This window comes from Rhinolophus sinicus, chromosome 7 (assembly GCF_057876585.1).
Source record: "Rhinolophus sinicus isolate RSI-liver-muscle chromosome 7, RSI-T2T, whole genome shotgun sequence".
Lineage (NCBI taxonomy): Eukaryota > Metazoa > Chordata > Mammalia > Chiroptera > Rhinolophidae > Rhinolophus > Rhinolophus sinicus.
In genome coordinates, this window is record NC_142507.1 from 39,855,332 (window position 1) to 39,927,420 (window position 72,089).

The following is a 72,089-nucleotide window of genomic DNA, read 5'->3' on the forward strand; positions in this document are numbered from 1 at the left end:
GTACACATAAAGTGAAAAAATATATAGTGGTTTCAGAATTGTTAACCTACCTCATGAATAACTTTATCAACTAGAATAAAGTGTTAATGTACAGTTTCTTTTGCTTTAGTCTTATAGATTCCACTTATTTCCAGTTACTTAAGTCAACAACTTTTTCCTCCACTTTTTTTTTAGTTAGGTTACTTCATGCATGTGTAATAATTAGATTATTATATCAAATTCTAGATTTTATCCTGGGATTCCTTGACTCCTAAATGACTTTTTATTTGCATACATTAAGTCTGACTCTTACTGCTAAAGTGTTCTGTTTTGACAAAAGGATAATGTCATGTATCCACCATTACAGGATAGCCTAGAATAATTTTCACTCAGAACCATTAAAAATCCACTGGGCTTTTTCCATTAACCCTCCACTTCAAACTTTGACCAATTGACCTATTATGTCTGTAGTTTTTCCTTTTCCAGAGTGTCATATAAGTATAATTGAAAAATAGGTAGTCTTTTCAGACTGGCTTCTTTGACTTATCAATAATCACTTAAAATGTATTTACATCTTTGCATGGATTATTTTTTATTACTGAATAATATTCCATTTTTATCAACATACCTCAGTTTACTTGTACACTAACCTATTAAAAATATCTTGGCTGCTTCTTGTTTGGTAATAATGAATAAAGTTGCTACAAATATTCACATACAGATTTTGGTGTTTTCAAATCAGTTAGTAAATACCTAAAAGCACATCACTGGGATATAAAATAAGATTATGTTCAGTTTTTGTAAGACATTACCGAACTCTTTTCCAAAATGGCTGTACCATTTTGTATTCCCACCAGAAATGAATGGGAGTTTCTGTTGCTCAACATTCTCACCAGCAATTGCTATTGTCAGTTTTTGGAATGTAGTCATTTCAATAGATATTTGGTGCTATCTTACAACATTGTAATTTGCAGCTAAGGAAATGTGATGTTGAACATCTTTTCATATGCGTATTTGCTATCTGCATATCTTCATTGGAAAAAAATTTGTTCAGATCTTCTCCATATTACACTGTTGAATTGTTTGTTTTCTCATTGTTGAGTTTTAGGGGTTCTTTATACATTTTGGATATATTTCCTTGATTAGGTAAATGTTTTGTAAATATTTTCTTTCACTCTATAGCTTGATTTCATTCTTCTAATAGTGTATTTTATAGAGCAAAAATTTTTAACTTTAATAAAGTCTAACTGATTTTTTTTCTTTCATGGATCATGCTTTTGATTTTGTATCTAAAAGTAGTGGTAAGTACTAGTAGACATCCATGCCATGTTCATGATCTTTGATGAAGAGTATTCTGTCATAAAGTATCCTAGTCATGTTTGTCAACATTCTTAATCAAGGTAAGGAAATCCCACTCTACTTCTAATATGTTGAGGGTTTGTTTGTTTGTTTATCATGAATAGATGTTGGATTTCATCAGATGCTTTCTTACCTCAGTTGATAGGATCACATGATTTTCCCACTTTCACCTGTTGATATATTGGATTATACTGATTTATTTTTGAATGTTGAACCAACTTGCATACTTTGAGTAAGTTTCACTTGGTCTTGATTCATTTAACTTTTAACATGATAAATAAAAATATATATTCAGAACATTTATGTAATTATAAAACCTATTATAATTTTTAAGTATAACTTTAAGTTTTTAGCAATCATATTGAGGTATCTCCCTTAATATATAGAAGTTTTAAATCTAAAAGATGCTATGACCATCATAGAATTCCATTACTGTAATTAAATTGATTAGGTCCAATAAAAAATTTATAACCTTATATATTTTTGTAATGTGTATTTATATGTTCTACATTAGAATGATTAAAATATGAGTATTATAAATGTACTTGCTTTCCATATATTCTATTCATTCCCAAATAGCCAACATCTGCTGGATTGCTTCCTCTGTGAAAATATAAGTATTTTTTCTTTGTTTTGTTTTTTCTACTTTTCTTTGGGAGAGAAATATAATAGAATACCACATGGAACTCCATTTTTTTTGGTTTCCTAATATTTACAATGTTTTCCCTATAGTTAGCAAAAAAATTGGTAATTCTCTATGCTTAAAGTCTTTCAAACTAACAGTAGGAATTCTAAGTGTTAATGGAACTATTGATCATATAAACATTAAAATTATGTCTCCTGTAGTAAACACCAATAAAAGAGTTGTACATTACTCAGGAAATCAATAGACTTGCCAATAAAAAGGCAACATTTGACAAGATGCTGATGTTGGAAGACCTAGTGGCTGAGGGACCAAAAACTAAGTAACTCAGCAAGTGACCTATTTATTTGACTTCAGGTTATTTTCAAATTGTATACAAAGAAATAGAATGTAGAACCAAAATGCAGGAAGCTATTGCCCATTCATTTATTTGTTTTCCTTAAGAGTAAAAACCAGCTTATTATTGCAGTAGCATTTACTTTTTCAATTTCTAAAACATTTACCTTGTATTTCCTATTAAAACTCTACTAACTGGTCCAAACTGGCTGATTTGTGGTCCAAATCACAATTTTCTTCTTTCCCAAAAATTCTTTTCAATATTATTTATTTTAAACTACATTATTTTTAAGCAACATATGTCTTAGAATCTGTATAATCAATTTGATCCAAACTATTTTAGGCATGTAGCTGAATTAAATTATTTAAATATTTCACGCCTACATAATTGCCCAAATAATAAAATGATAATTGCTACATAAAAGAAAGCTTCACAGTTTTATTTCTAAATAATTTAGTTCCAGATAATCAATATTCCACTCATTTTTAAGGAAGTATATGTAAGAATTACTGTTTGCTTTTTTTTGAAATATTTATAAGTTATGTAAACATTTTTTATGAATCATAATGATCCAGTCTGTAACAGAGTAATTCTTCAAATGGTCCTTGTTCAATAATGGGAGGTATTCTATAAGAACTTGTAGAAGGAAAACAACAAAAAACAAAATAACAATAAAAACAGTGTAAAGATTGAACTCCCTTTAAATTTCTCTAGAAACTTTTATGTTATATAATTGAAATTATTAGCACTATTTATTTCATTGAATATGTATGTTTTATAAATATATATTATATGTGCCTTATATATTATAAATGTACATGTATATATGTCATATATAATATGTACATATACAATACAATCACCTGTGCTGTAGGTTATGGCTATATATATACTGCTGTAATCAGTGAAAACACTAAACAACCCTAAAAATTCTGACTTTCCAACAAATATTACCAAGATAGCCATAGGCTCACTTTTACAAAAAAACTTTTTCCAGGTATGTAAGGTTTTCCTTTCCACGATCCTTTTAAATACAACAGGTAATTGGTTGAGAACAGTATTAGTTTATATTGTTTCTTTTAAGAGTTAGACAGTCAGGCATGGTTGGTTAGCTCAGTTGGTTAGAGCGTGGTGCTACTAACACCAATGTTGCTTGTTTGATCCCCACATGGGCCACTGTGAACTATGCCCTCCTTAAAAAAATAAAAATAGACAGTCATCCATAAATGAGAATGAAATGCTTACCAATTAATGTTATTGCACGTATAGAAATATCAACATAGAACAGAAAATCAAAATTTATATCATGTCAAATATAAACATTTTAAAGTAATTTTGTTGTTGATCTCTCAGTCAAAATGGTAGAGTAGGTTAATGCTGTGCTTGCTTCCTCTCATGACCACATCAAAATTACAACTACAAAACAACCATCATTGAGACTTGCCTGAAGTCTAGCTGAAAAGAAGTTCTATAACTAAGGATATACAGAAGGAGCCATGATGAAACTGGTAAGAAGGGTGGAGATGTGGAATGGGCTGGTCCCACACCCATGTGTGGCAGTTAAAAATTGGGAAGAATATCTCAATGGGGAGGTCTCGCTGAGGAGTGAGTGGTCCCAGCCCCATGCCAGGCTTCCCATCCCAAGGCTATAGTGTCATGAAGTATCTCCATACCTTCTGGCTGTGAAAACCAGCAGACATTTGTTTGAGTGAGATGAAGGATGGCTGGAGTCCCAGGTATTCCTCTTAAAGGGCCCACCCATGAACTGACTTGCTGGTGGACTTACTTCCTCTGAGCTCCAGATCTGAGGCAGAAGCACAAAAGGTGTCAGGGACAAATGGAGACGAACTGAATAGTATGGCTTCAAGGCAAAGGCTGGAGGGTCAGTTTTCTACCAGAAAGAAGTGTCTGCAAAACACATTGTTTCTTTGTTGAGCCTTCCTCCCCACCCATCCTGTGTGAACAGGTGGCTACCATATCTGAGTCTCCTTCAACCTCGCTAACACATTTTGCCCTGCCCTGGTGTTTCCTTAAGAACCTGCCTCACCCAACTTACAGGCTCACCCAAGCCACTTCCAATGGCTTTTCCGTACAAATGACCTGTCTTGGTTCATACCACAGACTTTCCTAAAATCTTTCAAAGGTTCACAAGCCACCCAAAAGCAGCATCTGGCCTTGACATGCCCTGTACATCATACTAAACAGCCTGGTATTTGCAGCAGTTGGCCTCATTCTGCAGCTTAGCTTCTTACAGGTACCTCCAAGCCCAACACAAATGGTACTATCTGAAGATCATGTTATAGATTGTACCAAGTGGCCTTGGGCAGGGCTCAGGTAGTGGCTAACCTTGGCCTATAGCAGAAGCCCTCCTAAGAAGCCCTAGAACCACATTGTTGGCCAGCCTATGGCCACATCAGCACACCACCCAACCACCTCCACAAATGACAAATCCAAAGGGCAGACTGAGCAGGTACCAAACACATGTTAATGTAAATCCTCCATAGGGTTGACCCATACACAATAGCTTCTCCACTGTAGTCATACCCAGTCCTCACAACCAATGAGCCTGAGGGTCAGTGCCTCTCACTGACATGCCAACAGCAACAAAGCACAACTACAATAGGAGGGCAAACAGAAAAGACATACCTGGAGCACTCAGCTCAGGTGACCAGGGAGACTGCACCACTGGCCCCCCATAGGACACCTACTACATAAGGCCACTCTACCAAGACCAGGAGACATAGCAGCTTTTCCTAATATATAGAATCAAACACAGGGAGACAGCCAAAATGAGGAGACAATGATACATGTCCCAAATGAAAGAACAGAGCAAAACTCCAGAAAAATAAATAAATAAAAATGGAGACAAGCAATCTACCAGATGCAGAGTTCCAAACACTGGTTATAATGATGCTCAGTGACCTCACTGAGAACTTCAACCAAGAGATAGGATACATAAAAATTGGAGCTAGAAAACATGAAAAACAACCAGTCAGAAATGAAGTATACAATAACTGAAATAAAGAATACATTATCAGGGATCAACAGTATTACATGAAACAGAGGATAGAATCAGCAACTTGGAAGAAAATGTGGCAGAAAACATCCAATCAGAACAGGAAAAAAAAAATCCAAAAAAATGAGAATAGTTTAAGGGGCCTCTAGGAAAACATCAAGTGTATCAACATTTGCATCATAGGGGTACCAGAAGGAGAAGACAGAGAGCAAGGAATTGAAACCTTTTTGAAGAATAATGATTCAAAACTTCTCTAACCTGGTGAAGGAAATAGATTTACAAACCCAGAAAGCACAAAGTCCCAAACAAGGTGAACCCAAAGAGCCTGGCCCACACCAAGACACATCATAATTAAAGTGGAAAAATTTAAAGACAAAGAAAGAATGTTAAAAGCCACAATAGAAAGGCAGTTACCTACAAGAGAGCTCCTATAAGATAGTCAGCTGATTCCTCAACAGAAACTTTGCAGCCAAAAGGGATTGGCACCAAATATTGAAAGGGATGAAAAGAAAGGGCCTACAATCAAGATTACTCTTTCTTACAAAGCTATCATTTAGCATTGAAGGATAGATAAAGAGCTTCCCAGACATAAAAAGCTAAAGGAGTTCATCACCATCAAACCAGTATTAAAAGAATGTTACAGGGACTTCTATAAAAAGAAGAGGAAAAAAAAAGGTAAAAAGTATGAATAAGAAAACGGCAATGACTACATATCTGTCAACAATTACTTTCAATGTAAGTGGATTAAATGCTTCAATTAAAAGACAGGGTGGCTGAATGGATAAGAAAAAATATATATATATATATATATGCTATCTGCAAGAGACTCAGTTCAGGTCAAAATTCACACACAGACTGAAAGTAAAGGGTTGGAAAAAGATATTACATGAAAACGTTAATGAAAAATGAAAATGCTAGGGTAGTAATACTTATACCAGACAAAATAGACTTTAAAACAAAGTCTATAATAAGAGGCAAGGATGGACATTACATAATGATAAAGGGGTCTATCCAACAAGAGGATATAACCCTTATAAACATTATGTACCCAATATAGGAGCACATAAATATATAAAGAAAATACTCACCAACATACAGGGAGAGAGTGATAGTAGTACAGTCATAGTAAGGGACTTTAGCGCCCCATTGACACCAATGGACAGGTTTTCCAGGCATAAAATAAGTGAATGGTGGCGTTAAATGACACACTAAACCAGATGGATTTAATTCAAATTTTTAGAGCATTATACCCCAAGACAGCAGAATATGCATTTTTTTCAGGTGTGGAACATTTACGAAGATAAACCACATGTTAGGCCACAAAACAAGTCTCAAGAAATGTAAGAAGATTGAAATCATATCAAGCATCTTCTCTGACCACGATGCTATGAAACTAGAAATCAATTCCAGGAAGAAAAATGGAAAGACACATAAATACATGGAGGTTAATTAACATACTGCTAATGAATGGTTCAACAAGGAGATCAAAAGAGAAATCAAAAGGTACCTTGAGACAAATGAAAATGAAAGCACAATGATCCCAAATCTATGGGACACAGCAAAAGTAGCCCTAAAAGGGAAATTCATAAGAATACAAGCCTACCTCAAGAAACAAGAAAAATCTCAAATAAATAATCTTAATGGAGCCAGAAAAGAACAGCAAACAAAGTCCAAAGTGAGTAGAAGGAAGGAAATAATAAAGATCAGAGTGGAAGTAAATGAAATAGAGTTTTAAAAAATAATAATAAAAGATCAATGAAACCAAGAGCTGGTTCTTCAAAAAGATAAACAAAATTGATAAACGTTTAGCCAGACTTATCAAGAAAGAAAGAGAGAGGATGCAAATAAATATAATCAGAAATGAAAGAGGAGAAGTGACAAATGACACCACAAAAATACAAAGGTTGGTGAGAAAATATTATGAACAATTATATGCCAACAAATTAGACAATCTGGAAGAAATGGATAAATTCCTAGAATCATACACTCTTCCAAGACTGAATCAATAAGTAACAAAATCTGAACTGACCAATTACTACTAAAAAAATCAAATCAGTAATCAAAAACTCTCAACAAAGATGTCCTAGACTGGATGGATTCACAGGCGAATTTTACCAAACGTTACACATATCCTTCTGAAACTATTCCAAAAAGTTCAGGAGGAGGGAAAACTCCCAAGCTCATTTTATAAGGCAACCATTACCCTGATTCTAAATGCAATGAAATTACAGGAAGAAAGAAGGAAGGAAGGAAGGAAGGAAGGAAGGAAGGAAGGAAGGAAGGAAGGAAGGAAGGAAGGAAGGAAGGAAGGAAAGAAAAGTATAGACTGATATTCCTGATGAACGTAGATGCAAAGATCCTCGACAAAATATTAGCAAACCAAATTCTGCAATACATTTAAAAGATCATACACCTCGATCAAGTGGGACTTATTCCTTCAACGCAAGGCTGGTTCAGTACCTGCAAATGAATTAACATGATACACCATAAAAACAAAATGAAAGGTAAAAATCATATGATCATATCAATAGATGCAGAAAAAGCATTTGACAAAATTCAGCATCCATATATGATAGAAACTCTCAGCAAAGTGGGAATAGAGGGAACACATCTCAACATAATAAAGGCCATATATGACAAACCCATAGCTACTTTCATACTCAATGTGTAAGGTTAAAAGCATTCTAAGATCAAGAACAAGACAAGGATGCCCATTTTTACCACTTCTATTTAACATAACATTGGAAGTCCTAGCATAGCAATCAGACAAGAAAAAGAAATAAAAGGCATCCAAATTGGAAAGGAACAAGTAAAACTGTCATTATTTTCAAATGACATGGTACTATATATAGAGATCCCCAAAGATTCCAATAATGAACTATCAGAAAGAGAAATTAAGAAAACAACCCCATTTACAATTGCCAAAAAACCTGCAAAACACACAAAAACAGAAAAAACAAAAACAAAAAAGTAAACAAACAACCCCCCTGTATACACACACACACACACACACACACACACACACACACACACACAAACAACCTGGGAATAAATTTAAGTATGTAAAAGACCCGTACTTGGAAAACTATAAGACATAGAAAGAAATTGAAGAAGAAACAAATAAATGGAAGCATAATACTGTGCTCATGGATAGGAAGAATTAACATCGTTAAAATGTCCATACTACCCAAAGCAATCTATAGATTCAGTGCAATCCCTATCAAAATACCAATAGTATTTTTAACAGGGCTAGAACAAATAATATTAAAATTTATGTGGAACCACAAAAGACCCCCAATAGCCACAGCAATCTTGAGAAATAGGAATAAAATTGGAGGTATAAATCTGCCTGATATCAAAGTATACTTTAAGGCTATAGCAATCAAATCAGCATGGCACTAGCATAAAAACTGATACATAGATCAATGAAACACAATAGAGGGCCCAGAAATAAACCCATGTCTATATGGTCATTTACTCTATGACAAAGGAGGCAAGAACATAGAGTGGGGCAAAAAAAGTCTTTTCAATAAATGGTGTTGGGAAACTGGACATATACACGCAAGAAGTGAAACTAGTCCACCTTCATACACCATATATAATAATAAACTCAAAATGTATTAAAGACTTAAATGCAAGACCCCAAACCATAAATCTCCTAAAAGAAAACATAGGTAGTAAACTCTCGGACATTGCCCTTAGTAATATTTTTTCTGATCTATCTCCTCAGGAAAAGGGAGCAAAAGAAAAAATAAATAAATGTGACTATATCAAACTAAAAAGTCTTTGCACAACCAAGGAACTGTAAACAAAATGAAAAGACAGCCTACTGAGCTACTGACTGGGAGAAGATACCTGTCAGTGATATATTTAATAAAGGGTTAATATTCCAAAACTTATAAATAGCTCATATAATTCAACACTAAAAAAACAAACAAATCAAAAAATGGCCATAAGACCTAAGTAGACATTTCTCCAAAGAGGGCATACACATAGTCAATAGATATGAAAAGATACTCAATGTCACCAATCATCAGAGAATTGGAAATTAAACCACAATGAGATATCACCTCACACCAATCAGTATGGCAATCATCAATAAATCAACAAACAACAAGTGTTGGCAAGGATGTGGAGAAAAAAGAACCCCTGTACATTTTTCGTGGGGTTGCAAATTGGTGCAGCCACTATGGAAAACATTTGGAGGTTCCTCAAAAAATCAAAATTAGAACTATCTTGTGACCCAGCAATGTCACTGTTGGGAATTTATCTGAAGAAGTCCAAAACACTAACTAAAAAAGATATATGCACCCCTATGTTAATTGTACCACTATTTACAATAGTCAAGATAAGGAAGCAACCCAAATACCCATCGATAGATGATTGGATAAAGAAGAACTGATAAATATATACAATGGAATATTACTCAGCCATGAAAGAATGAAATCCAACCTTTGCAACAACACGGATGGATCTAGAGGGTTTATGCTAAATGAACTAAGTCAGTCTGAGAAAGATGAATACCGAATAATCTCACTGCTATGTGGAATCTAAAGAACAAAGAAAACAAACAAAACCAAAGTGGACTCATAGATACAGAGAACAAACTGACAGTTGCTGGAGGGTAGAGGTATTTGGGGATATGCGGTAAAATGCTGAAGGGAATAAAAAGCACCAATTAGTAGTTACAAAATAGTCACAGGAATGTAAAGTACAGCATAGAGAATGTAGTCAATAATGTTGCAATAACTATGTATAGTGCCAGGTGGGTACTAGACTAATTGAGGGCATTACTGCATAATTTACACAAATATCTAACCACTGTGTTGTACACCTGAAACTAACATACAATAATATTGAATTTCAACTGAACTGAAAAATAATTTTCAAAAATCAGAATGTATTCTCAGTTTTGTAATACTACAATTTACTCACTTTGTTTTTATTTAAGAGTTAAATTTTAAAGATTTTGGTGGTCCATGCCCACTAAAAAGATAATGGAAGAAGAATGTTATGAGAACATTTCTTTTAACATTAATATAAATGACAAAAGTAGAATGTGCTATATGTTTGAAGATACGTGATAGTAGTAAACAGAAATTATTTCTAAAAAAGAGTTGACAAGGGGATAATGGTTAAGTCATTTGAATAAATTGTAAATTAGTTTTCATTTTACCTTAAGGGTAGAAAGACATAATTGGGAAGTTAGACCTACAGAGAAATGGTTCTATGGAAAGCAAAATATTAATTATTGTAGAATTGTTTTCTGTTTAAAGTATTGACCTTACTGTTTTCTGTGATTAACCTAGCTAATGCAAACTGACAATGATTAGATTTTTAAATATATATATATATATATATATATATATATATATATATATATATATATATATATATACACTACCCATATTGGTCTATTAATTCTGTCATGCACAGAAGCTGTCATTTAATTGGTCAGCAAAATTAGAATAATTCACAATGTTAATTCCCTTTGTCAAAGATTTTAAGTTTAATTATTTTCTTGTTGGAGAATCTTTAATTCTAAGAATATTATTCCTTTAAACAATTCTAATTATATGGAATTTGAAGTTGACTTTATGCATTGATTAATACCACACACAATCAAATTCAAGTGTTAGAAGAGTCTGAGTCTCTAAGTCATTAAAATGTGTATTTTAATACAGACTAATTTGGAACTCAAAGAGATCAAATCTTAGTGCTGTGTTTAGAACAACAAATCATGCAAATATTATGATTTCAAATTATTTACTTTAGCTCCTGTTTTAAAACATTCTCTCTTGAAACTTAATTTTTCAAATGTGAGTTTAGTGCAATCAAACTTAAGAATGTCTATTTAGCACCTATAAGATTATGGAGTTCGAGAAAATAAATGCTGTTTTCACTAAATATGATGTGTCAGGGTCCCATATCTGCATGTGGTTTATTTCTTACTCTCTGAAGTGCATTTGTCTTACTAAGGCCTCTAGGGTGCTAAATATTTTTTGATTATTCATCTTAATTACTACAACATAGCGGGGCGATGTGATATTGTGTTGGGATATCCAAATGTTCTGGATCTGTTAGTACTATAAAATTATGGAGGACAGAATAGGTAATACAACTCCAAGGCAAAACTGTAAATGTGTATTGTTACCTGTTTCTGTGAATATGATCTGTTTCTAACCTCTTCCCTGATAATAATAAATAAATAATAAAAAATAATACACTCACCAAATAGATGCCATATTCCTGACCCAAGGCCATAACAATCTGTTCTAGCAAGGACTACATGACAGCACCAATTGGGTGACTGCTTATCTGAGTTGGTAATTGCCTAGAGTCATCCTCAAGGATCTACGTGTTTTCTGCTGGTAAATTAAATGGGGATTGATGGGAACCATCCCTCTTATCCTTCTGATTCTTGCAATTACACATTTAGGGATTTTAAAATGACCAGTAAGTGGATTCATGGGTCCTAGTGGATCCATAGTACGCTGAAAATTGGTCAGTACTCTAATATTAACAGGAGAACCATAATGATGCTTTAATTCTCTGTATCTAACAGACCTCAAAATATTTGTTTCCTTTTGCTCTAAATGACCATAGGTCTCTCTAGAGAAAGACTGGGTATTCATTAATGATGTCTTTGCCATGGTATTGCTGCATTTTTCTTCCCTAAGACTTGGCCACTTCTTCAGTCAATAGATTCTGAATCTGAAAACAACTGAAATCCAGAAACTGGCCAAGAGACCAGTCATAACTTTTCATTAGGCTGACTGTTTTCAGCCACCTGGTCAACCATCCTCTGTTTCCTTCGATGGTGGCCTATGTAGTACCCTTGCTAACTGACCACTTATTTTTTCCTAGGGATGCTGTATTCTATGAACCACCTCCATAAATCTCTGTGATTAAAAACCCTTGACTGCCACTCTAATCCTGCCATTCGTTAAGATAAATAGATACTTATGATCCCTAGATTCTGACACTAAAGCAATGCTCTCTGTCATGTATTGTTTCTATTGTTTCAGGGTCCCACCATCCACATTGCTACCAGTAATCCTACTTCTGAACGTCTTTCAGCCTGCAGATTGTCTTACAGGGGGGAGCAAATGATCTTGTTCAGTAATATTAGTGTCTGTCTCCCCAGTGCATTGTTCATAGGTTTGGTAAATGTGAATGCTCTGGGCCTTCAAATGAACAGCATCATCTGGTGACTCTCATAGTCTAATTATGTCCAATGCAGCATGATGACTTCCTTGAACTCTTATTTTTCTTCTTCCATTGTCTGCTACAGCAATTCTGGAGTTTTACTTATACTTAAAATTGCTTTTTCATACCTCTAGGAGGCAACATATAGTCATTTTGCATAATCTCCCAGAGTATCTTCCAGAGATTTAAGCCACGTATTTTGAGAGAAATCCCCCAAATCAATTAATTTTCCCATATTCATTATTTTGTTCCTGCTCCCTTCATCAGTCCAGGCTCAGTGTAGATTTGGGCAACATTGTGGAGCAATTTGGAGCAATATATGGCATCAGAGTTGCCCCATGTTGCACTGAAATGGTCAACCTTTTATATCTCCACTTGGGCATTGTGTGGAGACTGCCTTGGGAAGGTGTGCCCTTATGCAAGGTAGTTCTCTGCAGCAGAGGCAAAGTCTGAAGAACTGAGTACTGGAGGCTGTCTGCTGAAAGTCAGGGCATTAAGTCCTTCCTAGAAAGGTGGTCTGTGTTGTGCATCTCACTCTTCACCATACGCTGAGATCAACATTGTATCAAAATATCCAGATAATTCAGAAAACTGAAGAAAGTGTAATAATTCTTTGGAATCAAATGAATGTCAACTTATTTTTAATGTCTTGACCAGATTATTTGGAAATTCATTGAGGATATTGTTGATTGCTGTAACAATTGATGTAACTAATAAACAGGTGTGATTTGTGGGATCTAAGTGCTTTTCCTCATTATAGTGTTTTAAACGTCCTCAAAAAAAAAAATAAAAAAGGAAAGAAAAATACATAGATGGGACAGATTCAACGACAAAACAACAGCATGTTGCACCCACTGTACCACAAAGCTTAGTTTTCTGGAGTTGGTTCATGACCCCAAAAAATTTCTGTGGTTTGTTAACCAATAACTGGTTTGTTAACTATCTTTTTCTATGTATCCAAAATAACATAATATGAGACACACTAATTACAGAATAAAAGATGTACAAAACACAAGCCCAATCTTATTATAACATAAAATTTTATGTTGCCACAATATTAAATGATTACATTGTTTCTTGCTACCTACTAGTTTTTGTATTTATCTTGTCCACTGATAGCAAAAAGTTTGGACACTGGCTATGGTATGTGAACTATAAGTAACCCTGACCGACACTATTCCAATCTAAATTACTTTCTGGTCCTTTCCAGGAAATTCAAAGGCAAAGATGCATTTTTTTTTTCTCTGCTGCATATGAACATACGAGAATGTTACTCCAGAAACCTTGAGGGGATAATTTTTTCAGATGAAACTGATCCTACAAAGAGCAGAGTAGGGAGAATGAGAAAATGTAGTGTAGGTTATGTCACTGAGCTACTGGATTATCCCTTAATGCTGGTCCTACTTTGAAATTTTTACTGACCCAATACTCAAAATTATTTAATTCAGTTAGAGTCAGATTCTCTGTTTCAAATCAACTTTACTGACTTAAATATTATAGTAATTTTACAAGTGAAGAAGTGAGACATTGAGTTTTTTTCTCTCAAGTCACATGTGGTATGAAGTTGTAATCGGCACCATTTTTTGCAAGAAACAAAACTAAAACTAAACTTTAATTAGATTAAAACAAAAGTAAACATAAAGCTAAATAAATAAATAAATAAATAAATAAGCATAAAATTAAAGAAATAAGCAGTTATAGATCACATAAGCAAGTGTGGGAAGGGTAGGAGTGTAGATTCCTTAGTAAAACTTCAATAGGACTCTTTTTTAATTTTTCTTTCTATTTTTCCTTGTGTTTTGGTTTCATTTCATTATGCTGACTCTTCCACTAAGCTGGAATCATGAACACTAATGATTTCTAGGCTCACATTTTGCCAGTTTCACTCTTCGAGAGGATAAATTTACTTTCCTTTAGTTTAAAGTTTGAAATACTGGACGAGAATTCTGGCTTTTCCCGGTCAGATTATATAGCTACTCACCTTTCTGGTGATGCAACTGCTGCTGATTCCTACTAGTGCCTATTGCACACTGTAGTTGGAGTTGGAACTAAGTAATTCCCCCAATAGAAGGTTTTGTGAGTAGAAATATGGACTTATTCCAAAAGTAACAATAAAATAGGTGTTTACTAAAACGGTAGAGTGGGTTCTAGATATCTCAAATACCTAAGTTCCAGGAGAATGGGTGCCATGTCTTCCAATTCTCCTGTGTATAACTAGTACCTTGTGCAGTTCTTATAGCACAACGAAGGTTCATAAACATTCAATTAGTTGAATTCGATATTAGTGTAAAATATTTACTTAGACAAAGGGGACTGTATGTGTTCCATTTAATATCTACAGTTAATTACTTTTCTATGTTAATATTGCCCTCAGCTGTAACCTGGATCATAAATGAGACAAAGAAAAAAACTAAAGATAAGAAGACATAGTATATGATTATGATCATGCAGTGCATGAATATGTTTGTCATAATCTTTAGGTACTTAACATACAGTGCTCTCCTTTGCAGGATATTTTTTTTAGCCATCTTTTCAGGCAATTTGGAAATAAAGAGTATATCATGGAAATTGTGTCATATAATTTAAGAAGCATAGCCTCTAACCCAAGCAAGCTTTGTGACATATTCACACACAAAAAAATTCTTGAGGTTTCCTTTACGAGTTATATACAAGACAGGTAGAAAGAAAAAGTTAAATAAATTACAATAGATCTTTTGACTGTAGCCTGAAAATCAGAGACTAACTAATTTATTGCAGCAACACTAGCAAAATATAATATAATGTTTTAAGTCTTAAAAACACTGTGGTAATCTGGGAGAAGACCTTGGGATTATGGCTCAAATGTAAGCACAGAGGAATCAGTATTCATTGTGATTGTGAGTGTGATTGTGATTGTAAGTGTAGGATTCTGGGTAAGACTGAGCTCCTTTTCTCCTATGACCCGTTTGAAATCACTCTATCTCCCAGGAGGAAGGAGATAAGGGAACTCTTAGGATTTTCCATAGGTCCATTGTTATGTAGGACAGGCCCCCTAATTCTCTCCACCCATATACTTAGAAACTTTAAAATCCATTTCCTTTTTGCATTATTACTGTCATGGTGTTTTGTTTTACATATGTAAACTCCACAAGACATTCCTGTAATTATTTTGTACATTGAACACTTATTTATAGTCATCTATCTATATGCATTTTCTGGTATATTTTAATTCCATTCTATTTTTCTGTATTCACATTTCAGATCAGTTTTTCTTCTATCTGAAGAACTTGCTTTAGTTGAGACTTTTATTTTTAACTATGTCCGTATTATTGACAACTTCCCCCATCTTTGTCTGCAAACATCTTTACTTCACTTTTATTTTTGAAGGATAGGATATATTCACTTGTTACAGAATTCTAAGTTAGCAATACTTATTCTTTGGAAATACAAAGTTGTCATCCCACTGCCTTCTGACTGCCATCATTAGTATCGAGAAGACAGCTGTCATTCTTATGGCTGTTCTTTGAAGAGAAAGTACTCTTCTTCCTGTGTCTGACTTTTTTTCTTTACTTTTATATTCTTTGCTTTGCAGCAGTTTTAACACGAGGTGCCTCGATGAACTTTCTTTTTTATATATTGCTTAAGGTATAAATAGATTTCTTGTACCTGTGAGTCTTTCATCATTTTTAGAACATTCTTAGCCATTATTCCTTTGAATATCGCTTTTGCCCCATGATTTCTCTTCTCTCCTTCTAAGACTAACTACAATTATGTAAACCTTGGAGAGTGTCCAAAATATCTCTCAGGTTCTGTTCTATTCTACTTTATCCCAGTGCTTCAGTTTGTGTACTTTTTGTTGGCTTTATCCTTGGTAACTGATTCTTGATAACTTGGTTTTGTTCTAATGTGTCCATTTAAAACTATCCACTATTCATAATTTCAGATATTGCATTTTATTTTCTGTTTACAGTGACAACTTGTTCTTTTTTCTTGTGGATAGATTATAGTATTTTGGTAAATTTCATTAACTTTTAACCTATTTTTTCTACCATCGCTATTTTCTTTAACATATTAATTATAGTTATGTCAAAGGGTTTTTTTTTTTGTTGTTAATTCTAATATATGGATAATTGGGGTAGCTGAATCTATTTTTTGCCTTTTTCCTTAAGTATTGGTCATATTTTCTTCTTTTTTAGGCTGTTTCTAATTTTTATTTTAATTTCATACCAGTTAGTGTGTAATTAAATAATTCTAGAGGTTCTTGGTGATATTACATTCTATTTAATGAAATTTACCTTTTCCACATTGTATGTGAGGCTAATACATGAGGAGCTAATCACCTAAACCCAATCAGAAATTAAGATGAGTTGGCCTTTGTTTCAGTATTAATAAGACTGTATAGGTACCTCTTATTTGCTTTTTTCCTAAATATGGTACTCCCAAGCTTTTGATTGAGAGCTTTCAAAATCAGTATCATTTGCCCCCAAAGACTGTAAGGGATTAAATTATATCCATTAGTTATCCTTAGTCTCCAGTCTTTCTCTGCCCCCTCAGTTGTGCGCATGTTTTGAGGAAGATGACAATGTTTTTGAAGTATTAATAAGTTCCTTTTGTCAATTCTTGGTTTCATAAGTATCATTAGAGTGAGGGTGATTTCACTCTGCCTTTCAGAAGATTTGTTTTCTATTTCCCCAGTCTCCTGGGCAGCCATCCTTTCACTTATGTCTCATCAATTTTCAACTTATTATCAGCCTTGTTGAAGTACTTTTTTTGTTTCTGTTTGCCATTTTCCATCCAAATCCTCTATGCTTGCCCACAATTTGACAAGGCCTTCAATTAAAAAAAAAAAAAAAAAAGTCTGAATATTGTCCACTCTCCTTGGGAAGAGTCTCAACTCCATGGATTTATAGATTTTTAGTTATTTTTTCTTTATTGCTTTCAAGATTCTTTGCTGCTTTTAAAAAAATGTGATTTTTATAAAAAGTATCTGACATTTTTTTCATTTTTGTAACTTAAGTTTTGGCTAGATATGTCCCACAACATCCAAACTTTCAGATCATTTCATCTCACGAGGCTTCCCACAACTTCAAAACAGCAACAGTGTGTCAAATCCTTACCGTATTTCTGTTTTTTTTTTCCAACTTCCTTTTCTGACTTACTATTCTGCTATGAAAAGAAAAAAAGGTCTGTCTAAGGTCTCATGTAATTAGATTAGGCCCAGCTGGAGAATCTTAGACCCTTTTTAGTTACTCAAAGTCAAATGATTAGTGATTTTAGTTACATTGGAAACATCGTAAGCATATCTTATTATAGTTACATTTCTGAGATAAAGGCATAAAAGTTGGTCCATTTTGGTCCTTTGAGTCTAAAGATTATTTATTATACTTCCAACATGCACCGTTTTGATGCTTATGCAAAATAAATTTGATAACATCTTCTTTTGATGAAGAAATGCTTTTGTCTAGACACATGTTGATATCTTTGCACCTCTACTCCTTGACAGTAAATATTTATTTATAAATTAAAGCATAAAAGTCTTTCAAATAATTTCTACATGTAAGTGTCACCTATATTATACTCATAAATTCCAATTTATTGTGTTCTACCTGGATGGCTTAAAATTTTATATAAAAGGAGTCATCATTTGGACATAAAATTCCTACATATGTGTTTTTTATAGTCTAGTTTTAACATGTCATTTTAGCCTGTATCACATACAAATTTATTTACTAGTTAAAGTCTTAGCTACTTGCTTTAGTTATTTATTGCCACAATAATGTTTTGTAATAACCACAGAACCTCAGTGACATACAAGAATAAAGTGACACCCCCACTCCCAGAGGTCTATAGATAGACTGTCCCCTTGATTTGGGATGCATTCAGCTGATTTTACATGAGTTCACTCATGCATCTGAGGTCAGATGAACGCTAGCTTTGGTTTGCTTGATCTAGAATGTGTTAGCTTAGACAACTTATTTCTGTTCTGTGTGGCATCTAATCTTTCTTAAAGGGCAAAATTTTCAAGATTGGGGAATTGATAATATAGTTTGATGTTATGTGTGAATAATACCTGGCAAAGGCAGAACTAATAAATAAATTTGAAAATATTACAGTCATTACATAAATTGGCACTAACAGCAGGGTTGATCTTAAGTTAAAATGAGTAATAAAACTGGGTTTTAAACAAAATTTGCATAGTATACACACTGCTGTAATTGAAAGTGTGGAAAGTTATACTATAAATTGTAAAAAAAAAATTCATGAGGAAAAATGCAGTACTTTGGATTTCACTTCAATATAAGGAAGAATTTTGCATCAGAGCTTCAGAAAAACAAATGAACTGCTTCATGAAGTAGTGAATTTCCCATCATTGATGGTATTTATGATGAGCTCTATGATATTTATAGGAGTGGCCTTAGAGTGGATTTCAGACCTTGGAATAAATTGGTTAGATAATCTCTAACATGCCTTCCAGTTATTAAATATTAAATATTATTATTTGTAGAAACAAAATTAAGCTGAGCTGCAGTAATCACAAAAATAAGACTATCTATAAAATTCACATATATCATATATATAAATTCAGATTTGAAATGACCTTGAAATAAATATAATACATAAATATATATATTGTGTTGCAAGTTGTGGTAGCGGATTATTTTCTTGTCTGGCAAAGTTGAGTTTTAGTCTAACCTGTGTCACAATTGTCATATATACTTTCTGTTATTTCGTATGTTATCTGATGTGTTTCCCTCAACTATAAATGTACAGTTAGAAGATCTAAATGACACGAAGGAGGGAGTAAGGTAGATTGCTGCATTTAGAACATTAAGGCAGAGGAAATAATAACTGCAATGGCTGTGAGGTAAGAACATGCCTGGGTCATTAAAGGAAAAAACGGTTTTTGTGGCTGGAACAACACGAGGGATGAAGGCTGTGAAGTAGTTCAGATCAGTGCTTAGAGCACATTGCAAAGACTTTGGATTTCCACAGGGAGGATGGATTCAAAGCAATGGCAGGACAGGCCAGTTCCACTTCCGGGATAGTGAAGACACTGTTGGAAGACCAGTGTGGAAGTGGGGAGGTAGGTTAGTCTGTGTTATAATAGTCCAGCAAGAGATAAATGCAGGTGACAAAAGGGTGGTCGTGGTGAAGTGCTAAGCACGATTGCACTTCACTAACAGCATTTGCTGGTGCGTATGATGGAGAGAAGCCAATGATAACATTTATCACGTCCTATATGATTCTGTCTCCCCAGTTAGACAGTGGACCTGTCTTTGAGAAGGACTGTCAGAAATTTCATTATCATCTATTATAACTCATATTATCTAACATAAGCAAAAATATATTAGATATTCTGATAACTAAGGTTAAAATTACTTCATAAAATTACTAAAATTACTTCATAAATCAATACTTTTTTACAGAGAGCTTATCATTTATTTCCATTCTTGAGGTGCATTGTCCATTGTTATTTTGGTGTTTGCACATAAGTCACTTTGCTACTGTCACACACACTGAATTTTTAGTACTGTATCATTTGCTTTCTCCATTTTTTTCTTCCGCTCTTCTTGCTCTCCTTCCTTTAACAATTGCTCCCTCCTCCTCTTTTTTCTTCTTCCTGCAAGGACCTGATATTTTTGCCAAACTACAGTTAGCTAGAAGTTATTTTATCAGACACATTAATCATCAGTGGCAGAAAAGCTACCCCTAAGAATGTCAAATTCAGCCACGTACAAACAGGGCCACACTTTATCTTACTGAGAGGCATATAAACCACCTAATAGAGTTTGCTACTGTAGAAATATGACAGTTCTCTACCAGAGATTGTCATTCTTAAAAGTAAAACATTATTTTCTATTTTGTAGTCACATTTTTTTCTAATATTGTGTAACCAGTCTTAACTGTTATGGGAAGAGCAGTTTAAACTAATGTTTAAGTGAAATAAAAGTGTTGATTTGTCTTAGTGTTAATAGTTGTGACCTAAAAAATAAGGAAATGACTTGAATTATCTGCCACTTAAGCATGGCCTATTGATAAATGTGTGCTCAAATTTTATATGCAAATTCTTCATTAATAATTTAGTTTCCAGTTTCCTCATGTAACTATTTCTATATGTTTGTATTGGATGATAGATTCCTAAATGCTGAACCAGGATGACTATAGTTCACATCTTTACCATAAACAGAGATATCATCTCCAAAAGTCTCCCCATCCTCTTTTTAATAATAATAATGGTTATTATTATTATTTTGTGACAGGAACACAACATAAGATCTACCCTTTTAGCACAGTTTTAAGTTTACAATAAAATATTGCTAACTATGCTGTACAGTAAATCTTCAGGATTTCTTCATCTTGCATAGCTGAAACTTTGTACCCTTGACTAATGCCTCCCCGTTTCCCCCTTCCTTCAGCCTCTAGCAACCATCATTCTACTCCCTGGTTATATAAGTTTGACTATTTCATATTCCCCATAGAAGTGGTATCATGTAGCATTTTTCCTTCTGCGCCTGGCTTATTTCATTTAGCATAATGTTATCCAGGTTCATTCATATTGTCACAAATGGCAGGATTTTTTATTTTTTTAAACTGAATAATATTTCATTGCATGTATACACCACATTTTCTTTATCTGTTCATCCATCAAGGGACATATAGTTTGCCTCCATGTCTTGGCTATTGTGAATAACGCTGCAGTGAACATGAGAGAGCAGACATCTCTTCAAGATTCTGATTTCAATTCTTCTGGCTATATAACCAGAAGTGGGATTGCTGGATCATATGGTAGTTCCATTTTTAATTTTTTGAGGAACGTCCACACTGTTTTGGATAGTGACTTTACCAATTTACATTCCCAAAGTCAATGTACATGGATTCCCTTTTCTCCACACCTTCACCAACATTTTTTATAATAGCCACACTAACAGGTGTTAGGTGATATTGTATTGTGGTTTTGATTGGCATTTATTGAAAGATAGAATAGTACATGAAGTAGAAGACTAAACTGTTTTTTGTGCTATGGGACCTTGGGAAATTTACCTAAGTTCTCTGGGTACCTTAATTTTCTCACCTATGAAATGAGGGCTGATGAAACTAATTACCACCTGTGATGGTTGGGAGGCTAAAAAAGTTAATGTATAAAAAGGTTCTTATAATGATGTTACCTAGCTAACTATCTCACCTCAAGTGAAATTAATTTCCCCTCAGGAGAGCTCTCTGAGGTAACAGTAAAGAGCAAGGGGATTTTAACTGCTGGAGGAACAGGTTAATTCAGGAGAACTTGGGATCTGGAAAAGCAGTAAAGTGTGCTACAGAATTGAAGTTAGTTACATAAGAAAAATGTCTTGATCGTGGAGGCTAGATATATCTAAATTTACAACTTGCCTAGAATAAGCATTTCCCAGCATCTCTTCCTTCCAGCTCTTAGAATATAAATGTTACCGCCAAAAGGAAAGCATCAATAATGTAGTGGCTTGAAAATCTTTGGCTTCATCCTATACATAAATGCTTCAATTTTATTTACAGAGAAATCACAACATACATAACTAGAAATCATCTATAAGAAGAGTTGTCGATGTAATCAACAATATTCAAGCTCAGGAAAATTCCCCTGGGAAAATCTTATGTTATTAGATTATGCTACTTGAATTGTATATGGAAAATGCAAAATGAAAAGACACTAAGGGGTAAATCATTTATTAATAAATAATGACAGTTAAAAATATGATATATTGTCATATTAGGTCCTTCAGGTCAGTATCTGAGGCTAGAAAATAGGCAATATTTTGTTTATCAAAAAATCGGATTTTTGCTTTGGAGTCACTGAAGTGCAACCCAATAAGCCCGCATTAAACTTATATATTTTAAATATTGAAATTTTGAGGTGAAAAGATATTTTATGCTTTGTAAACAGTCTTATAGAGGTATTAACTGACATAAATAAACTACAAATATTTAAAAGGTAGAATTTGATAAGTGATATATATACACCTGTGAAACCATCAGTAATATTCAATTTTTGCAAACCTACTTAAGTCTTATTTTCAACAAATTTCAGCATATGTCTCGTATACTTATAGCTATTCCTCAATGGTTTTATACACAATATTACACTGTTATTTTCTTATGTACTTAAAACTATGTTATCCTCTTCCATACCTTGCCAATTATTCAAAGCTCAAACACCACTTTCTGTATGAAACTTTTCTGATATCCTTTTTAGAAGAAATCTTTTCCACTTTGAACAGCCTTTTTCTGTTTTGTGTTCCATTGACTATATTACCATCCACTGAACTTGCAGATTAATACATCTCTTATAGATCATAAGCTTCGTGAGGCAGAGGCTGAATCTGCTTTATCTTTGCACTCACTTCAAAGCCTAACACATAGTATGTATTTAATTGATTGCAATATAGATTGATGAACAAAGATTTTCTATCCTAAATTTGCAAACATGTTCTTCATTATGTTCTTCATTAAAGGGTCATATTAGCCATCCAGACAAAAGCCCTTTTCAGAACTGAAGCAAAGAAGGAATGTAGGCAGGGAGGTAGGAAGGGAAGGAGGGCGGTGGAGGGAGGAAAAGAGAAAGTAAAATGCTAAGAAAAGGACCGCCAAGAAAAACAATAGTTTTAGTAGTAAAGATTACAGAGAGATATTAAGATTTGTATATGAAGAATGTTTTAGGAATATAGGTTCATGTTAACACTTGCACACATTATTGCACTTGTATAAAACACAAATTACTATTTTCACATATCGAAGTTTAAGTGCATAATTCATCTATGGAATTACCTAGGAAACTTATATATGACATTAAGTTTCATTTTAAAAGTTGGAAGAGTCATTTTAACTATAAATAAATAAAAAATATTCTCCCCAGAAAACAACCCTCCCTCCCCACCTTGCTATCGCTTAGAACCTAAGAAAAAGCTCAGGAATATTGTACTGAACTATATGCTTCAATATGGCATAGCTTGTGTTTAGAGACTTTAGGTAAATAATAGCTAAAATGTGTGTAAGAGGGAAACATATGTTAAATTCTATAAATATACTTCATTTTACTTCTATCATTTGATTTTTAAAGTCTTTTATTCTCTCACTATAATGAAGTACACAGTGAAGTTAGCAAATATAGAATAGATAGGGATGTTAGAAATTGGAGTTGCTTTAAGACATACCGAAGAGAAAACAATTGAATAAATATAAATGATGAGCATAAGACTGGGATACAAAACTGTCCTATGAATAAGACAATTAGGAGGAATGATTGGATATTTAAAATGTAAAATTATTTAAAGATATTAAATCATGGCTACAATGCATATGAGCTGTTATATCTTCTCAGATTCCACCCTCCTCTCCAAGAAAGATCAGATTGTAAACACTACTTAGCACCTTCCACGGTTTTTAAAATATTTTTTATTCGTGAAAAGACAGAAAATTCCTAAGACTGTGTGTCCACTTTCGAAATACAAAACAAGCACTAAAATAATAGAAGCAAAGCCAAACATAATGAATCCTGAGAAAAATATCAAACATATTCGAGTCCTGCAGTTAGGTATGACAAGTAAGTATTGCCTTTGCCTCAAAGACCCCACTAAATCAAAACAATGGGCCAATGGTGAGGGATAATTGTCTCTGATATGTTGCTAGGAGTATTATTTATGGTTGTTTATAAAATATGCTGTCACAATGGCAGGCTGCCTAGGATCTCAGTGGTTTTTATGCAGTAGCTTATCTTTAGGTGCCTTCTGGTAGACAAATTTTTAAAGAAAATAAAAAGTATGTTCAGCTATGTCATTGCAAAATCACCTCTTATCTTTCACAATGACTTGATTAATTAAAAACTAAATGTGTGAAATTTCAGAGGAAACTCACATATACCCAAAATGCAATTTTTTTGTTTCTGTTTATTTTTCATTTTGAAAATTCTTTCTCAGATTAAGGATGACCCCCTACTCTTTCTACTTTGCTAAGAAGAGTTGTTTGAATGATTTTTTTTTTTTTTTGTCAAATCCCTTTTCTGCATCTACTGAAATTGTTTCTGTCCTTAAAACTGTTAATATGGTGAAATATATTGCTTGATGTTCTAATGTTAAAGTAACCATGGTTGTGATGCTGAAACTAAACCTATTTGGTCAAGGCACAATATTATTCCTTTATATTATGAAATTTGATTTGCAATAATTCACTTAGAATTTTGACCTCTGAGTTTAAGATAAAGATTGGCTTGTATCTCTTTCTTGTAATGTTCTTGTAAAATTTTGTTGCCAATATGATAATGGTCTTAGAATGAGCTAAGACGTTTTCTCACATTTTCTGTTTTCCCCATAGAGTTTGTGTAAATTTAGTGTTATTTCTCCCTTTAGCATTTGGGAGAAATTATCAATGAGACCACTTAGACCTGGACATTTCTTTAACAACCTGCTTTTACATACAGATTCAAAATTTTAATAAAAATAAAATATTCATAGTACCATTTTTTCTTATTTCCTATAAATGAGTCTATTTAATTGTCAGAATGTGTTCCTATATTTTCAAGACATCCTTATTATTTTTTAATATCTATAAGAACTATATAGCTATCCTATTTGTTATTCCTGATATATTACTTCTCTCTCCCTTTCTCTGTTTCTCTCATTTTATTGATACCAGCGTATATGTTATCAGTCATTTAAAGAGCCATTTTATGGATTTTTTTTTCTATCGTAGCTTTTATATTTATTTTATTACTTTCTGATAGTCTCTTTATTATCTCATTTATTCTATTTCTTTTGGATATATATGTGTATATATCCAAACATGATGATATATGCAGCCTAACTGAATCAAACACAGTACTAGAACCACAAATAAAACAATATACATTTGCTCTAAGTGTTGGATTTATATATCATATATATATGATTGCTTGCTTGGTAATAGGTTCTTGTCATCTGCGGTGACATGGATGGGCCTGGAAGGTAATGTGCTGAGTGGAGTATGTCAGACAGAGAAAGACAGATACAATGTGATTTCACTTATATGTGGAATCCCTCATATTTAGCCTAATTCTATTTTGGTCAGACTACTTATTTTGAGTAAATAAAGTTTGTGGAAGCTTGCTTTATGATTCAGCATTTATGGATAGTAGTAGTAAATCCAACACTTAGAGCAAATGTATATTCTTTTATTTGTGGTTCTAGTACTGTGTTTGATTCAGTTAGTTTGCATATTTCATCATGTTTTCTAAAATATTTTATTTTTATTAATTTCACGTCCATTTGTTCTGTCAGCTGTTGAATAGCAGTTAGAATTATGGTTATAGCTTTGTCTAATTGTTTCATTTTGCCAATTTTAATTATTTATTTTAAAGATATTTATTGTTTGCCCACAGACTTATAACTGTTATGTTTTTCTGTGAATTAATGTTCCTCTATATGAAATATTCTATATATCTTGAAATGCTTCTTATCGTGATTGATATTGGAATACCTACATTTGCTTCCTTATGTCAATATTTACATAGTACAACCAATTTCTTCCTTTTTATTCAACCTTACTGTGACCACATATGTAATAATGTGTATCATAAATGACATGTGGTTAGGTGTTATTAACCAGTCTTACAATTTTAGTCATTTAATTGAAACATTTAGTACATTTTAACTTAAGATAAATACTGACGTTTCTGTTATGAGTTGAATTTTGTAACCCTCAAAATCCTAATCTCTAGAACTATGAATGTAACCTAATGGAGAAATAGGGTCTTTGTAGATGCTGTCAAGTTAAGATGAGGTCATACTGGATTAGAGACAGCCCTAATCCAATGACTAGTGTCCTTATAAGAGAAGAAAAATTTGGACACTGAAACAGACACACAGGGAGAATATATGACAATGAAGTCAGAGACTGGAGTTGTGCTGTCACAGTACAAGGAATTCCAAAATTGTTTGGAAGCTCCAGCACTTAGGAGAGATGCGTAAAACACATTTTCCTTTGAGCCCCAAAGAAGGGGCCTATCCTTCCAACACCTTGATTTCAGACTTCCAGCCTCCAGAACTGTGAGAGAATAAATTCCTACTGTTTTAAGCCTTCAGTTTATGGTTCTCTGTTACAGTAGCCCTTGACAATTAAGGGCTTCTGTAACAGAGTAGCCCTGTAATTGAGACTCCCTTCAGCTTTCTTATATCTGTAGACTTGTCTTCAGGCAACACTTTGGTAGTCCCTATCGTCCTCTAATTGGGAGGCAGTTATTTCCTACCCATGTTGGTCCATAGTTCTGTCTGTTAGCTAGCATTTCCTTTCTGTGACACAGAAGAATGGAGTCATGCTCAGGAGTGGATTTAGTGTTGGCACCTCGGCTCTGTTCAATTGTCACTTCTCAGAATAACCATTAAGAGATTCAGAGCAAGAACTCTTTGCTCTTGTTCTGTTCAGCCTAGATAGAGATGGGACATGGGAAATACACATATATGACTGCTTCGTTCTCTCACTTTCCTCTGCTTCCACGATCTACGATTTTTGGCAAATTCATTTAAAGTCTCAAATATTACTACATTGTTAAAATTTTTAATTAAAATATGGCTAACATACAATATTATATTAGTTTCAGGTGTATACCATTCTTATTCAACATTTATAGACCTAAATAAGTGATCACCATGATAGGTCCAGCAACCATCTGCCACAGTACCACTCTATCACAGTATTATTGACTATATTCCCTACGCTGTACGTTTTATCCCCATGACTTCTTTAATGCCTGGAAATGTGGACCACTTATTGCACTTCAATCCCCCCACCTTTAAAATTTTTCAATTGCAGTTAACATTCAATATTATTTTGTATTAATTTCACGTGTACAGCATAGTGGTTACACATTTATATAATTTAAGAAGTGATCCCTCTGATTAGTCTAGTACCCACCTGGCACTATACATACTTATTACCATACTATTGACTATATTCCCTGTGCTTTACTTTACATCCTCATGACTATTTTGTAACTACAAATTTGTACTTCTTAATCTCTTCACCTTTCACCCTGTCCCCCAATCTCTCTCCCATCTATCACCCTGATACATCTAATTCCCATCTGACACCAAAATAGTTATTATAATATTATTGACTATATTCCTTATACCTTACATCCCCATGACTACTTTGTAACAACCAATTTGTATTTCGTAATTTCTTCACCCTTTTTACCCATCCTGCAACCCTCCTCCCACCTGGCAACCATCAAAATGTTTTCTGTATCTATGAGTGTGTTTCCGTTTTGTTTGTTTGTATATTTTGTTCTTTAGATTCCACATATAAATGAAATCACATTGTATCTGTCTTTCTCTGACACACTCCACTCAGCACATTACCCTACAGGCCCATCCATGTCACCACAGATGATAAGAACCCATTACCTTCACTAGTGAAAACTACTCCAGCATATAAATATATATATATACCAACTCCAGTGTGTATATATATATATATATATATATATATATATATATATATCAACTTCTCTTTATCCATTCATCGATCGATGGACACCCAGGCTGCCTCCACACCTTGGCCATTGTAAACAATGCTACAATGAACATATTCCCATGAAGTACCTTCTTGCATTTCTTTAGATAAATACCCTAAATGGGATTACTGGGTCCTTCTTTGTCTCTTGTTCTAGCCTTTGTTTTAATGTTTGTTTTATGTGGTATAAGTATTGCTACTCAAGATTTTCCCCCCAATTTTTATGAAATGTCTTTTTTCCATCCCTTTGCTTTCAGTATGCATGTTTCTTTCGATCTGAAGTGCATCTCTTGTAGTCAGCCTATGTAACCATTCAGCCAGCCTATCTTTTGATTGGATCTTTTAATCTATTTTAGTTTAAAGTAATTGTTGATAGATATATAGTTGCTGCCATTTTATTATTTATATTTTTGATCCTTTTAAAAAATTTCAGCCTAAACAAGTCCCTCTAACATTCCTTATAATATTGGTTTGGTGATGGTGAACTCCTTTAGATTTTTCTTGTCTGGGAAGCTCTTTGTCCACAGAGTTTAAGTGATAGCTTTGCTGGGTAGCGTAATCTTGTCGTAGTAGGCCCTTTGTTTTCATCACTTAGAATATTTCATGCCAATCCTTTCCGGTCTGCAAAGTTTCTCTTGAGAAATCAGCTGACAGTCTTTTGGGAGCTCCCTTGTAGGTAACTAACTGCCTTTCTTTTGTTGCTTTTAAGATTCTCTCTCTGTCTTTAATCTTTGGCATTTTGATTATGATGTGTCTTGGTGTGGGCTTGTTTGGGTTCATCTTGTTTGGGACTCTCTGCACTCTGGGCTTGTATGTCTATTTCCTTTGACAGGTTAGGGATGTTTTCTGTCATTGTTTCTTTAAATCAGTTTTTCAATTCCTTGCTCTCTCTCTTCTCCTTCTGGTACCCCTATAATGCTTATGTTAGTATTCTTGATGTTATCCCAGAGGCCCCTTAAACTATCCTCATTTGTTTAGATTCTTTTTGCTGTTGTGTTTGGCTGTGTTCTGCTACCTTATCTTCTAAATTGCTGATTTCATTCTCTGCTTCATCTAATCTACTGTTGATTCCCTCTTACTTATTCTTCATTTCAGTTATTGTATTCTGTATTTCTGACTTTTTTTTAATGTTTCCTATCTCTGATTTTAAATTTCTTATCTATTTCTTGAAGTTCTGTTTGAGGTCATTGAGTATCCTTATAACCAGTGTTTTAAACTCTGCATATGGTAGATTGCTTGCCTCCATTTTGTTTAGTTCTTTTACTGGAGTTTTGTTCTGTGCTTTTATTTGGGACATGTTTCTTTGTCTCTCCATTTTAACCGCCTCCCTGTGTTTGCTTCTATGTATTAGGTACAGCTGCTATGTTTCCCTGTCTTGGTAGAGTGGCTTTATACAGTAGGTGTCCTATGAGGCCCAGTGGTGCTATCTCTCTGGTCATCTGAGCCATGTGCTCCATGTGTGTCCCTTATGTGGGTTGTGTGTGCCTTCCTGTTGTTTTTGAGCCTAAGATGCTGTTTTTATGTCAAAAAGAGGGATTGACCCTCAGGCTGATTGGTTGTGAGGACTGGCTGTGACTACAGTGGAGAAGCTGTTGTTCAGGGGCTGACCGTATGGAGCAGGATTAGCTTTAGCAGGGCTCTGGTACCTGCCCAGTCTACTCTTTGTGTGTGTCATCCTTGGAGGACGTCTGGTGATGCTCCAACCTAGTCTGAAGAACCAGAGCTTCCTGGGAGGGGCTCTGCCTCAGGCCAAGTTCCACTGCCCTTCTGAGGGCTACCTGGCATGAGCCACAAAGCAATCTGCAGATGGCACTTACCCACCCTGGACTTGGAGGTGCTTCGAGAGGCCAAGCTGAAAACCAAGGCCAGCTGCTGCTGGTGCGGGGCTTGGAGCTTCTCAGCATGAGTTATAGGATACATGGAAGACAGATGCTGTTTGTTTGGATATTGTGAACCTTTGAGAGATGTTAGGAAAGTCCAGATAATGAGCTGAGACAGACCCTTTGTATGGAAATGCCACTGGAAGTGGCTTAAGTGTACCCGAAGGTTGGATGAGGTTGGGTCTAAGGGAATCACTGGGGCGGAATTGATGAATCACCATTATGCTAGCTAAGTTGATGGAGACTCAGATATGGTGCTCACCTGTGTCTGCATACTGGGAGGAGTTAGGGCTCAACCAAGAAACGGCAGATTCTTCTAGCACTCTGTCTGGGAGAAAGCTGCCCCTCCAACCCTCACTCTGAAGTTAGATAATTCAGTTCCTCCCCATATGTCCCTGGAATCTTTTGAGTGCTGCTCTGTGCTGGAGCTCAGACTGAGTGAGTCTGTCAGTGAGTCTGTCCCCAGGCCCTTTAAGAAGAACACCTGGGACTCTAGCAGTCCTCCATCCCACCTAGTCACAAACTTCGTTGATTTTCACAACCAGAAGTTATGGAGACTTCACTTCCCGACATTGGTTCCCTGGGTTGGGGATCCTGGTGTGGGGCTGGGACACCTCCCTGGAACCCCTCCCTCCTCTGCAGGGGACCTCTGTAGCTGAGATATCCCTCCCAATATTTAATGGTCACAGGCAGGTGTGGGATCAGCCCATTCTGCATCTCTGCCCCTCCTACCAATCTCAAGGTGACTTCTGTATGTCCTTAGTCGTAGGACTTTGGTTCAGCTAGACTTCAGGCAATTCTCAAGTACATTTGTCCTGTAGTATAGTTGTAATTTTGATGTTGTAATCAGAGGAGGCAAGCACAGAATTTATCTACTCCACCATCTTGACAGGAAATCAATACATTTTTAAAAATAGATTCTTAAAGACAAAAATTAAGGAAAAAAATATAGGTAAAAACAAGTAATTGTTGCTCAGATTCAGTTGTTTTCAACCGATGTTAATATAAAAAGGATTTTTTTCTCTTATCAAAACAACCCAAACTAATTAAACAGTGGCTCATGCTAAAGTTTATAATAACCACCATAAAAAAAAAAAAAAAAAAAGTTATTTTAACCATTTATCTGTGAACAATGTTTTGCCTTCACTCTTTAGGCATATTTTTATACTGAATTATTTATTCCTGCAAAATCTTTTGTGATAAAAGTATGTCTAAGTTTAAATTATAACTTGGCTCATTAAAGTGTCACAGAAAGCTGTTTTAATGCTGGAATCACAGTGAATCTATTTACCTTTGGAGTAAAATTTTATATCATTCTTAGAAATAATATTGTGCACAATTAATTTCAATCTACAGTATCAAATAAAATAACAATTATAATTATAAATTTATCCCAGCTTTAAAAGTTATTATGCATTTTTATTTCATGTACTTTACTTCAGTGAATACCTCAATTACGAAGGTGACTACAATTCTAAGAAATATAATAGTACTACCTATTATGTTCAGAAATGCACACATATATAAATGTTTTCAATGCATTTTGAATAGGCTTTATTATGAAGATGTCTGTAAGGTGTAGTTATCATTTTTTTCTTTCTAATATGAAACATTTTATTCTAGCAAAGAATAAAAATACAAATTTAATGGTATATAAATATTAACATCAATTTTGTTAAGAAAACTCTATGTTTCTGAATATCTCCTTAGCTTTCTTAAACAAATCATAATCCTGAACTTCCTCACTTTGAGTCTAAATGGAATGTAACATAAGTTTGACCAGAAAAACATCTTTTCTACACAGAGAGCATCTAATGAAGACATGGAAAGTGCTCCCGGATTATAGAAATCTAATTTTTCACTCAAGTATGTCTTTTAGGCTAATGTTTCCTTTCCTTTCTGGGTCAATTTAGCCCTGTATATTCTCAGGAGGGTTTCATAGTGATTAATTGATCTTCGCAGAGACCTTTATACACTGAAAGCATGGTGTAATGATTGGGGATTGAAATTAGAACTAAACTGACTTTTACTTTAGCTTTCCTCCACTCAGGTAGTCTAACTACCTTTGTTTTTTAAATATCAACTTGGTAAAGCAAAATTAAGATCAACATACTGGACAATACTACTGACTGATCTCATTTGGAAACAAAATTGAGAATCAAGTGTTTTAAATGAGGTTATTCCTTTCAACAATTCACCTGAGCATATCCAGGAGATACGGTTATAACCAACACAAAATGACCTTTTTGAGAAAGTACTCAACATGCTGAGTGACTGCCCCTTTGGTAATTGGAATTGAGCAGCTAAATAATGCAATTGACCAGGAAAAAAAAGTTACTCTGAGCTGTCTAGAAATTTGTTTTTCATAGAAAAGCAGCTAAGTTATTTTTAAGAATCTAATATTAAGTACTTTTTCATCTATTAAATTTCAGTTTATATTTAAAATCAAACACTTTACATTTTCAGGCACGGTAAGACCTGATGCAGGTGGTATAATTTTATGTACATTTTATATAAGCAATTAATAGAAATTATCTGAACAATTGATGTTTTAGTTAATTTTTAGAGTTAAATTCGATTACCTCATTCAGGGTGGAGCATTATTTTGAAATCAACTCTTCAAAATGTCTGTACAGATTATGTACAGACCATGTCTTGGCTAATTTATTTTCATTGTGTAGATATAACTACAGATCTTTTGAATTATATCCATGAGTTTTTCAGCATATACTCGTAACTAGTAAGATATCAGAAAGCTGAATAATTTGTTTTGATAAATGTAAAAAAAATCACCCTGACATATCAACTAAGAATACATACCAAATGAAAGTAATGGCAACATATTAATAAAGTAACTGAGACTATTGTCAATCCTATTATCTTATTTTAAATATACATTGTGATTTAGTGCAGTGACATAAGTGGGATCAATGTCACATCACATAGTTAGTTAATGTCATGCTCTATGTCTCCTTTGTCAACTTTCTTAAGGGCTTTTGTCCTCATACCACAATGTTTATTCAGTATAAATACATGCATCGAAGAATAAATTGATATTAGAAACATAATAGCAAATTAGGCACATATGCACTTTAAAGAACTTTCTATAATTATTAGATATCTAAGAGAAATAATCTTTGACATGGATGTATTATTTCTACTAAGCCTGCATACGTTTAAAGCTAAAACTAATTATTGCTTTATAGTGTTCTTAATCAATAAATAATGTGACCACAAACATGTTTGGGAGTGTGAGAATACATCTTGCTCACTATTGAGCAAAAATAAAAGATAAGTAAGAATTCATATTTCAAAGTGTGGATTAAAACAATAAAGTAAAACTTTCTGAATACCAAAGGTGTCCTGGGGTCAAACAAAATAATATGTAATTTATAGACTTTGGATCCCAGTAGCCAACTGAGTGCCCAGGGATGTCTACATTTCCCTATGGCTTTAGATGTATGTAACATTAGGTAATGGAAAATTCAATAAGGATATAAAGTGTGACTGGAGTAATGACTTGACATTAGGTAAAAAAGTATTCACAGTGCCTGATTTCATGTACTGTTTTACTACCTTTTCAATTGTACTGATTCTGCTCCATTCACAGTTTCCTTTGATACTATTGTCATGTTTTTACAAAATAGTTCAAGATTGGAGTATTGCAAAGTGCCAGGAGAAATTTGGTTACTAGCTCATTAAATCATTATATGTATTAACTTGTTTTCAGGTAAAGAAGTTATTTTTGAAGCATACTGAAAAGCTATTTAAATTAAAATATCACCATGGTGTTTATATTTTGAAAAATCTGTGTAATAAAGATATCACAAATTTTATACATTTTTCACAACAGAACAATTAAATGAATAATTAATTGAATAATTACCTAGATACCACTTCACAAGACTATTCAAATATAGAATAAATATATCCAAAATTTCCATTTTATAAATTAGTTTCACATGCACAAAGCAATGTAATAGTTAGATATTCATCATTTATATCCCTCACACAGAGTCAAACCCCCTCCCTCCAACCTATCCCTCTGACATCGCACACAGCCACTACATTTCCACTGTCTCTATTCTTAATGCTGTACTCTGCTTCTTGGAACCATATATATATATACATATGTATATATATATATATGTATATATATATGTATATATATATGTATATATATATATATATATATATATATATATATACATATATATATAATTGTAGTTGACATTCATTATTGTTCAGCTTCAGCTACAGGTGTACAGTGCAGTGATCAGGCATCTACATCTTCCCTGAGGTGGTCTCCCTAACGAGACAAGTGTCCATCAGATACCCTACAGAATCTTTACAACATTATTGATTACGTTCCCCAAATTGACTTTCTTAACCCCGTGGCAATCTTGTGGTTACCGACTGTGTTTCTAATCCCCTCACCTTCCCCCTTATCCCCACCTAACAACGCTCAGTTTTTTCTGTATGTCGCTGAGACTGTTTCTGATTAGTTCATTCATTGATTCTTTTCTTTAGATTCTACATGTTTAAGTGAGATCATATGGTATTTGTCTTTCTCTGTCTGACTTATTTCACTTAACATAATGTTCTCTAGATCCAACCATGTTGTTGCAAATGGTAAGATTTCTTTCTTCTTTATGGCTGGGTAATACTCCATTGTATAAATTTACCACAGTTTCTTAACCCAGTCATCTACCGATGGGCATTTCAGTTGTTTCCATGTCTTGGCTATTGTGTATAGTGCTGCAATAAACATAAGGGTGCATAAATTTTTTTGAATTAGAGTTTTGGATTTCTCCAGATAGATACCCAGGGTGGAATTGCTGGGTCATAAGGTAGTTCCATTTTCAGATTTTTGAGATGCCTCCATACTGGTTTCCATAGTGGCTGCACCAATCTGCAATCCCACCAACAGTGCACAAGCGTTCCCTTTTCTCCACATGCTCTCCAGCACTTGTTTGTTGATTTATTGATGGCAGTCATTTTGACTGGGGTGATTTGGTATCTCACTGTGGTTTTTATTTACATTTCTCTGATGGTTAGTGAGGTTGAGCATTTTTTCATATGTCTGTTGCCATATGTATGTCCTTTTTAGAAAATTTCTCTTCATGTCCTCTGCCCATTTTTTAATTGGGTTGTTGTTTTTTTTTGGAGTTGAGTTGAGTGAGTTTTTTATAAATTTGTGATATTAACCCCTTATCGGATATATCATTGGCAAATATCTTCTCCATTCAGTCGGATCTCTTTTTGTTTTATTGATGGTTTCCTTTGCTGTGAAAAAACTTTTTAGTTTGATGTAATCCCACATGTTTATTTTTTCTATTGCTTCCCATGCCTGAGGGGATATATCAGTAAAAATCTTACTCCAGGTAATGTCTGTAAAGTTTCTTCCTATATTTTCTTCTGGGAATTTTATGGTTTCAGATCTTACATTTAAGTCTTTAAGCCATTTTGAATTTATTCTTGTATATGGTGTAAGGAGGTGGTCGAGCTTCATTTTTTTTTGCATGTGTCTGTCCAGGTTTCCTAGCACCATTTATTGAATAGAATGTATTTACCCTACCATGAATTCTTGCTTCCATTGTCGTAGATTAAATGACCATATAGGCATGGATTTATTTCTGGGCTCTCTATTCTGTTTCATTGATCTATGTGTCTGTTTTTATGCCAGTACCATGCTGTTTTGATTACTGTAGCCTTGTAGTATAATTTGATATCAGGTATCGTTATACCTCCCACTTTGTTCTTATGTCTCAGGATTGCCGAGGCTATCTGGAATTTTTATGGTTCCATATAAATTTTAGGATTATATGTTCTGTTTCTGTGAAAAACTCCCTTGGCATTTTGATGGGAATTGCTTTGAATATGTTTATTGCCTTAGACAGTATGGACATTTTAACTACATTAATTCTTCCTATCCATCAACATGGTATGTGTTTCCGTCTATTTGTATCTTCTTTAATTTCTCTCTTCAGTGTCTTATAATTTTCTGAGTACAGATCTTTTACTTCTTTGATTAAATTTATTCCCAGGTATTTTATAGTCTTTGAATAAATTTTAAATGGGATTTTCTTAATTTCTCATTCTGATATTTTATTATTGGTATATAAAGAAGCAACTGATTTTTGAATATGAATTTCGTGTACTGCTACTTTACTAAATTCATTTATCAGCTCTAATAGTTTCTTGGTGGAGTGTTTAGGGTTCTCTATATATAGTATCATGTTGTCTGCACATAATGACAGTTTTACTTCCTCCTCCTCATTTTGGATGCTTTTTTCTTGTCTGAGTGCTGTGGCTAGAACTTCCGGCACTATGTTGAATAGAAGTGGAGAAATTGGGCAACATTGCCTTGTTCCTGATCTTAAGGGAACGGTTTTAGCTTTTCTCCATTAAGTATGATGTTATCTGTGGGTTTATCATATATGGTCTTTGTTATGTTGAGATATGATCCCTCTATTCCCACTGTCTTAAGGGTTTTTATCACAAAAGGCTGCTGGATTTTGTCAAATGTTTTTTCTGCATCTATTGATAAGATCATATGATTTTCTGTTTTCATTTTGTTAATGTTGTGTATCACATTTATTGATTTGAGGTTGTTGAACCACCCTTGCATACCAGGAATGAATCCCACTTGATCATGGTGTATGATCTTTTTAATGTATTGTTGAATTCTGTTCGCTAATATTTTGTTGAGGATTTTTGCATCTATGCTCATTAAAGATATCGGTCTGTAGCTTTCTTTTTTTGTAGTGTCTTTGTCTGATTTGGGGTTCAGTGAGGTAGTGCCCTAGTAAAAAGTGTTTGGAAGCCTTCCCTCCTTCTGGAATTTTTGGAAGAGCTTGAAGAGAATAGGTGATAATTCTTTTTTGAATGTTTTGTAAAATTCACCTGTAAAGCCATCTGGTCCAGGGCTTTTGTTTGTTGGGAGCTTGTTGGTTACTGATTCATTTTCCCTGGTGGTAATCAGTCTATTCAGGTTTTCCGTTTCTTCTTGAGTTAGCCTTGGAAGGTTGTATGCTTCTAGAAAATTGTCCATTTCTTCCAGATTGTCGAATTTGTTGGTGTATAGTTGCTCATAGTAATTTCTTGAAGTTTTTTGTATTTCTGTGGTGTCTGTTGTCACTTCTCTTTCATTTCTGATTTTATTAATTTGGGTCCTCTCTCTCTTTTTTTTTTTTTTGATGAGTCTGGCTAAAGGTTTGTAGATTTTGTTTATCTTCTCTAAAAACCAACTCTTGGATTCATTGATCTTTTGTGTTATTTTTCTGGTTTCTGTTTCATTTATTTCCACTCTGATCTTTATTATCTCCTTCCTTGTACTCCCTTTGGGCTCATTTTGCTGTTCTTTTCCAGATGCCTTAAGTGTGAAGATAAACTGTTGATTAGTGATTTTTCTTATTTCTTTAGGTAGGCTTGCAATGCTATGAATTTCCCTCTTGAGACTATTTTTGTTGCATCCCATAGATTTTGGGTCATCGTGTTTTCATTTTCGTTTGTCTCCAGACATCTTTTGATGTCTTCCTTTATCTTATGGTTGACCATTCATTGTTTAGTAACATGTTGTGCAGCCTCCATGAATTGGTGTGTCTTCCAGTTTTTTCCTGTAGTTCATTTCTAATTTCATAATACTGTGGTCAGAGAAGACAATTGGTATGATTTCAATTTTCTTAAATTTATCAAGACTTGTTTTGTGGCCTAACAGGTGGTCTATCTTGTTAAATGTTCTATGTGCGCTTAAGAAGAACGTGTATTCTGCAGCTTTGGGGTGAAATGCTCTGAAAATATCGATTAAATCCAAGTGGTCCAATGTGTCATGTAAGGCTATTGTTTCCATGTTGATTTTCTTTCTGGAAGACCTGTCCCTTGTCGTCAGAGGTGTGTTGAAGTCCCCTACTATGATAGTGTTATAGTTGATCTCTGTCTTTATGTCAGTCAATATCTGTTTTATATATTTAGGTGCTCCTATGTTGGGTACATAGATGTTTACTAGGGTTATGTCCTCTTGTTGGATCGATTCCTTTATTATTATATAGTGCCCATCTTTGTCTTTTAATATGTTCTTCATTTTAAAGTCTATTTTGTCAGATATAAATATTGCAACTCCAGCTTTTTTCTCATTTCCATTTGCATGAAATATCTTACTCCAACCCTTCACTTTCAGCCTGTGTGTGTCTTTGATCTAGATGAGTCTCTTGTATACAGCATATACAAGGGTCTTGCTTTCTTATCCACTCAACCACCCTATGTCTTTTGATTGGAGCATTTAATTCATTTACATTTAAAGTGATTATTGACAGGTACATAGTTATTGCTATTTTTAAAATTTGTAGTTAGATTGTTTTCATCTTTTTTCTGTTTACAGAGGCCCTTTTAATATTTTCTGCAATGCTGGCTTGGTGGTAATAAATTCCTTTAGCTTATTCTTTTCTGGGAAGCTCTTTATCTCTCATTCAATTTTAAATGATAGTCTTGCTGGATAAACAAACTAGGTTGTAAGTCTTTGTTTCCCATCACTTTGAGTATCTCCTGCCACTCCCTGGTGGCCTGCAATGTTTGTGTAGAAAAGTCATTTGATAGTCTTATAGGAGTTCCCTTGTATGTAACCTCTCTGGCTGCTTTTAGGATTCTCTCTTTGTCTTTAACCTTTGCCATTTTAACTATAATGTGTCTTAGTGTGGACCTGTTTGGTTTTATCCTAGTTGGAATTCTCTGCCCTTCCTTGGCTTGTACGTAGGTTTCCTTCACCAGGTTAGGGAAGTTTTCGGTTATTATTAGTTCAAATATGTTCTCAATCCCTTGCTCCCTCTCTTCACCTTCTGGTATTCCTATATTGCACATGTTGTTGTGCTTGATGTTATCCCAGCGGTCTCTCAAACCATCTTCATTGTTTTTTATTCTTTTTTCTTTTTGTTGTTCTGTTTGGGTGATCTCTGCTAACTTGTCTTCTAAGTCGCTGATTCGATCCTCTGCCTCATCTAACCTGCTGGTAATTCCTTCAAGTGTGTTCTTTATTTCAGTAATTGTGTTCTTTAGTTCTAACTGATTGTTCATTATGATTTCTCTGTCCTTCTCTATGTCATCACTAAGCTCCTTAAACATTCTTATCCTCAATGTTCTGAACTCTGTCTCTGATAGGTTGGTTACCTCTATTTCATTTTGTTCCAATTCTGGAGGTTTCTTCTGTTCTTTTATTTGGGACATGTTTCTTTGTTTCCCCATTCTGGCTGACTCTCTGTGTTTGCTTTGATGTATTAGGTAGATCCCCTAGGGTTCTTAGTTCTTGTTGGGTTATCTTATGTAGTATGTGTCCTTTTTTTTTGACTTGCACCTCTTCCTTCTTCTCCTGTGTGTGCTCCAAAGGTGACATTTTGTTGTGTATATTGTCCTGTTAAAGTTGGTCTTTTATTGCTTTTAGCTTGTGAGTAGGTGAGGTTGACTTCTAGGTTGACTAGTTGTGAGACTTGGCTCTGCCCACAGTAGGATGTTTTGCTGAGTGAGGGTTGACAGCTTAAATGAGGCTTGGCCTTTATGGGCTCTTGTGCCTATAGAGGATTTCCTCTGGGTGTGTCACTTATAGCTCAAACCCGGTAGTACTCTGGTTTGGTCTGGAGTTGGCCTCTGGGTGTGTTGAATCTTGTGCCTCTTGAGCTGGGCCCTGGTGTAGGGCAATTTCAGAACAAAGCAAATCACCAAGCACAACAACAATAACAACAACAAAGAAAAAAACAAATATAGTCACATGTAAAAACAACCGATAACCCACACTCAACACAGGCAAAAATATCAAAGATATAAAAACAAGACAAAACAAAAAAAGCAGCGCCAGTCTTGGCTTAAGCCCACCAAGTAATCTCCAGGTTGTCCTCTGGTGTACCAAAGAGTTCTCTGCATTGTGTGCAGGCAGAGCTGGTCACCTGGTGCCCAGAGTGACCTGGGGACTGCAGATTTAGATGCGTGGGGCTTAGGGGTCTGGATGGTAGTTTCTACCTAGTCAGTGCAGTTTCTGCCCTTGCCTGTACATATGCGCACTGAGAGTAGCACCACCAGCCCTGTGTCCAGTTCTCCTGAGTCTTAGGGCACTTCTTCCGTGTGTGTGTGTGTGTGTGTGTGTGTTTGTGTGTGTGTTTATGTGGTGAGCAGGAGATTTCTGAGCTGCTAGAAGCCCAGAGCTGCACCTACCACCTAGTGTTGATCCCTGGGAGTGTCTCTGCAGTTGTAATTGCCCTGCCCTAGGCAGGCCAGAAAGGGTGGGTGTGGGGACAGAGCCCCAGAAAGCAGTTTCCAGGCTCTCGGCCTCACATAGACAGGTGCTGGCTCAGGTAGTAAATGGCCATCAACTGTGATTACATGGCCATCAGCTGTGGCTAGTTGGCCGTCAGCTGTAACCAGTGAGCCATTGGCCACTAATATAACTGCTGTGGCTATGCTAAGAGAAAGAATGGGGACTAGCAAGAAGATGGTGGCTTGTCTGGCAAGCATGGATGGCGGTTTGCGGACAGTGTGGATCCAGCCTCCAGTGAGAGTATAGTGCCGCCAGAGAGAATATAGTGGTATGACTCCCCTACTTATGGCTCCGTGGGTGTTCCTTTTTGGCATCACCATGTTCTGTGTTCTTGTATGGGGAGCGGGAGCAGAGACCCCGCAGGCTTCCTCGCACAACAGTGGGGGATGGGGATGGAGGAGTCTTCTCTCTCCAGCCCAGCAGTGTTACTCTCTTCCTGCAGGCCAGAAAAGGTGAGGGCTGGGGATGGAAGAATCTTCTCTCTTCAAGACCAGCAGTGTCACACTCTTCCCGGAGGCCAGTAAAGGTGGGGGCTGGGGGTGGAGGAGTCTTCTCTCTCCCAGCCCAGTAGTATCACACTCTTCCCAGCCTCTTTCCTGGGTCAGAGCTGCAAGATGGGTCTTCCCAGAGACTGAGCACTACTTCTCCTCTGTAATCTGACACTACTTCTCAGTTCAGGGGACAGCTTAAGTCTCTGGAAGGGCAGGGGCAGGATTGGGAGAGTGGGGGGAGGGGCCCAAGTATGAAGTTTATGTCCTTTTTCCTACCTAGGGTCCAGCTGGAAGTCTCAGCTGAGGTTACTGCCTCAAATGCTGGATATGCTGCTCTCTCGACAGGAGAGATCAGCTGTGGGATGCAGGGAAAGAGCCCACCCTCTGGCTTTTGTGGTCTCTGTTCTGTCCTGGGACCCCCTGCGTCTCCACAGCCCTCGATGTGGACCATGTCTCCACAGCCGAGATGCAGGCTGGGTCTCCACTCTACTCCCTTCCCTCTTCCCCTGCCTGCTCAATTTGCCCACCTTCAAGTAATCCTCGTATGAGTCTCTTAGCTGTTCTGTGTGGTGAGCAGAGAGTCCTTTGATGGGTTATAGATGTTCAATTTGTGGTAAGCTCCAGATGAGAATTCAAGAAGTTTGCCTCACTGCCACCATTCCTCCAGAGCCAAAATTTCTTGTTTATCTGTTTCGATCTATGTCTTGTATTCAATCTAGAAATATTCAATCCTACCCATTATCTGTTATGACTAAATTCACATTACAGATCATGTTTCTCCCACTGAACACCTCTGTGACTGTAATTTACACACTTATACTTAGCACACATAGATTTCAGATTGGTTTATTATCTATTATGATTAATTTTAATAAGCCAATAATATGATCAAAGTGAGCTCTCATATTTCATTGGAAAATAAACTTGTGTTTTGGATTGTATATGTAAATTGGTACTGTTAAAGAATTGACCTCTCTCTCTATATATAGTAATTGTATGCACATTTATTATTAAGGGCTTTTTTAAACGGTGTGTCCCACTGAATCATTTCACATTTATGTACTATATCACAACTGGGTCAAGGAATCTAGTTGGGGACATTTTAGCACATTTCAGTACATTTCTACATTAGCTATTTCTCTCAGAAATACATATGCATTGGTTTTCCCTCCATGTTAGCAGGACACAAATATGAAGAAATCAAATCAGTATTGATTTACAACATAGATAATTATAGAAGAATGTGTGAGAAGGCTTTCTAATAGAATTCTGTCAATCAACTCCAGGCCCAACTTTCTCATTATGTGTTTGCTGAAACTATAGGATGGAATTTGTCTGGTGACATTTCAGGGATAGTGACTTTGATTTCAAAGGAAATGTTTCAGGTTCATTTCATTACCTTAGAAAAGTAAAAGCAAATTTGCCTTATAAAAAGCAATTACTTCTTAGCTGACCAGTGCACAATAGCAATATAAGAGAGATTTCTCATTCCACTATTCAAATTCTGAACCAGCAAACTGGTGTTTGATTTTGCTTTAAGCCAATTTTACCGTGTTTGAATTGCAAAAGCATTTAATCTTCATAAAGTAGGTTATTATAATGGAGACCATATTGTATTGGTATGGAATGCCAGCTAAGGGACAACAGGGTAGGGATTCTTTTTCACTATTTATGGCATTTTAAAACTGATATTTGGTAGAAAAATTTATGAAAATGTTAACAAATGAAGAGAACATATTTTAAATTGGGACATTGCACTATTTTTGCTATTGTAGGTATACTTCTATTTATTTAAAATTATAGTTCCATATTCATTTTAAGTGATGAGTACAGAAAACGTATTCTACTCTAATGACTGTTATGAATAATATATCAGAAAAATCTGACTGAATCGTAGTTAAGTTTTCATTTATCTTCAATATTTTAAACTGACTTTCTATAGTAAAATACATTTCACACTTTTATAAAAGTTTTTTATTTATTTTTTTTTTAATTTAAAGTATAGCTCATAATGTTTAAAAATAGAGACAGGTTGGGAAGTCATTTGCTAATATAGATTTGTTCTACAGCATTGAGTCTAATGAGGGGTTCGATGAAAACTACCAATCATAAAAATTGTACTATGAATACTGTGGAGTTATAAACCTAAAGTTTGAAATAAACAAAGAGAAAAAAATTGGAAGTCTGAAATTAAACAAGATGTTTTTTGTTAGCATCGACTAAACTTACTTTCCAAAATAAACCTCCGGTGTGGAAAACAGAAAAAAAGAGAAAAAGAATCAGCAAAAATTACTGAAATGTAGTGAAAATTGATATCTAAATTGAAATGATCTTTACGTGTATGCCATTGTAATTAGTAATGATCATGGTTTGGAGACAGATTTTAGGATTTTAAACAATACAAGTTCATATATGTATTTATCCACTTACATTCTTTGAATGTTTTAAAATATGAAGGACGGGAGATAAGATTGCCTCTTGTTATCTTCTGCTAAAGTGAGTTAGTATTTGTTCATGTTATTTGAGTACAAATTAAAGTAGTTTTTACAGTCTGGCACGAGGTGATTTATATACCAGCGTTAAACAAAAAACCTTCAGGGCTGAAAGCTTTTGAAAGAAAGGGTTTATTGAGCCATATGATAGCCAGAAAAAGGACCAGGTCCTGGGACATACAGCCTAAACCTATAGCAGCAGGGCTACATGTCCACTGTTCTGGAGCTTGAAGGGGCTCTTTTATACAATGGGTTTGGGGAAGAAAAATGTAAGTTGTTTTGAAAGAATTTACGTTGGCTAGAAGGGGTTCGGATGGGTAAAGGTGAAGCGGGGCCAGTACTAGGGTAGATGATAGTCCACATGGAAGAAATATTTACTGCTTCTTGATTGGTTGTAGGCAATAGTCTGAAAAACTTATGAATCAGTAGTGTCTGGACATTGCCTATTTTTTATTTTATTTTTTTGAATAGCTGCCTGAAAGTTGACTCAAATTTTTAACAGATATTCAAGAATGTGAGTAGCCTTTTGTTAGATTCAGCCCACAGCTGTTAATTGACTAATATCAGTTGTCTCTCCCACTCTCTGGCCTGCTGTAATTTAAAAGACATTTCAGAACTTTTTATTGTTATCACTGTGTATTAATAAATGATTTAAATTTTCAATCCAATACTATGATTCTTAAAGCCAGCAATCATGACTCTTTTTTTGTCAGTGGTGCTGCAATAAATTTTTGTCCGTAGAATTAGTATCAGTGAACCTTACAGAGCTATAATAATCTGTCATTACATCAGCAAGTCTAGCAGGTAAATTTGTTTTTTTTTTCTGCATGAGAACAAAAATGAAAACCATGACCAAAAAATGGCATGAATATCATCATATAAATGTGAAAGAACAAAAGGAGAAAAGTAAAAACTTGTGTAAAATATATATTTAAAAGGATGAAGATAAATTAAATCACCTCAAACAGGCTCAAAAACTCCAATGGGATATATAGGAGAATGAAAATAAGGTAGTGAAGTGTCAGTGGAAAAATATGACAACATTGCTGCATTATACAGAGACTTTCATGATCAATTGGGAGTAACAGGAGAGTCACAGGCAACAGGCTTAGGTGAAAAAAATATTGTTAGTGGTGGAAGAGACATTTACAATTGGAATTCTAAATTAAAGCTAACATTTACCATTGTACATAGAAATAATATAGTCATAAAAAGTCAGAGCTTTTCTTTTAGATACAGACTTTTTGTGAACTTGAGAAAAATAGAATCAATATTTGAGATGACAACAATATTTGGTGAAGTGAAAATATTTATTTTCAGGTATTTGAAAATAGGAATCAAATAGTATTTTAAACCTAGGTGTAGAAGAGGAAAAATATTTTTCCCTCTATCCTTCTGGGTTATTGGCTAAGATGCCTCTGTATTAAAAAAATAATAATAATAAAAGGAAAAAAACAAACAGAATTTTATTAACATGTATAATTCCTGTATACATGGGAGATACCCAGGAATACTGAGTAACTCTCTGAAATGGCCCAAGCCCTAGCCTTAAATACCATATCCAAAGACAAAAGAGGTTGGGTGGGGGAAGCCAGTTATGGGAGGTCTTCCGGCAAAGCCCAGTAAAGGAGGATAAGGGTGTTATGCAGATGTAAATTCTTTATTTAAAGTGTTTCTAGAGATGTGGTCAGGCTTGCTTTCCTGGTGAAGCCAGGGAGACACCCTTACAAACTATTTCCCTTATAATTGTAAATGTCTCCTTCCAAAAGGGTAACTTCTATTCTTGGCTTTCAGAGCTTCTGCTAGTTCTGCTGTTTCCTAAAAATAACCATGTTAAGATAATCCTGTGACACAGAAGCATATTTTGGGGTGGCCACGTCTGCTCTCCTTCATAAGAAAATATTTAATTGCCACATAATCTTACACTGTGTTTTAATTAAGACATCTGAAGTGTCATCCATCCCCTTTGAAGCTCTTTTATTTAGAAAACTGGAGAATTGTATAAAATAACTGAGAGATAAATTCCTGATAAATATATCCTTCTTTTCTTTATAAAGAGAGGAAGTTATGGTATTATTAAAGATTAATATATTTCATGTATGTTGCTTGGTTATTGAGACATTAGAAAAAATGTTTGTCAAGTGTGCGTACAAATTCCAGTACTGATAGCATTAATAATAATTATTCAAGAAACATTTAATAGATCATTATTTTCTTATGGCTTAATTGTAAAATCAATCAGCTTCCTCAAATTCAACTCCATAAAATTTATATTCTGAACGCTACATTACTAAATATTCCCCCAGTATAGCCACTCTAATGCTTCCAGGCCTTTGCTCTTGATTTCCCCTTTGCTTTACATTCTCTGGAAGCACATATCCAACATCATTTCCTTTCTAAGAAGGGAATGGGGAAAGTCCTACCTAGTAGAAGCAAGTATAGTTTTAGAAAAAAAGTTTCCCCATCTCCAACAATGGCATGGTAACAGAACTGTTTTCTCCCTACCTCTATGCCATTTTATCTGCTGCCCTGGGTGTCCCAGTTGCTCTGCTTATAAAAATGAACAAGCAGAAAACAAAAACACAGATGCTGCTTTGAGCACTTATATCATCAGCAAAGACTCACTCATTCACGTCTTCTTACCACAGGCTGATCTACAATATTTCAGTTTGGACTATATGTATATATCTACCAGCTCCAAATCAGATCAATACCCCAAGCTTCTGTCACAAGGTTGGCCAGTTAGTTTCTGTATTTTTATTCCATTCTACTACAATTCATAAATCTTCAAATGCAACTTGATGAACAACTGTTTTCAGATGTCCTTGGAGACAAGTGCCTTGTTCCTTTATTTTTAGTGTGACAGGCAACGCTTACAGAAAGAAGTAAGTGTGACATCATTCCAATGGACATTGCTTAACATTTTCTACCCACTGTGAGATTCTGAATCTCCTCCTAATGCTGAGTGGAGAGGAGAGTGGAAACAGCAGCAGACAGACTTTTCAGATCCCACTGTGGTAAAAAGGAGATTCTTTAACTCAAGATTTTGGTGCAAAAGAAAACTCCACAAAAAATTACTAACTTTTACCAATTACAAACAATAAAGATATGGAAAAGTTATCTCTTAGGGCTTTGTTGCTTTACCATTTAAAATGAAGTACTGGGATATTGCAACATTTAACAACTGTGTACAGTAAGAAGCTATCAAATATGACGGTTTTATGATTTCTAAAATGATGTATGTTTCAAATTTAAGATCTTCTACTTTAGAAATACATTGTGTTCCATCTAATTGCCAATCATTTTAAAATGGATATTTTCAGTAAAAAAATCTGATAGAGATTTCAAATAATAATTCAACTTAATTAACCAATAAGAAGTACTAAAAATTTACTGAACTTTGTGTGGGGTTACAGTCATTAAAAGCTGGGATGAAAGGTTAGCATTTGAAAAGAGCAATTCAAGCCAGCGTTATATTTAGAAACTAAATCCTTTCCAACAAAAGGAGAAGCACAAATGATGCAGTACATAAAAATCAAAGAAAAAATAAATAAGTTATGATTTGCATAAAAATAATTTTCAGAGAAAAGTTAGTACATAGTCTGAACAATGAATTGAAGAAAACAAACCCAATAAAATTCAACATTATTTGTTCAAAGGCATACTATTCCAGTTTCATGAGTCTTATTTTATTTTATAATTTTGTTTATATCCACAACCCCGTTACAATGAGACCATGCAATCTGATTCATTTGTATGTCGTAAAGCCAGGTTGTCTATTTTCTTGATCATTTTATTTGGCTGATGCATCTATTCTCTGTCAATTGCAAAATGTAGCCTCTGAGAGTCCTATTCAATATTTTGTATCAACTCTTCTGAAAATCAAGTAACCATTTAGTTTGTCCATTGCAAAATGGCCTCTTTCTACTGAATTTTTCTGAGGATGGGATTAAAAGGCAAACAATGCCAGCAGAATCTAAGTGGGCCATGATGGAGAGCAGGACAGGCACAAATATCCATCTCCAAGAGGCCAGCAGACAACATTAATGTGACAAACTGGCATCAGGAAGGCTCAAGGGAAACTTAGGCCATGGGCACTGATAGACCTAAGACAAGCAATTAGAAGCTAAGTGAGCAACATCAGAAGGGAGTCATAACAGTAAGGCAACACGTAAATGCAAATATTTGTAGGCATCAAGATGTTATCACTATAAAAATGACCAAAGGCCGCTTTTAAGAATATTGACACTTTTTAAGAAGCAAGATTCAATCTCAGAGAAGCCGCTTTGGCCTTTCAGTTGGAATCATTTATTTGGCCAGAGTTAGGGAGAGTTGGGCCAGTGGATCAGCAGCAGCTGGTTATAAGATTCTTAAATAGAAGCACATATGTTGTAACCATTTGTATCTAACAGACTCACATCATCATCCCCGGAGGGAGATATCATGTTAAATTTGCCCTTTGTGACAATGAGTCTTGCTGATTATGAATGCTAAAAGGGCCTATAAAAATTATCTACACCAAAGTCCGGATTGTATTATTGTGAAAAGATACCATAGTTCAAGCCAATTTAAATAGCTATCCAAGATTTAAAATTTAGTCACTAGGCTAGGACCCAGTTCTCTTGATGTGTTTTGTTTGTTTGTTTGTTTGTTTTTTCTTTCTTTCTTTTTTTTATTACATCACAATGACTTTTCTATCACTTTGGCATTTTTTTCCTAGCCTAAAAATGAAACTACACTTTACTGCTGTCATGAAAAACGATATAATAAAACTAGCTTTGGTGAATATTAATATTTTGACCATTTCTCCAACTTTAGAATGTTCCAAATACACAATAGATACCTATAAGCAACTCCTTTCTTAGCAGCTCAAATAAAAACTCTACAAAATATTATGTCTATACCCTGCTGATACTGTAATAGACTTCTGCTTCAATCTTTTGGCACCATTGTATAGTTTCAAAAGAACATTATCTTTTCTGGTATACTGTGAAATCAAAATAACAACTTTCTTTAGCTCCATTATTTTTCCTATGGAGTTGCAGAAATGTAAAAGCATATTAACATGTTTCAACTGTTATTAAATTACGTTTGCTTCCTTTGGAACAGAAAGTAATGAATATGCACCGAGGCACTGAGGGGTACTGCAATTATAAACCAAGAAGATCTTAATTTATGATAGTCAAGTGTACTGATTTAGGACATCCTAAGTGGTCTGTAGGATCTAAAGCACAACATGAGTATGTTTTATTTGATGTGTAAGTTAGGGGTAGAGTTTGAATTTTATTGCAATAAATAAAAATTCAACCTCAAGTTCAACTTGAAACTTATTTTAGTTGATCTTACCTTTCTTCAAAATATGCATTGTAAACTGTTAGGAAAAATCTGTATTAGTATTAGAGGCAATTCTCTAACGACTAAAAAATGTAGTGGAATTGTGAATTCTGAATCGAGGAAATGTATATCTATCCTATGAATCATGTCAAGGTGAAGTATACATGTAGAAGATGTATAAGAAGGGAGAGTAATAAACAAGACTGGTTATGCTACAAATGATTTAAATAATTGATACCAGTTCAAGAAAAGGCAGATTGATGAACTTATACAAGTTAAACATTAGGAAGATAGTGACTATATATGAAAGGCAGGTGATAGTGTAAGAAAGAAAAGTAACTTTGATTGCATCAACAAACAGAAAAACTTAATGGCATAGTTGAGATACTTTCTATCTTTATTTATTTATTTATTTATTTATTTATTTATTTATTTATTTTTTTTTTTTAACTTGGCAAAAACAGAAAAGTTCCCTGATGTGGGACTTTAAATAGAGTAATTTTTTTTTTCCTTCTCTTTACTCGATCTGAAATACCTACAATTTCTTCTTTTTTTAAACAAATTTACTCTAAGTCATACATTTAAATTGTGTAAATTGATGATGACATATAAATACAATTGTGAAACTGTTACACAATCAAGATAGCGGACATTTCTATCACTCTCAAAAGGTCCTTTGTGCGCCTTTCTAATGCATTCCTCTTTACATCCGTCCACAGGCATGTTGATTTGTTCCCTCACTATAAATATGTTTGTGTATTTTAAAATTTAATCTGGATGGAGTCACACAGTCTGTATTCTTTCTGATTTGGCTACTTTTTCTCAGTGAAATATAGCTTCAGAGATTCACCCTTGTTGGTTTACGCATCAATTGCTTGTTCTTTTTGCTGCTAAACAATATTCCATTAAATGTGCGTACTTCAATTTGTCCACTCAGTTTTTGATGAACTTGAAAGACTTTCTTTCTTCCAGTTTTTGGCTGTTAAAAATAAAGCCGTATAGGACCTTTGTGTGATACTTTGATCTTTTAAAAAAGCAATTTTTATATTCATGGATTTTCTCTGTAATTATTTTGTATTTTATTGATTTCTGTTCTCTTTATTATGTCTTTTTCTCTCACTTATTCTGGATGTCTTTTGTTTTTCTATTTCTGGTTTCTTAAGGTGGAAACTGGATTAATTTTTAAAACTTTTTCTAATTTTTTAAAATAGTTGTTTAATGCTATAAAAGTCACTTTAAGTACTTCTTTGGCTACACCTCACAATGTTGATATGCTAGGTTATGATTTTTCTTCAGTTTGAAATAGTTTATAATTTCCTTGGAATTGAAATTTTTTCTTTTAATACTGAGTGTTTCTTTTTAAAAATACCTTTATTGAAATGTTATTCACATACTTACTATACGATTGACCCACTTAAAGTGTGCAATTCAACGTGTGTTTTTTTGTAGCACATTTAACCTATGAACAGATAAGTGCAATCATCACCACAGTAAATTTTCAAACATTTTCATCCCCCAAAATAGAAATAGTCTTTAGCTATCCTCCTATCCCTCCATCTTCCCCACCTCCATTTCTACACAACCACTAATCTTCTTTCTGCCTCTATATATTCCCCTGTTCTGGACTTTGAATGGAATCATATAATCTGTGGTCTTTTGTGCTGGCTCCCTCACTTAAGATAATGTTTTCAAGATTCATACAAGTTGTAGCATGTATCAGACTTCATTCTTCTTTATGGTGAAATAATATTCCATTGTATAATTATATCATATTCTGTTTATGCATTACTCAGTTGATGGACATCTGGGCTGTTTCCATTTGTCTACTATGAATAATGCCACTATAATCATGCATATACAATTTTATATGTGGACATAAGTTCTCATTTTTCATATATATATATATATATATATATATATATATATATATATATATATATATGGAATTGCTTTTGTAAGGGTGATGGTATATTTTATAACATTTAACAATCTAGTTTATTTTTCTCTTTTTCTTTTTTCTTTGATTCCTTCCCCTCCTCCCTGATTCAATTGTTCTGATTTCCCAAGGTTACGTACATACCTCATTAATCGGATTCATCAACCAAACATGGACTTAAAAGAAACGTCTTTTCATGTGCTCATTGACCCTTTGTATATCATCCTTGGTGAAACGTCTATTCTAATCCATTGCCAGTTTGTTAATTGGGTTATTTGTCTTTTTATTATGGGTTTGCAAGCATTCTCTATATATTCTAAGCACAATTTTTTTTATCAGATACCTGATAAAAATTTGTAAATATTTTCTCCCATTTTGTGGATTATCTGTTCAATATCTTGATGGCATACTTTGACCAACAGTTTTCATTTTGATCAAGTCTAGTTTATGTATTTTTTTCTCTTTCTAATAATCTATTGCCAAAGTCAAGGTTATGAATATCTACCACTATTTTTCTACTAAGGGTTTCATAGTGTTAGCTCTTATATTTAGGTCTTTGATTCATTATGAAGTAATTTTTATATATTGTGTGAGGTAAGATTCCAACTTAATTTTTTGCATGTGGCCATTTGTTCTCCCAGCATCATTTGTTGAAAAGACCACACTATTTTCATTAGATGACCTTGACCCGTTCAAGAAACATCAGCTGACTAGGTAATGGGTTTATTTCTGGATTCTAAATTCCAATGCATTGATTGATATGTCTGCCCAGGTGCCAGTATCACATTGTTTTGATAATTGTTTCTTTGTAGTAAGTTTTAAAATTAAGAAATGTGCATCCTCATACTTTGCTCTTGTTTTTTCAAGATTGTTTTCATTATTCTGGGTCCTTTATAATTCCATGTCAACATTAGAATGACTTTGTGAATTTCAATGAAGAAATCAGTTTAAATTTTGATAGGTATTGTGTTGAATTTGTAGGTCAGATTAGGGCATAAAGGCATCTTAATATGTTAAGTTGTCCAGTCTATGAACATAGGATGGTTCCCCCAATTATTTAGATTTTCTTTACTTTCTTTCAAAAATATTTCAGAGTTTTGAGTATAATTTTAAATGTTGGTTAAGTTTATTCATAAGTATGTAACAGTTTTTGATGCTCGTACAAATGGATTTTTTAATTTTATTTTTGAGTGTTCATTGCAGTATTTTAGAAATATAATTGATTTTTATATATTGATCTTACATCACACAGCCTTGAGAACTAATTTATTAGTTCTAATAGTTACTTTTATTTTCTTTTTTTGAAAACTTTTATTAAAATATAGCTAACAACATATTAGTTTCAGGTGTACATTATTGTTATTCAACTGTACCCACCTAGCACTATACAGTGTTATTACCTCCTTATTGATTATAGTCCCTATGCTAAAGAAGTGATCACCATGACAAGTCCAGCAACAATATGACACTGTGCCACACTATCACAATATATTGATCTTTTCCCCCCTTTTCAAATTTTTCAATTAGAATTGACATTCAATGTTATTTGATATTAGTTTCCAGTGTATAGTATAGTGGTTAGACTTTTATATAGTTTAGGAAGTAATCCTCCTGACTAGGACCACCTGGCACTATACATAGTTATTACCATATTATTGATTATATTCCCTATATTTAACATCCTCAAGACTATTTTGTAACTACCAGTTTGTATTTCTTAATCCCTTCACCTTTTATACCCTGCCTCCACCCCTCTCCCATCTATTACCCTAATAGATCTAGTACCTATATGACACCATACATAGTAATTACAATGCTATTGACTATATTCCTTATGCTATACCCTACATCTCCATGACTACTAACAACCAATTTGCATTTCTTAATCTCTTCCCCTTTTCACCCACCTGCCATCTGGCAATCATCAATATGTTCTCTGTATCTATGAGTTTGTTTCTCTTTCATTTTTTTGGTTTATTTTGTTCTTTATATTCCTCTTATAAGTAAAATCATATGATATTTGTCTTTTGCTTTCTGACTTATTACACTCAGCACAGTACCTTCTAGGTCCATCCATGTTGTTGCAGATGGGAAGATTTCATTCCTTTTTATGGCTGAGGAATATTACATGTATGTATGTATACCTCTTCTTTATCCATTCTTGCATTCAGGGACACCCAGGTTGCCTTCACATCTTGGCTTATGTAAATAATGCTGCAATGAACATATGGAAGAGCACATCCCCTTGAAGTAGTATTTGGGGTTGTTCAGATAAATATCCAGAAATGGGATTACTAGGTCTTTCTTTGTCTCTTGTTATAGCCTTTGTTATAAAGTCTATGTTGTCTGGTATAAATATTGCTACTCCAGGTTCTTTCTGTTTGTTTGTTTGTTTCCATTTTCATGAAATATCTTTTTCCATCATTTTACTTTCAGTCTGTGTGTGTTTTTTTTTATCTGAAATGAGTGTCATGTAGGTAGCATATATAAGGGTCTTGTTTTCTTATCCATTCAGCTCCCCTATCTTTTGATTGGAGCATTTAATCCATTTACATTGAAAGTAATTGCTGATAGGTATTTAGTTATTGCCATTATATTATTCTTATTTTAAATTTGTTTTCGTCTTAAAGAAGTCCCCCTAAGATTCCTTGTAATACTGGTTTTGTGGTGATGAACTCCATTAGCTTTTTCTTGTCTGGGAAGATCTTTATCTGCCCTTCGAGTCTAAATGATAGCTTTGCTGGATAGAGTAATCTTGGTTGTAGGTCCTTGATTTTCATCAATTGAGTATTTCCTGCCAATCCCTTCTGGCCTGCAAAGTTTCTCTTCAGAAATCAGCTGACAGTCTTTTTTTAAAAATTACTATTCTTTTATGTATTTATTTATATTTTTTATTATTATTAGTTTCATGTGTAAAAACACTGTAATAGTTAAACATTTATCATTTATACACCTCACACAGTGGTAACCCCCCTCCCCCAATCTACTACCCCTGGGACATCGTATACAGCTGTTACATTTCCACTGTCTCTATTCCTTATGCTGTACTCCACTTCTTGTGAATATACATATATATATAATTATAGTTGACATTCATTATTATTCAGTTTCAGCTTCAGGTGTACAGTGCAGTGATCAGGCATCTCACCATCCCTGAAGTGGTCTCCCTAATAAGACAAGTGCCCATTGGATACCCTACAAAATCTTTACGACAGTATTGATTATATTCTCCAAATTGACTTTCATATCCCTGTGGCAATCTTGTGGTTGCCAATGGTACTTTCTAATCCCTTCACCTTCTCCTTCATCCCCAACCCCCTCCCATCTAGCAACCCTCAGTTTTTCCTCTATATCTGTGAGTCTGTTTCTGATTAGTTCATTCATTTATTCTATTCTTTAGATTCCACATATAAGTGAATTCATATGGTATTTGTCTTTCTCTGTCTGACTTACAGCTGACAGTTTTATGGAGGCTCCCTTGTAGGTAACTAAATGCTTTCCTCTTGTTGCTGTTAAGATTTTCCTTCTGTCTTTAACCTTTGGCATTTTAATTATGATGTGCTTTGATGTGGACCTCTTTGGGTTCATCTTGTTATGGACTCTCTGTGCTTTCTGGGCTTGTATATCTATCTCCTTCACCAGGTTAGGGAAGTTTTCAGTCATTATTTCTTCAAATAAGTTTTCAGTTCCTTGCTTTCTCTTTTCTCCTTCTGGTACCTCTAAAATGTGAATCTTGGTATGCTTGATGTTGTCCCAGGGGCCCCTTAAATATTTCTCAATTTTTTTGAATTCTATTTTCTTTTTCCTCTTCTGATTGAATATTTTCTGCTACCATATCATCTTCATCGCTGGTTCAGTCCTCTGCTTCATCTAATCTACTGTTGATTCCCTGTAATGTATTCTTTATTTCCATTATTGTATTCTTTATTTCTGACTGGTTCTTTTTCATGTTTTCTATCTCTATTTCATTGTTCCTGTCTCTCTGTTGAAGTTCTCCCTGAGATCATTGATCATCCTTATAACTAGTGTTTGGAACTCTGCATCCATAGGTTTCTTGTCTCCATTTTGTTTAGTTCTTTTTCTGGAGCTTGGTTCTGTTCTTTTATTTGGGACATGTTGCTTTGTCTCCCCATTTTGGCTGTCTCTGTGTGTTTGTTTCTATGTATTAAGTAGGGCTGCTATGTCTCCTGGTCTTAGTAGAGTGGCTTTGTGTAGTAAGTGTGCTGTAGGGCTCAGTGGCTCAGTCTTCCTTGTCACTGAGCCATGCACTCCAGGGTGTCCCTTGTGTGGGTTATGTGTGCTCTCTTGATGTTGTTGAGCCTTGGTTGCTATTTGCATGTCAATGGGAGGGATTGACCCTTGGACTCCCTGGTTGTGAGGACTGACCTTGACTACCAAGGAGGAGTTGTAGTGCAGGGGTTGATTCTCCAGAGCAGGATCTGCCTCAGCAGGGCTCTGGTGTTGCCCAATCTGCCCCTTGGGTGTGTCTTTCTTGGAGGTGGCTGGGTGATGCTCCAGCTTGTTTCAAAGTTGGCCACTGGGGATACCAGCCCAAGGAGGGGATCTGCTGCAGATTAAGTTCAGCTGCCGCCCATGGCCCACCTGGGGTCACTTGGCAGGAGCCACAAAGAAATCCCCAGATGGCTGCTACCCTTCCTACTTGGAAGTGCCTTTAGAGGCCAAGCTGTGAACCCAGGCTGGCTGTTGCTATTGCCAGGCTTAGGGCTGCTCAGCCAGTGGTATAGGACATGCTCAAGCCAGACGCTGCTTGCCTGGGTTCCACGAACCTTTGAGAGACTCTAGGAAAGTCTGCAGCATCAGGTAAGTCAGGCGGTTTGTATGAAAAAGCCACTGGAAGTGACTTGGGTGTGCCCAAAAGTTGGGCGGGATCTCGAATCACCAGGGCATGGTGAATGAATGGCATTAACCAGCTTGATGGAGACTCAAGTATGGTGACTGCCTCTGTCTGCATGTAGGGAAGGGGGAGAGCTCAACAAAGAAACAATGGCCTCTACCAGGAGAAAGCTGCCCCTGCAGCAGCTGTCCCAAGCCAGACAACTCTGTTCCCCACCATATGTCCCTGTCGCCTCTCCAGCTGCTGCCCCAGCACTGGAGCTCACAGCTAGTGATTCCATAGGTTAGTAAGTCTGTGCACGGTCACTTTAAGAGGAGCACCTGGGGCTTCAGCCACCCCCTGTCTCAGTCACAATCTCTGCTCTTTTCATAGCCTGAAATTGTGGATACCTCTCTCCCCAGCACTGGAACCCTAGGCTGGGATGGGGCTGGGACCTCTCACTCCTCCAGGGATGACTGATAGGGTAGCTGGGAAAGAAATGTATATCGTAAGTCAAGAAAGTTTTTATTGTAAGAGAGAAAAGTATATTGAACTGAGCAAAGAACACTACAGTCTGGGCTGCACGCCTAAAGGAGATTGGCAGCCCCAAGGGAGCGGGTGAGGAGGGTTTTATAGGGGCTGTGCTGACATGGTAACATTGTTTGAACAGAAAATGCTGCCTACCTGCAAGCCAGTAGCTGTTTTGTGGCATTTTCTGTTATTGCAAGTTTGGCTCTCTCTGCAGGGGCAGGCCAACAGACATTTTGTTGTTTTCTTCCAGACATGGCTCTGTCTGTAAGTCAAGGTCTCTGAGACCTAACATTCAGAGACCTAACGTTAAGTCAAGATCTCTAACATTCAGAGACCTAACAATGACCTCTGCAGCTGAGATATCCCTCCCTGTTTTTAATAGTCACTCTTGGGTGTGAGACCAACCCCTTCTGTGTCTCTGCCCCTCCTATCAGTCTCAAGGTGGCTTCGTTTGTATGTCCTTAGTTGTAGGGCTTTGGTTCAGCAAGATTTTAGGCAATCCTCAATCATGGTTGTTTTGTAGTTTAGTAATTTTGATGTGGTTGTGAGAGGTTAGTACAGCATTTACTTACTGTGTCATCTTGACTGGAACCTCTAATAGATTTTTGCAGCATTCCTTAGGATATTCTATATACAAAAGCATATTATTTGCAAATACAGATAATTTTATATTTTCCTTTTAAATCTGGATGCCTTTTATTTCTTTTATATGCCTAATTTTCTGGGTAAACCTTCAGAACTGTGTTTAATAAAGTGGTGAAATGGACATCCTGTCTTATTCTTGATATTAGGGGAAAGCATTCAGTCTTTAATCATAACGAGTAATGTTAGCTGTGGATTTTCCATAGATGCTTTTTTATCAAGTTGAGGAATTTCTTTTATATACCTAGTTTATATCATGAAAGGTAACAGGATTTTGTCAAATGATTTTTCTGAGTTTATTGAGATGATATATGTTTATGTTTTTATTCTATTGATATGGTGTATTCATTAGTTGATTATTTTTTTCATATTGAACCAACTTTGTGTTTCTGTGATAAATCTTATTTTGTCATGGTATACACTTCATTTTCTATTTTGTTGGATTTGTTTTGGTTTAACTTATCATTTTGCTCCCAGTTTACACTTTTCAGACTTGTCTCTCTGATTAAATGCTATGCTATATCTCATGATTAATTTTATAAAATTGGAATTATGTTTATTCACTTCTTTCTTGTTATCTTGTAGAATCCATGATTATATAATGTACACATACAAATACTGATGAAATAAAAGATTGAAGACAAAATTTAGAAGACTGTTTTGGTATGTTGAGAGAGAAAAAATATATTATAGGGGGAAAATGTGGTTTTCTTTCATTCAAAATTATACTTTTCCCCAAAATACATTTGTTTGAGAATCCCAATTGTAGAACAGATGTTCCCAAATATTTACTTACTTTCTTGGGACTATATTATAAACTTTCATATATCAGAAAACTCAATGAATCTTCTAAGTTTCCTTTTACCTGAATTTCTCATTATTAGTATTGTTCAGCAGATGGCACTGTCTGAATAATGCATTTAAATTAATTTCTTTGCTCCTCATGCTATTTTTGAATTATTTTAAGTATGCTCCTGGGGAACAGGATGGTTTTGTTAAGAAGCATAAGGCACACTCATACTATATTTAATACAAAATATAATTCTTTAGTTGGCACACCCCAGATTGATAATAAACTTCCTGTCTTTAAAAACAATTCCAGAAATTGAATGTTTCCATTGTAATTAATGGCCAGGCCATGAAATTTTACTTTTGTTTCAACAGGAAATTTCCTGTTTTAATTTCTCTCTGAAAACTAAACTGCCTTATTTCTCAGTCCCTTCAGGCTGCTATAAAAAATACCAGAAACTGGGTAGTTTATAAACAATAGAAATTTGTTTCTCACAGTTCTGGAGACTTGAAGTACCAGATCAGGGAGCCAGCGTGGTTGGGTGATGGTGTTCTTGCAGGTCTCAGACTTCTCATATCCTCACATGGTGGAAAGAGCAAGCTGGCTCTCTCTAACCTCTCTTTTATGGGTGCAAATGCCATTCATGAGGTCTCTACCCTCATAGCCTAGTCACCTCCCAAATGCTCCAGCCCCTAATACTATCACCTTGGGAATTAGGTTTTCAAATTGGAATTTGGGAGGGTGCAAACATTCAGATTGTAGCACCTTAGGTGAGAATCTGTCTTGTTTCTCTAAGTCTTTTTGAGGCCTTGGGTTGCACCTAAATTCACAATTACAATAGCTGAGTCTTTACTCTCTTCTGCTGTGTATCGCTACGCTAACCGTTACCTGATTTAACTTTATTTTTCTTCCTGATATTGTAAGAGATATCTGGAAAGAATTTCATGTAATGTCTATTTGAATGGCTGTTAGGGGTTCCTTTCATAACCTTGTAATCTCTGTCTGTTGATACATCTGTGTGTAGGTAGTATACACCTGTAACACTTCTGTCACCTGCCTGAGCTTTCTCTTATTGTCCCCTAAGTGTCCTTCTCTTTAAACCTTGTCTCCAGTCTTCATTAGATGCAAGCAATCCCTTAAGTAACCCATTTTGACTACAGAACAATTCCCTTTACTGATAACAAAGGAAGAAACTGCTCTTCCACTCATATCACTGGTGTTGATTTTACTAATGAATTCGAGGAAGTAAAATCTACCCTTGAATTCTAACTTAAAGGACAGCATTAATCTTTAATGGTGGTAATTGTTGGCTCAGTATATTAGAAAATGAGTTTTTTTAAGCAGATATAATTAGCACTATCTGCAATGCTGTCTAAAAATATGTTCCAATGAGATACCTTTTTCACCTATTGGGTGGGCAGAGATAAAAAGGCTAATGAAATACAGTGATTGCAAAGATGTGGAGTAGTTACACGCATTCATTTCTGTTAAGAAAGTAAATTATAAAAAAATTTATAAAATTAATCTGGTCATTACTGCCAACACTTGAAATGTACCTAAGCGTTTATTCCATAATTACACTTCAAAGCCTATTTTCTACTGAAATAAAAATAATGATATATAAAGATACATGGGCAAGATGTTTGTTGTAGCAATATTTGTTTTAGCAGAACAAAACAATGTGAAAAATGTTCACAATCTCATATCACAAGGAAAGGATAAATATATTATGGTATATTCTTTTTATACAGTAAGCTGCTATTAAAAAGACTGAATTGATCTACATATATTATCACAGAAATTTGGACCTTGAGAATATTACACTAAGTGAAATAAGTCAGACTGAGAAAGACAAATACCATATGATTTCACTTATATGTGGAATCTAAAGAACAGAATAAATGAGCAAACAAAACAGAAATAGACTCAGATATATAGAAAATAAAAACCTGTTGGTTGCTAGATGGGAGGAAGGAGGGGTGGGGGAGAAGGTGAAGGGGTTAGAAAGAGCACATATATTGATAGGGATATAAAATACAGAATGGGGAATACAATCAACAGTGTTGTAAAGATTATGTAGGGTGCCACGTGGGCACTGGACTTATCAAGGGGATCACTTCATAGACTGTGTAGATGCCTGACCACTGCACTGTACACCTGAAGCTGAAGTAGAATAATATTGTATGTCAACTATAAGAGCAAAAATACATATGTAGACACGGGGTGGAGTATAGCATAAGGAAGACAGTCAATGGTATTGTAATAGTTACATAGGATGTCAGAGGGGTAGTAGATTGGGAGGGGCTTATCACTTTGTAATGGGTGTATATGTCTAACTGTTATGTTGCTTTGTACACCTGAAACTAATAAAATAAAAAAAAGCAAACATCAGATTTTAAATGTTACAAAGTAATAGCATAGTATTTTCCAATTTTATATATATATTTGGGGAATATTGGGGAACAGTGTGTTTTTCCAGGATCCATCAGCTCCATGTCAAGTTGTTGTTTTTAATCTAGTTGTGGAGGGCACTGCTCACTGGCCCATGTGGGAATCGAACCAGCAATCCTGGTGTTATGAGCGCCATGCTCCAACCAGTGAGCCAACCGGCTGCCCCCCAGTATCTTTAAAAAAAGAAAATCTCTGTTTCTGTCTCTGTCTCTCTCTGTTTCCATGTCCTTCCTTTCTCTTTGTCTCTTTGTCTCTTTCTCTTCTCTCTCTTTCTTTCTCCCTGCCTGACTCTCTCTCTCTCTACACACACACACACACACACACACACACACACACACACACACACAGAAGCATATACATACACCAGGATATTTTTTCATAAGTATAGAGAAATTATGAATGAATACATAATATACTTTTATAAATTCGTATATATATTACCTAAAGAGTACTATTGGAAGGAATGTGGGGAAGATTATTATGCTTCCATTTGTACACAATCTGTATTGTTTAACCTACTACAATGAATAATACTAAATTTGAAATTATAGTCATCAATGAAACCTAAAGATAGCTAAAGAAATTAAATATCAAAAAACTATTAATAAGGAAGATTATAGGGATATAGTATTTGAAAAATAATAGATCCGAAGTGTTTTAGAAAATACTTTTTTTTTGTAGTAAATGATCAATAAATAATAGTGCCTGATTTCCTATTGCCCATTTTGCTCAAAGGGTACACATTTTCGGTTACAAAATGAATATGTTCTGAGGAGCTATTGTACAGCATGGTGATTATAGTTAATAATACTATATTGTATACTTGAAATTTGCTAAGAGAGTAGATCTGAAACATTCTAACCACACAAAAATATGGTAACTATGGGAGGTAACAAATTTGTTTTTGACTTGAGTATACTGGTTATTTCACTGTACGTACGAGTGTGTGTGTGTGTGTGTGTGTGTGTGTGTGTGTGTGTGTGAAATAACTACTATTTCAGAGATATTTGGCCCAATTGCTGTTTTATGAGCAGGCCAGGTGTATTTGACTTCTCTACTCCCCATTAAGCATCTCTATTTCTAAAATTATTCCGAGGCCAAGTTTTTCCGTAATGCTCTATGGATTAGCAGTAAAATTGGACTGGAGGTGGCACCTTGTTTCCTATAACATGAAGTTGGACAGAGATGCAAGAGGCATAATGGCCCACTTACATTTTTATGTTTTTTTTTCCCCTGCACTGATTTTGGCAAGAGAAGAACTGCAGCTAGCATGGCCAAGTAATAAAATCAGGTTTGATTTCTTATCTAATAGACCCCAAAGAATTTCTGTTTACTGATTTAGTATTTATCCCATCATGTATTTGACAATTTACTCAAGGTAAGAAAAAATATATATCCAATGACAGTTGTCTCTCCCACAGCCTATCTTTCCTCCAGACCTTATTCTTCTATGTGTTATTATTCTTTTTAATAACATCTCCTGTTATACTCGTATAAATCCAGAAAATAAAAATGTTTTTAGCAAGTCCGATTAAAGTCTCAGAATTGTTGCAAATTTTTCTTTCCGACCCATTATTATGACCAAAGATTGCTGTATAACCAGAGTAGAAAAGAAATCTCCATTTAGAATGCGTTTTTCTATATCAGGAGTGGGCCAGCTCCTCCAACCATCCCTCTAAATTCCATCATATTTTTCCATTTTGACCAGATTTATTATGCAAAATCCTTTATTAGTGATGCATTTTTAGAAATGAGACTTAAGTTTTGGCTTCTAGTGTCATCCTTTTGACCAGTCCACACTCTAATTGGCAAAAATATCTTAGAATTTATAAAATATTGTTAGCACTATTTCTCAGTTTCTGTAGTTTTCCTCTTACTTTTATTTGTAGTCTGCTAATTTATTTGGTTTGGTAAGTCAAGTTTGAAAGGTTTACTATCTCATCATTCTGCTTTCCAGAAGCCTCACCATTTGAATATATTTCAGTGTTAATAAAACGCTAGTAGAGAGGGAGACGATAAGGGTATGTGGAAAAAAGGAAATTGTTGACAGAGTAAAGAATCAGGGTGGTATAGGAGCTACCTCCCATTAGATGGGGCATTTAAAAGGACAAAGAGAATAAAGGATCAGAGGGGATATAGGTCATTTTAATGTTTTGGTTGCAGGATGTAGAGAGAATGAATAGCTATGGCCCTGTTTTTGTGTTTTTTTTTTCTTGAGGTAAGGTGAGAAGAAGTAAGGTTATGTGCTCAGAGAGAATAGAAAAGAGCTACATAATATTTTAATTCCAAACACCACCACTTTTTTTCGCATTTCTTGTTGGTTGCTAATTTGTTTTCCTGTTTGAATTGAATTCCTTGTATATATCTTCTGTTTGCCGATTATGATGGCTGCTGGTTTCTGATGGTATTTCTTTCATTTTGGCTAGATTTGTATTATCTGTCATTCATTTATGCTTACTAATTTGTGATCAAGCTGAAGAACTTCAGTAGTGTTTTGCTGTTGTTGCTATTTGCTTGTTTGTTTACTTATATTGTATTTATACCCCCTTCCTATGTCAATCCTAGTTAACTTTGGGGACATTGACTTTTGTCTATTACCCACAGTATTTGTGATTCTATAAACTAGGTGTCCTGCGAGACCCAAGCTAGACTTAACAGATCATTTCCTCAGGGCTCTGAATCTAGACCGAAGAAATGCAAGCATGGGAGAAAATTGCTGGAGCATATTTGTTCCCGTGCAACTAATTTTCTTAAAACTGATCTATGATCATTATATTTCCTTTAGATTAAGTGCATAATTGCAATATAAATAAATAAATAAGTAAATTTCTCTTTCTCGCTTATAATTAAAATAAGTTTATATTTATCAAACTAATATAGAAATATTTATGTTTCCATAATTTTATGTCACTCACCATTTGATCTGTTAGAAGGTAGATACTAATTTTACTCCCCATAAGGAGTAATAAGAAGATTAAGTAAAGTAAACCCATGAAACCTCATTTCCCTGGCTCATGCCATGTATTAAAATTCAGAAACAAGCAAGTCTCAGGGACCCAGTGTCAGAGATGCCTGCTGCACTGACTACTTGGTAATATAATACGGTGTTTTGCATTATTGAAAGGGCTTTGTCAAAACATCCTCCACATAACAGCAACCTTGTCAAAACAACTATGACATGCTGTTGTACTTTCTTTGTTTAGGTGGATTAAAAAAAAACAGGGATAATCTGACAGTCCTTCTAACAAGGATACAACATGTCCTTTCTATACTATAGTACTTGTTTTTCACAAATGCATGTTTAACTACTAAAATGAGTATGACCAGATAACTTTCCTTCAAGATGTTTTCAGAGTCCATGTCCTTTGCTTATTTTATAAATCAAGAAATATGTATCATCCTATACTGTTACAGTAAGAGTAGCCCAATCAGATTTGTCTCATTTATTGCCCTGTGAAATATATATAAAGAAACATAAGTATAGAATCTGCCTGTTTCATGTATTCTTTTCTCCTTAAGAAGTAAAATTTAAAATAAAAACAACAGATACAGAGCAGCGATTTATTTCATTTATCCTGACATATCATACAAAATATTTCATCCAAATGAAACCCCAAAGTGCTATTACCTTTAATTAACGGAGTATGATATTGTTTTAACTCAATTACACATATCTTTAGAGGGTGTACAATTGAACAACTGATAGAGAAATAGTCAAACATTAACCAATCTTTTTTCTAGTACACAATTAACTTTTTTTTTTTTTTTTTTTTTTTTTTTTTTATCGGATGCCTCATTTAGATTCCACTGTACTGGAGAATGGGACAGGTCATTATTCAACGAATATTGACCAAGCAATAGCAACAGAAAAAGGGTATAAAAGCTTAATTTCTCAAGGATAATATTAGGACATCAGAGTTTTATCTAAGATGGACAGAGGGTAAAGGTTAATAGAAACTGTACGTTTAAAATTTCTATCGTCATAGATGAAATACTTCTATATATTAACTAACATTTATTGTGTAGTTACTATGAGCTGCACACTATTCTAAGAGCTTTACATGGGTTTACTTTACTTAATCTTATTAGCACTCTTTATGGTGAGTAAAATTATTATCCACCTTCTAACAGATCAAGAATTGAGGCACAGAAGTTAGGTACCATGCCCAAGATTACAGAGCTATGAGATAGAATAGAGGGAATTTCAATCCAGGTTATTGGTCCTAGCCACTCTGCTATGCTGGTTGGTGCTCAGCACACTAGAAGATATAGTTGGTTTCCATTAACTGCCTGCTAAGAATAGCATTTTATGAGAGTAGAAGAGGTATTTTGTCAATTGTAGTATAATTGGTATTAGTAATACTGTATTTCATCGAAATAGCCATCAAATATAATTCACACCATCATTTTACATACCACTAAAAAGGAAACTGCAAATTTATCTGTGACATAATTTTCTCTAAATTTTTATTTTGTAATTACTGAAAGAATTCTTTTCATAGATGTGACAGAGAATTTAGAATGATGTGATACCACATTGACACATGTTGATTATCTTGACATCGTTACGTAGTATATTTGGCATTGATAGTATAATTTCAAAGTGAATCAAAAACACCAATAGCCATCTCAGTTTTAGGTATTTTAAAATGTGAAAAATACATGTTTGTCATCAAGAAAATATAAAAGTAGTTGTTATTTATTCTACTAGCATGCTATGTGATGTTCTTTATAAGGCGTATATCATCAAGTTTCATCACAATCCTTTGTAACAGTGTGATATAAGCCTGACTTAAAAATGAAGGAACAAAATAGAAAAGACATTAATTGATTTAACTAATTATATATTTGTTCCTGATATCAACACACAACTGAGACTTGGCAAGATCTAGGCACTAGATGAACCCTGGAGCCTCATAATATGTAGTGTAAGCAGTGAACTGAATCCAGGCACCAAGACGCCTTGTGACACAAGCAACTAACATTTCTTCAAATAAAATTAAATAAACACTTACAGGTTTAGGAGAGCAAGAGCATTATGAGCAAAATAAATAGAATATATATATGTATCTTTACACACATATATATTCTATTATATATATATTCTATATACTCTGTTTCCCCGAAAATAAGACCTAGCTGGACCATCAGCTCTAATGCGTCTTTTGGAGCAAAAATTAACACAAGACTTTGTCTTATTTTACTATAATATAAGACCAGGTCTATAATATAACATAATATAATATAATATAATATAATATAATATAATATAATATAATATAATATAATATAATTAACATAACATAACATAATTAATATAATATAGTATACTATACTATAATATAATACCAGGTCTTATATTAATTTTTGCTCCAAAAGATGCATTAGAGCTGATGGTCCAGGTAGGTCTTATTTTAAGGGAAACAGGGTATAGTATTTACTGATTTTTGTATCCTTTTAGATATTGAAAAAAGAACATTAGTGTTCTTCATTATGTGTAAATTTTCTTGTTTGTATTTTTAGTTTTTTTGTTTATTCCATTTGATTTTTATTATATCTTATTTTTAATTAAATTTACTAGAGTGACATTGGTTAATAAAATTATATAGGTTTCAAGTGTACAATTCTATAATAATTCATCTGTATATTGCCTTGTGTTTTCACCACCCAAAGTGAATTCCCCTTACGTCGTCATATATTTGACCCTCTTTACCCTCTTCTACCATGCCCCATTCCCCCTTCTCTCTGGTAACCACTAAACTGTTGTCTGTGTCTATGAGTTTTTGTTTGCCTTGTTCATCATTGCTTTCAGTTTTATATCCCATATATGAGTGATATCATATGGTTTTTGACTTTCTCTGTCTCATGTATTTCACTTAGCATCATAATCTCACGATCCATCCATGTTGTTGCAAATGGTTGTATTTCTTCTCTTTTTATGGCTGAGTAGTATTCCACTGCATATACGAATATGTACCACATCTTCTTTATCTAATCATCTATCGAAAGACACTTTGGTTGTTTCCATGTCTTGGCCACCATGAATAATGCGGCAGTGAATAGAGGGATACATATTTCTTTATGGATAAATGTTTTCAAATTTTGGGGGTTGATATCCATGCTGGGTCATATAGTAAGTCTTAATTTTTTGAGGAAACTCCATACTATTTTCCACAGTGGCTGTACCAATTTACATTCCCACCAACAGTGTATAAGGATTCCTTTTTCTCCACAGCCTCTCCAACACTTGTTATTACTTGTCTTGTTGATGATAGCCATTCTAATATGAGTGAGGTGATCTCTCATTGTGGTTTTGATTTGCATTTTCCTAATAGCTAGTGAAGTTGAGTATCTTTTCTTATGTCTACTGGCTGTTTGTGTGTCTTCTTGGGAGAAGTGCCTGTTTAGGTCCTCTGCCTATTTTTTGATTGGATTGTTTGGTTTTTTTGTTGTTGAGTTGTATGAGCTTTTTATGTCTTTTGGATATTAGCCTCTTTTTATGTATTTTGCAAATATCTCCTCCCATTTGGTTGATTGCCTCTTTGTTTTGTTGATGGTTTCTTTGATGTGCAGAAGCTTTTTAGTTTGATATAGTTCCATTCATTTATTTTCATATTACATCCCTTGTCTTTGAGGTCAAATTCATAAATAATTTTTGACAAAGGAGCCAAAAACATAAAGTGGAGAAAAGAAAGCCTCTTCAATAAGTGGTTTTGGGAAAATTGCAAAGCCACATGCAAAAGTATGAAACTAGACTTCTGTTTGTCACCGTACACAAAAATTAACTAAAATGGATCAAAGACCTAAATATAAGCACTAACACAGTAAAATGCATAGAAGAAAGCATAGGTCCTACACTTATGAACCTTGGGCTTTATAGTAGATCTTAAAGTCAAGCAATGCACATCGTCTCATTTTATTACCTTTCAATACTGGGACTGTTTCGTTTTTATAAAATATTAGAATTATCTTGTCAAATGTTACAAAGACGTCTTCTGGGTTGACTAGAATCTGTAGATCAATATAGTGAGAAGACTATTAAGTGATTTTGAGTTTACTGATTCACATAGAGTTTATAGCTATATTTTATTTTCTGCATAGTATTTTTTGTAGAATAATAATTTTCTGACTGGCTTAGTATTTTTATGTAACTTTTGCTAATTTGTCTCAAAACATAAACTAAATGGATCAGCTTTTAACAATATTTGCTCAGTCGTAATCATAAAAGTACACCTCTAAATATTAACGTAAACAAAGTTTAAATCTTTATTTAAGACATTTATTTTTCAACATTTAAATCCAAGTTAAAAATAAGTGGTTTATAGATATAAAATTTTATTTGGCCTATATAAAAATGTATAGAGAAATGCAATGATTGTCCCTAGTTTAAGGTCTAAAAATCCACTCATTGGAAAGATCTCCGTACAGATTTTTACCCAGAGCCACACCAGAGTCTCACTAGTGTCAGATATCGCATGGAATCATGTATAACCAGGATTTTCCCCCCTCTTTTTTAGACAACTTAATACTTGTAACAATTCCATGGGTATGTAGAACTATTGTAGAAATAAGTGAATTAGGTGAATAAACCACATGGTCGTGTATATTACTCGTATTTTCAGTAACTCCTTATGTCTCATCTAGAATATATTTCCAGTGAGGAAGGAATGCTGCTGTATACAGTCAGCTTCATAATTTGTTAGATCAGATAACACAAGTCATGATGTGGGGGTAAGTTTTCATGCGTTCTGTGGTAGCATGGTCAGGCATTCAGTTCATCTCAATAACAGTGTAGAAACTTTTTTTCAACAAAGGAAAATTAAGTTTCCAAATTGGAAATAGGTATGCTGTAAAACTCTAGGAGCATATTTTGTGATTCTCCTTTCAGAATTTGCCTGTCTCCAGAGAGCATCCTGAAATGCTACAGATGTTTTAAGCAACATTTGATTTGCTCAAGGTCAGAACTGCTTGCACCATGGCCTGAAGGGATAAAAATGCTTATTCTCCTTTAGGTGTTTTTCTTTAAAACACCAAAATCTTATGAGGTAGATCAGTACACACACAAAATGATATGTTTAGCCTGCAGTATTCAGTGGAGACCTCAGATATTGTGCTAGGATACGTCCAAGAGCAGCCAACTCTCTTTCATTATGTGTTTTTTGTTTGTTTGTTTGTGTGTTTTTTGTGTGTGTTTTTTTTTTTTTCATTTTAGCAAGAGTATCCTGACATGCTCAAGATTTCTGGCCCTCCAAAACTGCACTGACAGTATAGGTCTTCAAATTCTTATGACACTTTCCTGCCACCTTCTAACATGTATAGATATTACTGAGGCTTCTAAGGTTACTTGTTACTCCTTGTTCCTCAGGTCATATCATCTTGATGTTACCAATCTAAAGGCAAGTATGATATTTGAAAGTATGGAACTAAATTCTAAACGATTCACACAGTTATAATGGACTTAATGACAAAGAATTAGATTGTGTTCCTGTTTCTTTCAAGTTGAAGTACATGGCTTCTGTTGGTCTCTGCTTATGGGGACAGAGAAAAACCAACACCTATCAGCTCAGTGGTAGTGAACCACACAAAAGGATGCAGGCTGACTTGCCGGGCCCTCCCGCCCCCATATATAAGAGACACCAAAACCTTTTTTCCATTGCTTATATCACTTAATTACATTTATTATAATATTGTCATTTTTTAAAAAAAGATTCATCTGTTTGACTCACAGGCCATGTACACAGTTTAATAGATTTTAATATTAGAATCATTCTCTTTTGACACACATTCCAGAGCTGTGAGAATATCCAGAGAGTGTGTATGTTTTTATATCACCACTCGAGGAGTGTACTGCAAAATGGACTTCTGCACAAATTCCATTTATTTTCTGACTTCCATGATACCCACTTGGACTGAAGGTTTATTTTGGTTTCCTACATTATAAAATATTAGCAGTACCTCAGAGCCAGGATCCGGTCTTTCCCTAATGTCACTCACCCTCCAAAAAACAATCACTCTTGTATACAAGTATCTTTCAAGGAGGCAGGGAGGAATAACTTTAGTGAGACTTGTGCTGGTGTCTTCAAAGTACTTGAAGCAGGGGGCATGGATCTTCATCATGGTGGTGATTCAAGCTTCTCTTTATCATATTTAGATTTTGTTGTACCTGTTGTTCTATAGATATGTTAGAGCTTCAGTTCATTGCTCATCTATGTCGTTTATAGGTACCTCAACATCAATACAACATCATCAGAGTTCTTTTGGGGTTACCTCTCCAGCCATAATACCTATTACAATAACTATTCTCACTTTTGTCCAGGACAACGTAAAAGTCAGTGTGTTGAATAGCTCATCCACAGAATTGTTAAAGTTACAGAATATGATGACTATCTTTGGAGTGGAAAAGGCTAGCATCCAAATTCAGCAGATTAGGAGAATTAACCTTGCTGGTATCATTAATCAAATACATGAATTATTTTTTAGATCAGGGGTTGGCAAACTACCTGGCCTGTTTTTATAAGGTACATGAGCTGAAACTGTTTGTTACATTTTTAAATTGTTGGGAAAAAATGTAGAGAAGATGATAAATACCTTAGGTGGCTTGCAAAGCCTAAAATATTTATTATCTAGCCCTTTCCCTAAAAAAGTTTGCTGACCCCTGTGTTAAATTGAGAGCAAGTAGGCTGGAGAGCATATACTTCATTAGAATTTAGTCCCATGAAGGAATAGACTTTTGTCTGCTTTTTCTATACTCATTCTATGGTGCCTGGCACTTGGTACACAAGCACTGCATTTAAGTGTTTGTTGAATAAAAGTATAATTTACAACACTACCAATCTTTAGCAGACTTTAGCATTGTCTTTGTATGTCATGTTTGTTTTTTTATACATGCGTAAATATTTTCACTCAAATAATGCAATAACAAAAGCAATATATTATTCTAGATTAGCATGTCTAAGTGGTGCATTGACTTGTATCCAACCACAAAACAAGTAAAATCTCGTTTTGATAAAAGCTTTATCAGCACTTGGTTTGCATGCAATTTTGATCTTTTCCTACTCTGATGAAATTTTGCTTAAGTAGTATATTCTGTCATTGAAACCTATTAATAATCCCAGTTTAATGGTGACTCATTGACACATCTGTATGCATTAAGAAACAAGAAAGAGAGAGAGAGAGAGAGAGAAGAGAGAAGAGGGAGGAGGAGAAAAGGGAAAAGAAGGGAAGGGGAGGGGAGACAAAAAGAAGAAAGAAAGAGAGAGAGAGAGAGGGAGGGAGGGAGGGAGGGTGGGAGGGAGGGAGGGAGGGAGGAAGGAAAAACAACAACAGCAAAACTAAAAAAAAAGAGAGAGAGAGAGAGAGAGAGAGAGAGAGAGAGAGAGATAAATTTGCCTTTGTAACACCCAAGGGCTCATGGGCAAAATTAATTCCTTTTACTACAGACATGACACATAATTACATTAACTGGAAATATAACGAGCATTAGTACCAGTTTTTTCCTACTTAATTGTCTTTTGAACACCTGAATGAACATATCTGTTTTTAAGAATATCTTTCTCCGTATTACAGTGTCGTTACACTAATACTAATATTTCAGATTTTATATTTACAAGTATACAGTTTGCATAATATAAAAGATATTCCCTAAATTTACACATGAAAAAGTTCAAAGGAAGACAAAGAAGGATGTCACAAGTTCAAACAGCAGGAAGAGCATTCTAGTATTGGAATAAGTGAGCATGACATAATTTGCAAATAAATTATGTTTGGTGAAAGGAGAAGAATGATATACAACAAGCTCTTTTGTCTTTAGATATCTTTTATTGAAATCTGAAATGCACTTTACTAATGACAACATAATTTTCTTTCAAATATTTTCCCAATATGGAGAAGAATATGATATTAGGGTGCCTGCTTCTAGAGTGAATTTGATGAAGTAATTTATCGGAGCTTTGTAGCACCAAGGTTATAACCTAAAGCAGTAGAAAAGAATGTTTTTCATAATCAGGAAATTGGTTTATTTCTCAAGCTAAAATTTGTTTCTAATAAAATGAGAACATTTTTTAACTGAAAAATAAAACAATTATAATCATCTGGCAGATAAATTAAAAATTACACAGTGTCTGAAAAACAAATCAAACAATCCCAAAATATACTTTCTACAAATATCTTCTATTTTCTAAATAGCTTTACATCCAGTGCCACATTCAATATTAAATTAGCATGTAATATTATATTTCTAAATCTAAAACATTCAAAATATTAGTATAACTATGAAAGATGAAACTAGAGTAAAAGTTCCCAAATCTACCTAAACTAGTCAGAAAAATGCAATGTATTTAATATTTTCCTAATATAGGCAAAAATAATGTATTTTGAAAATATTGTTCAGTCAATTTTTTTAAACTTTGTTTTATAATTTCATATAGAACCCTCTTAAACCTGGTATTTATTATTAAGATAAGAAGGTAAATTTTGGACTATAGTTTTCAGCTTTTGAGGTGTTTGTCCATCAGTCAACCAGTGTTGACTGTCCCCCCCCACACCCCCGGGATTCTGGAATTTTTGACGAGTGTTTGTTTCTATTTGTTATAATTGTGTCTGTTGTCTACCTGTAGGCATAATGACTTAGACCAAAAAATTCTTTCAGGCAAGATTTGGAATTAGTAGCTGTTGATTATTTTCTTTACATAGCCTAAATTTGCATGTAAACTTGGGTGCTGTAGTGATTATATTATTTCTTGTGGACTGTGAGACAATATAAATGGTTCACAAAGAGCATCAGCAAATGTGCACAGAGAAGCAGAGATGCTGCTGGAGTTCTAATATTAATCTGCATTCTTACTTTGGTGTCTGTGAAACACAAATCTATTTGTAATAAAGCTTTCTCTAAATTATTGAATTATTAGTTATTTTTTCCTCAAATTGGTTTTTGTTGCCTGCAGCAAAAGAGGCATAATTAATGGAAGAACCCTAGTCTCTGCATTGTCCTAACCATGCTATCTATAGTTCTTCTAATCAAAAGTTCAAATGTATTAACCTGAAATTAAAATTCAATATAATCTTGCTTTTTTAAAATTTCTTATAAAATGGTATATACTCAGTCCTTCGAAAAAACTTCTGCTCTTTGTATATATTTTTATTCATTGACTCTCAAATATTTTTTGAGCTACTACTGTGAAAATGTCATCATGTTAAGTATTATATAGTCGTACTTTCCTCTTTTGTGTTTTTCCCTTTTTTGAGTTGAAAGTAATTGTTTTGTTTTTATGATAATCATGCTTTATTGTCTGCAATTCTAATACACTATATTTCTAACTGATAAAAATATAATGTGTATGACCAATCTCCTTTTCCAGAGTTTAAGGCTTGTTCA